Source organism: Acinonyx jubatus, chromosome B4, assembly GCF_027475565.1.
Source record: "Acinonyx jubatus isolate Ajub_Pintada_27869175 chromosome B4, VMU_Ajub_asm_v1.0, whole genome shotgun sequence".
Taxonomy (NCBI): Eukaryota; Metazoa; Chordata; class Mammalia; order Carnivora; family Felidae; genus Acinonyx; species Acinonyx jubatus.
In genome coordinates this window covers 59844768-59916856 of record NC_069387.1, presented here as the reverse complement: position 1 = coordinate 59916856, position 72089 = coordinate 59844768, and the positions used below count along the sequence as shown (strand labels likewise).

General features: G+C 38.4%; 1 protein-coding gene across 3 annotated transcripts; it reads left to right on the top strand.

The window, feature by feature from the left end:
• The first annotated feature begins 26407 nt into the window (after positions 1–26407).
• PTHLH (parathyroid hormone like hormone) lies at positions 26408–40699 on the top strand. 3 transcript variants are annotated; one of them, XM_027035815.2, is made up of 4 exons: positions 26408–26609; positions 29622–29744; positions 35470–35892; positions 40227–40699. In XM_027035815.2, the coding sequence occupies exons 2-4, from the start codon at positions 29644–29646 to the stop codon at positions 40234–40236; spliced, it is 534 nt and encodes a 177-aa protein (XP_026891616.1). In that variant the 5' UTR covers positions 26408–26609; positions 29622–29643; the 3' UTR covers positions 40237–40699. The 3 variants fall into 3 exon arrangements, with proteins under 3 accessions (XP_026891616.1, XP_026891614.1, XP_053082057.1); XM_027035813.2 differs by lacking the exon at positions 26408–26609 and adding an exon at positions 28933–29071; XM_053226082.1 differs by lacking the exon at positions 26408–26609 and adding an exon at positions 29095–29424.
• The last annotated feature ends 31390 nt before the right edge of the window (positions 40700–72089 follow it).

Below are 72089 nucleotides of genomic sequence, written 5' to 3'. Positions count from 1 at the left end.
TCTTGTCAAGAATGTAACTTAGAGCAGTGGACTATAGCAATTTAGCATGATGGTCAGGTTTGTTAGCAATAGAATAGGCCCCGGAGGAAATCAGAAAAGGACAATCAAGCATAGACAAACCCAACAGCTTTTAAAATAAGCATCTTGGCTGATATACCTCTAAGATGCCCTCTTTTGTTTTAAATGGGAAATAATTTATTAAGCAAATGAAATATGCTTCATTGTCCTGACTTATTTCAAATATTTTTCTTTTATGTATTTTAAGTAGCCAAAAAGTCTTCAGAGATTTTTAAAAAGTAAATATTGATATCTCTGTTTTCTTTTTCTTTTTTTCCTTTTTAACTAAAATACTTAGTTTAAATTCTGGGAGATTTTCAGAGAGTCCTAGATTGGAGTGTTAACAATAACAGAGATCTTGAATGCATGGCAATAAAGCAATAAAGAACCTTCTTTTCTTCTCTACTTAAGCCATATTTGAGACCATCGCAGATTCTCTTACTACATTCAAAAGACATAGAATTAATGTGTGTAAAACACAATCCTTAATGTCAACCAAAATCCTATTTCTTGATGGTACACATTTGGAAATCATTTCATATTTTTGTTGTGGAATCTCTCATTTCTTTTTCAGGCATAGGGTTTGCCTGAATTAAAACCACTTCAAGCTTTATAATCTCTGTAGATCATTGTTTTGTTAGGACATACCATGCTGGTTTCATCAACCTGATCAAATCTTTGCCTTCAGGCAGACATCTGCAGTTGTTGGCCTCCAGGTGCTTGAGAGTCCCTGTACTTCAAGACACTCCCCCTAAAGAAAAAAAAAGAAGAAAAACCTCCAGGAAGTCTGCAGGTGCAAGTGTGTTTTAGGGGAAGTTAATGATGGATTGCCCTTTTATGTCGTATGTTCAAATAGGCAGTTATGTGTTTGCACTGATGTAGTTCTGACCTTAAGTACCCAAAACATGAACTCAGAGCCTCTTCTTGGTCCTTGTGATGAATTTCCCCTCTCGTTTGGCCAAAATGTGTATCTTTAAGAGTACTGACTAAAGTACTGAGGAAATGAATTTTCTGGGGGTGGGGGGGGGGAACATCTAAAGAATCTCTGTAAAGGACCATTGCTACTAGAGAGAATAAACTCATAGATACCATTGCCTTCATTGCTTTGGGAATTTATCTATGACAAAGACAAGATTTGCAGGGCTGTTTTGCTCCAAAACCAGAAGACAATGTGAAGTAGATGGCTTATGTCCAAGACCACAGATGCCCAAAGGCACAGATTGCCACATGCTTCTCTGCAAGTTTTTGTTCTTTATCCTTTTGGTTATTTTCTTCCTTATCTCCTGGTTCAGGAATTTAAATTATTAGTAGACACTCTTATCCTTAATCATTGTATACCCAATATCCTTACTCCCAACAATTAATAGAAATAGGATTCAACCTCCAAACATGGACAAAGTTGAACTACCTCTATCAAGTCAAAGGAAAAGGCCACTTGGCTATTGAAAAAATATTTAAGTAGCTAAAAAACATGTGGACCATGTTCACTTAAGAAATATTTGTCTCAGTGTTTCTGTGTTGCAGTCACTAAGTGTGAATAACTCCAGAGCCACTTTCACCCCAGAAGATTCTACAAATAATTGTCCAGCGAAAAGAATCAGAAGGAGTGTCACTTGAAATATCAACTCTCAATACAAGATCACAACCAATTGAACAGTGGTATAGATTTGGATTCATCATTTCCCTGAAAAAGAATGACACATCTTTCCACTTAGATGGAGGAATGACCAGAAGGAGATACTGATAGATGGAAAATGGCTTTGCTGGCAGTTAGCTAATGAGGAGGGTGATATGAATTGAAACATAACTTGCAAAACTGCACATGTCACAAAACAGATAAACTGTATCAAAATATGAAGACAAAATATCTAAGCTCAACCTCTCTTAACTCCCGCTCATTCAGACCCCATTGCTTTAATAGTGATTCCAGATAGATTCGTATGTTCTAAAGATAAGACCATGGAATATTCTAGTACCTCACCTAGTTTTCAAATTCTTAAGCTATCCCTACTAAGACCTTCCTATGACTGACTCCTGTCCTCCAAACCCTTAAGTACCCTTCCTTAATTTCCCCTTTTCAGGTGCCTTACTGTTCCCTTGATGTGCATTTCCCTTCCTTCAGCAACTAATGAAACCTCTTTGTCCAACTAAGTGATGGTTCTTTAGTCAGTGGGTTTTAACCTAAGTAAACATGGAAGGGAGTACACTACAGTATTATGGTTAAGAGCATAGACTCTAGAACCAAATTGCTTAGATTTGAATCCCATTCTACTGCTCATTGGCTGAGTGACCTTGGGCAAGTTACTTAACTTCTCTATACTTCAGTTTCCTCATCTGTTAACTGGGGATAATAATTGGATCTACTACATAAGTCTGTTGTGAAGATTAAATGAGTTAACATATATAAAGTGCTTATAAATTATACGTGGCATAGAGTAAGTTGCTGCTGTTACCACCAGAGGTAAAACAAGGGTTTGGTAATTACTTGGGGAATGTAAATCAAAACCACAATGAGATATCACCTCACACCTGTTAGAATGTCTATTATCAAAAAGATAAGAAATAACAAGTGTTGGTGAGAATGTGGAGAAAAGAGAATCCTGGTTCACTGTTGGTGGGAATATAAATTGGTGCAGCCACCATGGAAAACAGTATGGAGGTTCCTCAAAAAATTGAAAATAGAACTGCCATATAATCCAGCAATTACAGTTCTGGGTATTTATCCAAAGGAAATGAAAACACTAACTTGAAAAGATATATATATCATCATGTTCATTGCAGCATTGTTTATAATAGCCAAGACATGGAAGTAACCTAAGTGTCCATGAATAATAAATTAATGGATAAATTTGGATAAATGGATAAAGGAAATGTGATACACACACACACACACACACACACACACACACATACACAAACACACGCACAGTGAAATATTACTCAGCCATAATAAAGAAGGAGAGCTTGCCATTTGCAACAACATGAATGAAACTTGAGGGCATTATGCTAAGTGAAATAAGCCAAACACAATTACACTTATATATGGAATCTAAAAAAAAGCAAACAAACAAAAAAGCAAAACAAAGAAAACCACAGAACTACTTATAGAGAACAGATTAGTGGTTGCCAGAGGTGAGTTTGGGGGGTTGGGTAAAATGGGTGAAGGTGCTTAGAAGGTACAAACAAGGTGTAAAAGAAGTAACTCCTGGGCACCTGATGTACAGCATGGGGACTATAATTAATAATAGTGTATTGTATATTTGAAAGCTCTTGAAAGATCTTAAAAATTCTCATCACAGGAAAAAAGATTATAACCATGTGAGGTGATAGATATTAACTAGTCATTGTGGTGGTCATTTCACAATATATTAAAATATCGAATCATTATGTTGTATACCTGACACTTATGTTAAAAATATCAATTTATATCTCAATTTTTAAAAAGTTTAGAGGTGAGAATCAGTGACTTGGGGAAAATCCTCTAGGCAAAGAGAATCATAATTCTAGAGAAGCATTGATTGAATGGAGCAAGAGAGGGTGGAAGTCTCCCTCTTGGACATTTTCTTGAGCCGAGCAGCATTCCCACAACAGTCATGTGTGGCAGTTGCTGTTTCTTGGCTATTTAAAAACCATTCTGGGTCCCCTTCCCACTAGCCACCTCCCACTACGGTCTGGAGAGCTATCCACTCACATTCCCAGACTTCCTTGCACTTGGCGTAGAGTGCCAAGTTCTAGCCAAGGAAAAACAAGATGTCTTCGGAAGGAGCTCCTGGGAGAGATTTTTCTTTCTAGATAAAAAGATGAGCCCTTCATTCTTCATCTTGCCTTAAACATGAATGTGATGCCTGAAGCTATGCTGGCTTCATACAAACAAAGTCACAAAGTATGAGGAAGAAAACGAGCATATGAGGATGGCGGAAGATAAAGGTAGGAACAATTGGAATCCTTGGTGGCAAATGGAGCTACTGAACCAGTGCCAGCAAACACGTAACTTCAGATTTCTTGTTAGGAGAGAGGAAAAAAGCACCTATTGTTTAATCTACTATTAATCAGATTTTTGTTGTTGTTGCTTGCCCCGAAAACATTTCTATCAGATACAGCACATTACTCAGAGTCTTTATGTATATGCATGTGGAGAGTTAACATCAATGCTTCATGTCCCATCAGTTCTAGGAACCAGTTCCTCACACTCTAGTGCTGCACAAAACCGAATACTAATCAGTATCACCTGGGCATCTTTTAAGAAACAAAGATTATTGGAAACGATACCCAGAAATACTGCCTCAATAGATCAGAGGTGCAGTCTGATGTGGTGCTCATAGTTTGGGAACCACATCAAGATCCACCGTAGTTCATAAGCCAAGTGAAAAAATTCTAGTTTTTGTGAGATAGTCCCTTTCTAAAAGAATTAAGGAATTCCAATAGCTAAGGATAATCCATAGCTATTATCCAAGAAAATTCAGCCAATCAAGAATGGAACACACACATTAGGACTTTGTTTCTCAGTCTAGAATCTTTGGAGCCATCCCCAAAGTACTGAAGCAAAGTCTGAGATTGGGACCCAGAAATTGGTATTTCAAACAAACATCCAACAGATTCTGATTTGTCTCCTCTAAGTGATTTTACAGACTACCACTCATTCCTTCAACAATATTTATTGATCAATCAGCACATATCAGGCATTGTTCCAGGCACTGGGTAGGCAGCTGTGAACAAGATAAACTAGATTTATAACCGGGTAGGACCTACATGATGCTGCAGGTGTAGTAGAGAGATAGACAAATTAAAAAGGAAAGGAATAAATCAACAGGAATTTCAGATAGTAAGTTCTATTTTAAAAAACCATGCAGGTCACTTGGGTGGTTTAGTCGGTTAAGCGTCCGACTTCGGCTCAGGTCATGATTCTTGCTGTCCATATGTTCAAGCCCCACATCAGGCTCTGTGCTGACAGCTCTGAGCCTGGACCGTGCTTCGGATCCTGTGTCTCCCTCTCTCTCTGCCCCACTCGCACTCTTTCTCTCTCTCTCAAAAATAAATACATTTTAAAAAGCCATGATGATGTAATAAGTAATGTGTATTTGCAATGGCAGAGAGGAAGGCATCAGGGAAGGACCCACTAAAGCAACTTAGTTCTGAAAGGACAGAGAGGGCCAACCTTGCAATGAATTGGGAAGAGCTTTCCAGGAAAACAGCAAGGCAGAGGCCTTTGAGCAAGAATTAGTTGGCATATGTGAGGAACAGAAAGAAGGCCAGTTTAGAGGGAGAGGTAAGAAAGGAAGTCAGAGTAGAAATGTAAGGTTGTTTGGCCAGTGTAAAAAGTTTGAAAGAAATACTATTTTTATGGGAAGCTAGCAAAAGAATCCTTTGGAACAGTTTTTACTATGCCATAAGTTAGTTAATAAGTAATTAGTTCCAATCATGTGGAAGGCATACAGAAGATTGTGCTGGTAAAGAAGGGAGCAATTGAACAATTAAAGGTATTTTTCTCTAAGCTCACTATTCAAACTGTGGTCCATAGACCACATCATCTGGGAACTTACTAGAAATGCAAAATTTTCAGCCTTACCCCAGACTTTGTAAATCAGAATTATATTTTAATAAGATCTCCAGGTTCATGCACATCTTAAAGCTTGACAGATATTGCTATAAGCCCGTGGCCATTAACCCTGGCTGTATACTGGAATCACTCTGAAGGTTTAAAAACACCGATGCCTGAGTCCCAACATCAGAGATCTGATTTGAATGGAGAACAGAGGTAGGAGACAGAGGAGACATCAGGATGTTTATAAGCACAGCAAGCATTAAAGCATGATTGATGTGCAAAAGGTCATCTGGGAAGCTCCCACAAATGTGGATTCTTGAGCCTTCCCCAAAGATTTTAATTCAGAAGGCCTGGGATGAGTTTCAGGAACCTGCATTTTTAACCACCTACCAAGTGGTTTCTGGTGTAGGTGGCCCACAGACCACAATTTGAGAAACACTGCATTAGGAAACTGTTGAAGGAAAAAGAAAGAAACATTATGAAATGAGGATGCCAGTTAATTTGGTTGCTGATTGATGTGTATCTCTGGGTGCATCTACTTAGTAACTGCACAATTTCTGAAAGCATGATAAAATAATGTAGATGTCTGATGATTATCATTAAGATCAGAGATATCCTTCTGTGAGAAGTTATGCTGGCTGTAAAGATTTTACAAAACATCCCGTAATCTAAAAAGGGCCAAGGTCATGCACCAGCCTGTGCTAAGGAAACCTTATGCGTAGGGAGAAATTTTCCAGGCTACAGAAGGAATTCTGCTCTTAAACCACTTACTGTCTAATGACTGAAAACTAAATCAAGAAGATCCTTACAGTTTTGGAGAGCCTAAACAGCAGGATGATACCAAGAGAGTGGCCATAGCAACTGCTCTCTGGAAAGCCAGTTCTTCCTAACTCTCTGAGGCCCCACCTTTTCCAAGAAGATTTTATGCAACACTCACACCTCCAGGATTCTTCTTGTGTGAATTTCAGTTGGACTCTCAGACTGCTTATTACTTGATTTATTTCTATTTCATTCCTTGTTAAGTTGTCTTATATGTGGCAGTTTCATTTTCCTAACTGGCTTGTTAAACTGCTTAAAACAAAGATGATGTCCATTTCATACTTTTATTTCACACAGTGCTTGGAACATTGCTGAATACACAAAAGAAGCTTAGCAAATTGTTGTTTGGTTGAATAATGGCAATAAAAAACCTTCATACTGTCTTCCTGAATGGTTTCATTGATCATGATGAGTGATCCTTAAAATAGCAAAAGCACACTCATTACTGGGAGATTCTAAAATATAAACCATTCAACACTATTAAAATAACAACAAGAAGAGCAACCAAGTAGTTTTTTTGCACTTTATTTTTTTCAAAGATTTATGGAAATTGTATCATTGAATTCCCATGACAACTTTATGACAAATGTTGAAAAGAAGTTTTGGTGGTTTAAAATTTTTTAATTATTGTGGTAAGAACACTTAATATGAGATCTACCATTTTTGACAAATTTTTAAGTGCATAGTACAGTATTGCTAACTAGAGGCACCAAGTTGTACGACAGATCTCTAGAACGTGTTCATTTTACATAACTGAAACTATATAGATGTTGAACAACTCTCCATTTCCCTCAACCCCCAGCTCCTGACAACCACCATTCTGGCTTATTTTACCTAGCATAACATTCTCTATGTTGTCTCTATGTTGTCTCTATGTTGTCTCCATGTTGTCACATATGGCAGGATTTCCTTCTTCTTTAAGGCTGAATAATATTCCATTGTATGCATGCACCATATTTTCTTTATCCATTCATATGTAGATGAACATTTAGGTTATTTCCATGTCTTGGCTATTACAAATAATGCTGCAATGAACATGGGAATGCATATATCTCTTCAAAATACCAATTTCAATTATTTTTGGATATATACCCATAAAGGGGTTTACTAGATACTGTGGTAATTTTTTTCATTTTTAAAGGAACCCCTATATTGTTTTCTATACTGGCTGCCCTCCGTTTTACATTCCCACCAATAGTGTACAAGAGTTTCAGTTTCTCCAGACCCTAATTAACATTTGTTACTGTTGTTTTTTTTGGTAATAACCACCCTAACAGGTGTGAGGTAATATCTCATTGTGGTTTTGATTTGCATTTCCCTGATGATGAGTGATGTTGAACATCTTGTCATATATCTGTTGGCCACTTGTATGTGTTCTTTGGAGAAATGCCTATTGAATTTTTTGGCCCATTTTTAAATGGGTTTATTTATTTATTTAGCTAATTATTTATTTAGCTATTTAGCTAATGGGTTTAGGAGTTCCTTGTGTATTTTTAATGTTAACCCTGTGTCAGACATATGGCTTGCAAATACTTTCTCTCATTCTGTAGATTGTCTTTTCACGCCATTGATTGTTCCCTTGCTGTGCAGAAGTTTGTAGTTTGATGTAATATCACTTGTCAATTTTTACTTTTGTTGCCTTTACTTTTGGTGTCATATCCAGAAAAATCATTGCGAAGACCAATGTCATGAAGCTTTTCTCCTATGTTTTCTTCTGGGAGTTTTACAGTTTCAGGTATTATTTAGTTTAAATCTTTAACCCATTTTGAGTTGATTTTTGGGTTTGGAGTAAAAAAGGTCCAATTTCATTTTTTTGCAAGTGGATATCTAGTTTTTCCAATACCATTTCTGAAAAGATTATTCTTTTCTCATGATGTATTCTTGGCACCATTGTAAAAGATCATTTGCCTTATATGTATGGATTTATTTCTGGAACTGTTGTTCTGTTCCTTTGGTCTATTATGTCTATCTTTATGCCAGTACCATACTATTTTAATCACTGTGGCTTTGTAATATGTATTGAAATCAGGAACAAATGCCTCCAGCTTTGTTCTCCTTTCCAAGATTACTTTGGCTACCTGGGGTCTTTTGTAATTCCTTATGGTTTTTAGAATTTTTTTCTATTTCTCTGAAAAAAATGTCATTGGGATTTTGATAGGGATTCCATTGAATCTATAGATAACTTTCAGTTGTGTGGACATTTTAGCAATGTGAAGTCTTTCAATCCATGAACACATAATGTCTTTCCATTTATGTCTGCTTTAATATCAGTGTTTTATAGCTTTTAGTATACAAGTCTCTTACTTCCTTAGTTAAGTTTTTTTGTTCCTAAGTATTTTTTGATTCTATGGTATTATTTTCTTAATTTCCTTTTCATATAGTTTTTTAGTGTATAGAAATGATTTTTGTATGTTTATTTTATATTCTACAACTTCATTGAATTCATTTATTGGTTCCAATGGTTTTGTTTGTAGAGCCTTTAAAGATTTTTACCTATAAGATCACATCATCTGCAAGCAGAGATATTTTACTTTTCCCTTTCCAATTTGGATGACTTTTATTTCTTTTTCTTGCCTAATTTCTTGGCTAAGACTTCTAGGACTATACTGAATAGAAGTAGAAGAGTGGGCATACTTGCCTTGTTCCTGATCTTAGAGGAAAAGCTTGCAGCTTTTCACCATTGAGTATGATATTAACTATGGGCTCTCCATATGAGGCTTTTATTGTATTGAGGTAAATTCCTTTTGTATCTATCTTATTGAAAGTTTTTATCATGAAAATGTGTTGAATTTAGAGTTCCCTCTCCCCCACCCCCAATTTGAACTTGATGAAATTGGGGCTCAGAGAGCTCTTAATCAGGATGCTTAATCATGGCCTATATGGTGTCCATGTATGAATTAGGAAAAGATGAGCCTCCCTCTATGCAGAAGCAGCTAGGACACCAGTCTGGCAAGTGGAATACCCACTCAACCTCTGCTAGGTTACCTTGTGTAGAGCATAATTTCTAAAATTGTGGCAGAGGACTTACTTGCAAACACTCTCCCATTGCCTCTTGACACATCAAAATAAAACCAAAGGCTTAGTGTTCTTTTCTCTACCCACACTGTTCAAGCCAGGGTATATTTGTTTGAGTGTTTAAGAAGGCAAGAGCAGGGCACCTGGGTGGCTCAGTTGGTTAAGCGTTCGACTTCAGCTCAGGTCATGATCTCATGGTTCATGAGTTTGAGCCCTGCATCGTGCTCTGTGCTGCCAGCTCAGAGCCTGGAGCCTACTTCAGATTCTGTGTCTCCTTCTCCCCTGCTCATGCTCTGTCTCTCTCTCTCAAAAATAAATAAACATTTTAAAAAGTCTATATATAAAAAAAAGGCAAGAGACTAAAATCTCCAACCTATAATCAGAGAATCAGCCACAAACAAGGTGAATAGTAGGAAAACAATAGCATAGATTTTGTAACTGGAAAATTATCAAGGAAGATATACCAGATAGGCACTCTACCTTTAGAGAAAGTGATTGTGTCAGATTGCAAAAATAGCCACAATACCTGGCAGCTCCTCCATCAAGAGGTAGAGTCTCTTTCCCCACCCACTGAATTTAGGCTGAATTTGTGACTTACCATGATGGACAGGAAATGGAGCAAGTTACAACATGAGATTTCTGTACCAGGGCTTCCACAAGCCTGACAGCTTTCAGACCGTTGGATGATGACAGGCATGTGGTCCTCACCTCCAACTTCCCTACCAACAGTGAGACAACAACTAGACGCATAAGTGTGGTCATATTCACTCATACATGGTCCCCAGCCAAGTCACCAGCTGACCACAGATAGAAGTAAGCCTAGCTACTCACCTGTCTGCTTCAGATCAGTGGAAACACCCAATTGACTCATACCTCATGAATAACAATAAATGGTTGTTATTTTAAGCCACTATGTTTGTAGATCATTTATTTAGAAACTGATAAAATGAGTGACCCTGGAAACAAAGAATCAGGCAGATCATGAAGCTAAGATGCTATGTGCAAATAGCAACAGCCACTGTAAACAGCAGCAAAGCTAAAGAACAAAAAGTGCATGGAGAGATTACTAATCACATGAGCTTTTCATGTCATAGTATCCCAGTTAGTAGTTGCCATTAATGGTATATTTAAAAAAGAAGAAAAGGCACATAATCAATTTTACATATAGTGGCTTACTTTTGAAAGTAATAGCAGAAAAACCACAAATAGCTACAGATTCTTCAACCATTTGATTTATTGATGACAATAATCAATGTGATTCACTACTTCTCTTAGTGCATCCTTCATAGAGAACTAAGCTGGTAATGAGAGCATATGAGGCAGCACTTCTTGAAATGACTGGATTCAGCTCTTTCAACCTTAAATATAACCCTTTGCCTGTATCCATTTTCCATCACAAGAGATCATCACTTACAGTTTTTAAAATATGAAATAAGAATTCTGGTTTGAAGGAGAAAAGAACAAAAAGAAAAGGAAGAAATTGTTATTTCAACACCCATTCAATATGGAAGACTGGCATGCTGAAGCATATATCTTCCAACCTTTTTTCCAAACTCCAAACCAACTCAAATTCTCTTGCTAGACACTGGGAGAAAGGATAGGTGATTGCATAAAGCATAGAACCCATATTCATACCAAATCACACAATGACTGTTTTAAGAAAATAATCATACAACATGAGCATTTCAGAAAAAAACCTGTTCAGGAGCTAAGGTACCTAATTAAGTATATATTTTTCATACCTTAGAAAATCTATTTGCAAAGAAAATTATGTTTGAATGCAGATGAACTCTAAATTTCCAGAAGTATCCTTGAACCAATCCTGTCCTTCTGGAAGTATGTTGGAGTCCATGTGTTAAGACTACAGCAACCACGGCATCTTCTACTTCCCCATGCTAATGGTTCCATATAGTCCCTGAAATACACACAAACTCTTAAACCTTGAAACCCAAGACTTGCCACTATCTAGCTCCAGTGTACCTTTTCAATAATCCCCACAAATGTGTAATATTTTTTCCTTTTCCCCAAACACAGGCAATGCTTTCCTATCTCCATACTAATTTTTCTGCTAAGAACATCTTCCATACTCATCTCTTCTTGTTAAAAACAGCATCTAAAATTTGAAGTTCACCTCAAATGTCATTTCTTTGTTGAAGCATGGCTACTTTTCTACAATTTGGGATATACTCATGTCCTAAGTCTTATTTCTCTACCTCAGAAATTAGAAATCACACCCTCAGACTCCTATATAGGTAGGAAGTCATGTGACTGAGTCTAGCCAATCAGGAGTACCCACTTGATAGATTGATTCAAAAAGAGCAACATAAGAAGTGACTGCTCAGAGGAACAAATCTGGGAAGTGTAGTAAAAGGAGAATCTGGTTCTTAAGTAACAATGAGATCTGAACTTCTCATTACCATCTTTCATTGAATCTAAGACGTTATCAACTTAAAGATACCTCTAAAATACCTCTAAAATAATTTTTAATTTGGAGGCACCTGGGTGGCTTAGTCAGTTGGGCGTTCGACTTTGGCTCAGATCATGATCTCATGGTTGGTGAGTTCAAGCCCCCTATCGGGCTTGCTGCTGCCAGTGCAGAGCCCGCTTCAGATCCTCTGTACCCTTCTCTCTGCTCCCCCCCCACTGGTGCTCTCTCAAAAATAAATAAAACATTAAAAACAATTTTTTAATAAAATAAAATAATTTTAATTCTTCCAATGAAGCTATGATACCATGTGTTCTTATAACTTAGAATGTTATTTCATACTTACTGAAAAACATGTAAGACAGATAGACACAGATATTTTCAAAACTATATTGGTTAAGTTATTCGCATTCAAAGTCTGAATTTTCTAAATGACTTTCAGATTCAGAATCAACCATGTCCATGTTTTGGCACACAATATCATCCTTTGTGCCATTGGGACTCTTGATGAAACATTTTGTAAAAGAGTGCTCCACTATTGTCTCTAGGAATTTCTTCTAAGCCACCAGTCCCAATTCTATGAGTTTTGATGCATGTGAACAGGCAATGACAGCTACATCATGATTGCCACATGACCAACAGCAATTGTGACAAGCCATCCAAATTTAGAGAAGTAAATATGTCATGAACAAACTATCTTAGAAAAAAATGAAGTATGTTCTATCTCCACTGGTGATTCCAGGGTAGGAGTCACTTTCCATTGCTATAATATGTTATAGTCCATCCATTGAAAAATTGGTTAGTGGTACTTAAAAGTCCATAAAATGGAACAAATACCTCTACTTCTAACCACATGTCTTACAGTTTCCACCAGACTAACACATAAAGCTATGACAAATATTCAAAGTAATCTACTGAGGGATTATAATAAGCAATCTCAGAATGGAGTAACAAAATATGTAAGTTTAGCTAATTTGGACTTTCACTATATCACACTAGGAAAGACACTTTAAAACTTAGATTCTCATGTATGTCATGCCTCACAAGTTTCCCAGACCAACTGACTTCAACTCTTCCTTCACTACTTCCACAGGATGAAGTCTGATATTTAATTGCTTTATGAGTTCCCCATCTCAAGGCGTATCCTAGGCTTCAATTAGATCAACATTGACATTCACATCTGCTGAATCTCATGGTGCCTGCTTGAAAAATGGGTTTCAGACATAGGCAAGAGTGAAAGTGGGTTCTCCAGGATTGAAGAACACCAGTAAGAGCTATAGGTACCCTTGTTCCCTCACACAGGGAATTTATCTGTTAGAAATTTCTCAGGGGCAAATAACAGAAAATTCAATCCGGGGCACCCGGGTAGCTCAGTCAGTTGAACATCCGACTTCAGCTCAGGTCATGATCTCACAGTTCGTGAGTTTGAGCCCCGCATCGGGCTCTGTGCTGACAGCTCAGAGCCTGGAGCCTGCTTCGGATTCTGTGTCTCCCTCTCTCTCTGCCTTCCCCTGCTCGCACTCTATCTCTCTCAAAAATAAATAAACACTAAAAAAAATTAAGAAAATTCAATCCAAGGTGGCTTAATATTTATAACATTTATTATCTCTCCTAACAAAATTTCATAGGTAGGTCAATCTTCAGGTGTCACATAGTGACCTTGACTCTGCTTCTCTAAGACCCTCTTGGGCCTGCCTTTCTTTGTTGGTTAGCTTCATCCTCAGACTGAGAACATAATGGCTGTCATAGATCTAGGCATTATATCCAGATACAACAGTGTTTACAGAAGTTAATGATGACTTTCCTCACTTCTGTTAGAAACAATAAACTCTTCCCAGAATCTCTCAGTTTTCCTCCATTTAAGATTTTATTGAACAGAACTGGATCACAAGCTTATCCTGAACCAATCACTGGTAAAGGGATAGGACTACTCTGATTGGTTTTGATCAGCCAGGACCCACCCCCAAGGCTGAGGTCAGGGCTGGGGCCTGCCCATCCCAAAGAATACAGTCACCCAGAGAGGGGTAGATGCCTGAACAAAATCAGGGTCCTATTAGAAAGGAGGTAGTATGTGTGAAAAAAGATGTTAGTATGTTAGCTATACTGGAAATTTTAAAAAGTTAATAAAAAACCAAAACCAAAATAAAACAAAAAAGATGTTAAGTAACCAATGAAATTTCCTAAGTAAATAATCCCTCTAAATTATAAATTTTTCTTAGAGATGGCATGCTCTAATCATTACTAATGAAAGATTATTCATTGGTAACAGAGCTCTACCCTGCTCTTTAGGAATAGGTATTATTATGCTTTGGCTTGTTGATGTGCCATCAGAAACCTAGTGCCATCAAAAAGAGATAGAGGCCTCTATATGTCCTTTCTTCCTTACTGGAAAGATGACACTGCATTTGGCTGAATAGTTTTTATTCAAGTTATCCCTCTGATAGAGAAGGAATAAAAAATGAAGAACTTAATTATTTTATATAGGCCTAATCCCCATCCCCCAACAAGTCTGTAAACCCCTCTAGGGAATAAATGGTATCTTTTTCATATTTATATATCCTATGAAGCTAGCCTTATATAATAGGAACTCCATTCAATAAATAAATGATAAATTGAATTGTAAATCTCATTCATTCTTTCCATGATTAACCTTTATGACAGCTGGGGCGCCTGTGTGGCTCAGTCAGTTAAGAGTCCGACTTCAATTCAGGTCATGATCTCACGGTTCATGGGTTCAAGCCCCACATCAGGCTCTGTGCTGACAGCTCAGAGCCTGGAGCCTGCTTCAGATTCTCTGTCTCCTCTCTCTCTCTGCCCTTCTGCCCCATCTCTCTCAAAAATAAATTTAAAAATCATTTTAAAAATTAAAAAAAAAACCTTTATGACAGCTAATTAAGTCTCCAAGCTAGGTGTGGTCCATATCCAACCTGTGTGCATTAGGAAAGATCCTCTGGCTTTAGTATATGTTCCTCTCTGTGCCTCCAACCATAAGCATCACCTAGAAGCAGGGACTTTCAAGGTGAAATTCTAATGCTCTTTACAGTCATGTTATGGGCTTAACTTGGAGAAAAAAAAATTACAGTCCCTAAATCAGACAAGCACTACCTGGAGAAATTTTGATAAGACTTTACCAATCCATTTCCTTTCAGCTTTGCCCACCAGATGGTTCCTCATTCTGAAGAATTAGTGGGTTGAAAAAAAAAAAAAAACAGAATTAGTGGGTTGAAAATCCCCTAGGAGAGTATATCCAAACTTCAACATGTTCAGACAGATGTGCACACAAATAGTAGGTTTAAATGAAATTCTCTATATGATTTCATATTTCTCCCTTTTTCTCTTTACTATCCTCTTTTCTTATTTAATCTCTCTAGGTAAAAGATTTGGGTTTTTCCCCCTTCTCTTGTGGCACAGTATATTTTCTGAATATACTGATTTATGCCCTTTGTCCTTATTCCTTGACTTGCAATTCTTATCTCTCTATTCTGTCCCCAGACTCAAAGTTTGTTGTTATGTCTGAGAAGTCCTTAGACACCATGGTTACCCAAAGGGTCAAACTGACTCTTCCCTAAACTGAGCGTTGCTGATTCATGGGATGCCTCAGGGATTGTAATAGCCACAGCTAAAATAGCTATCCAAACAAAGATGCTTAGATAACAGCAGCTATTGAAAACAACCAACCCCTGTTACAAATCAATTAGCTACCCCTTATTTGAAAGATATTCAGTATGGCATTCATACTGGGAATCAGGGCGGATGGTATTTCCTGAACTGATTTATACTATGCTAATATTTGTCAAGTAAATGAAGAAAAATATTGAGAGAGTAAAAAGCCAAACAAAAAATCCAAATCTTGAGGTCATTTTCATTGTCTAATTTTCCTAATGTGTTATCAAATGCTCATCTGAATGCCTGAGGAGTGAATGATTTAGATTAATATTTACCTATGTATTTCTGTATAGAATAGTCTAATGTAATATATGCATTTAATTAAATATTTCAACAAGACTTTACAGCCTATAAGGTAACTTCACATGTATTATTTCAGTTGATCATTACAACATGCCTGTGAAGTATGTGCTAATGGTATCCCCATTTCACAGGTGAATAGACTCTGACTCTGAGAAGATCTTGTGCCTTTTTAAAAACTTCTGAAACTAGCTGATAAAAAGAAGAGACAAGACTAAAATCTAGGTCTTTAGCTCACTCTTTCCATTGCTCACATTGCCAATATACATTCATGACAAACTGTAGTCCTCATTGCCTAAGCAAATGTAGCAAAAATTAGAAGTCAACAGGTTGCAGTTCAGATGCCCCTTCCTTTATATGGAGGCTATAGCTTTTCCTTCCTTTGTATTCTCTTTAGTTTAACATAAAATCACAATAATGTTTCCATAGGAGCATTGGAGAGTACTTAATGAATGAGCAATATTCCCATGGAAACTGTTTAAAGGCTGGCTGAGTGACACCAGGGAATGTTCTTCCATTGAAATTGCTAAACACTCAATTTTCCCTCTGATTTTCACTTTTTATGCATTCATCAATGCTCTAATTGTTTGAGCTTCATCCTTTAAATCAAGAGTGTGATGCCTTGTTGAACATAGGATTGTCTGATGTCCCTTTTAAAACTAACACATCAGGTCATGCTGCTCTATTATCTCCAGTTTATGATATGAATGTGAGTTTCTACTTTGGCCCTTTGTGGAAAATGTTGCCAACTTGTATTCTTCCAACAGTGTCTATTAGAGCTTGAGATAGGTTCCATTCAGACACTCTTCATGCCAAGAACTCTAGGCCAAGATCTGTGATAACTGAACAGGACAGCAAATATGATTTTCAAGTTCTATCTAAGGGTACGTTTTTGACAGGCAATGTAATGTTGCTTGCATTTTAGGTTTTAACCTATTGAGCTATGCAATAGCCTTATTTGTCAGGACTGGGAAAAAATATTCAATAATAAGGTTTCATGCATTCCCAGATGTCTGAAACTCCAATGAAAGGTCATATACAATATAATACAAGATAGACTTTGTAGATCAGATTTATTTTAGGTTTTTAATGTAATTCTGCATTCTTCTGAATTAATGTAGCAAATATATTAAGCTCATAACTCCATGGTGAAGTGAAAGGCTACTGCTCTGAGCTATTGTAAGGAAAATGTAGCACTTAAACCACAGCTACAACAGGTCATTTGAGGGTAAAATGTGGTTTCAAAAAATAACTGAAAAATGCATTCATAGACATTATTATACAATTGAATGTGGCAGTCAAGGAAACCAGTGGGGAACTGACTCAGGTATGATACTATTCTATCCAACTCATCTGCCATGACAATAAAATGTATTTACTTAGTTTAGGGGGGGAAAAAGACAAATTCAAGATATGTAAGCCTTTGATTAATGATTCAGCTATGATGGAACCACTTACAGGACAATAGCCAGGAATCCTTATGGAGGTATGGTAAAATACCATTCTCCACTCTGGCTGTATGATCTGATAATACAGACTATTTTAATTGTGTTATAGTTTGGGAGGTAAAATGCACACAGGAATGAAAATAGGACCTGCCTTTGATGGTAAAAATAATTCATTTCTGGGCAAGTCTAACTTATTATTATATAGGCTATTTTAAAAGATTGTTGGGTAACCTGACATTATTTTCATTTATTGGTAATCCTGGTAGTTTATTGATATAATAAGTGTGTGCATTCATGAAGAAAATTGCCAACTCAGGGCAGAAATCTGTTTTATAGAAAAAAATTCAAATATGTGTATGTACCATGATGGGTATTTAGAGAAAAAGTATTCACACCTTTTAATCTTCATTCATTCCTTGTTTGAAAGATTTATTGACTTCCAACCATGTGCCAAGTGCTGCTCTAGGTTCTGAAGGTACAACAAAAACAGACAGAAATGTTGGCTTTTATACAGTTTGCATTTATTCCAGTGGGAGGAAACAGACAATAAACAATGTGAGTAAAATATATAATATGTCAAAATTTAAAGATTTATAATAAAAATATTAGTCAAATATTTAGTACACAAGAATTAAGAGATTCAGAGTTCTGAAGAGACTGTAAATCCCATGTCATTAGTGTAACCCCAGCACCTACCACAATGCCTGGCCTAGTAGATATTGAAGAAATATTTGGTGAATGCCTGAATGAACAAGTGAACAGACTTTATGTTCTCTGAAAATAGCCCTGAACACTATATCTCAGCCTCATACTAGATTTTCTTTTTTTATCCGCTTATCTCCAAAAAGGATTTGAGGTAACTTATAACAAAAAGGTAAAGAATGTAGTTCAAGCAGTAAAGGAAGAAATAGAGTTATGATGCATGACTTTTTTTTTTTAATACAGGGCTTAGACATAGTAGGTGATCAATAACCTAAATGAAAGTATATTTGATAGCAATTTCCCCAAAGAATGCATACATATTTTTCACATAACTTTTTCAAAAATACAAGATATCTCTTATCAAAAACCGAGGGGGGCATGTCCAAATGTGATTTTGAAAAAAAGGGGGGGAAATGTTCAGATAAGGCATTATTATCAGAGCAATAATCCAAATGCATGTGACTTTCTCTAAAGTTCCAAGAGTTGAACTTAGCATAAAGTAGAATCTCAGTAAATGTTGACATAAGACCATCAGATAAAACTGATTCTCGAACTGTTTTCTATAATGTGGTAACAACATCATGTAATCACCATTAAAAAAAATGTTCTTTTTATTTTGGTCTGTAGAGTTAGACCATTCTATGGTTGGCTTTCCAGCAAAGATGTTCAATATCTCTGATAACAAATGGTTCTTCTCAATTCAGTGTATAGCTTTCAAGAACCCACATGGATGGGTGAAAGAGGGCAACAGCTGCTTAGCCAGTCACATCAGCTAAATCAACCCTAACATATCAGTGGACATGAGATATGGTAGCCAGAGCCTACATCATAGTCGAGGCAATGTAGTGTCAGACAAAACTGAATTCAAGTCCCAGTTCTAGTAATTACCTACTCTAGTTGGGGCAACAATCTATTGTAAATGTAATACTATTTAACATCTTTGCAGTCCTAGGTATAGGAGCACAATAATATTTGTAATTATTATTGAATGTGGATAGCATCTTGGCTATTTTGAAGACTAGATTTCTTGGGACATCAGCAGGAAGGAAGCAGCAAGGAAATTTAGGAAAATCATACAGTAAGATGAAAGCTTAAGATGAAAAGAGTAAGCTTTCCTACTTTGGAGTAGAAACTAGATAGGGTCTTTAGATAATTCAATCATCTCAGTAGGGAGGCAGGTGCTGCTTACATAGAGAACAATTGAGATGTTCTGGGTGGTGAACAAAGATAAGAGAATGCCATATAAGCTAGAGTCTAATTGGTCTACCCAAGTCCATATCAGCAGGTACTAATTCTCCTATAACAGTCTGTTCCTCCCTCCCCAAGTGTGTGAAGGAGTTCAAGAGATTTTCAACCAGCAGCCAGGATAGCTCATCCCCTTCTTTGAAAAAGGTCTGAAAGTTAACATTGTAAGAAAGAAAAATACCTTTCTATGTCTTATGGGCAATGGGAAGAATGGGTAGGCATAGGGATTCTTATTGATCTAGAAGGCTTTCCTTTAATTCCTTTCTTATTCCATTATTCCCCTCTCTGCCTTTCCTTCCATCTTCTCCTCCTCTCCCTTCCTTCTATTTTCTCTGTTCTTACCTATCACCTCATTCTACAAGGGTCTAAGACGGAGTGATTTCCTCATTGTTATTTGCCACAGTATTCTGGGTAAGTCAGGTGCTGAGATGCTTTCAGGTTTCAGTTTGCTTGGGTTACACCTGATGTATTTTTCATTCTTCCTTTCTACATCCCCTAATGTAGAAAAGTGCAGCATTCAGATGAAAAATACATGGGACATCAAGACAAGTTCTCCCATTGGAGAGCAGGAAACTAAACATGTGATGAGTGTGAATGAACTCTCTGAGAACCAAATGAAAATCACAGAAATAGAAACCAGATGTAAGCAATCATGAATCCAGGGCAATACTCTGCCTCCAGTTTATTTTTAGCAGAAATGTTATTAAAGTCTTTTCAGTACCGTAATTAATTTTCAAGGATTGCCATCAGCCTCATAGTGTAAAATGGGACAAGAAATTTTTTGCATATAAAGTTTAGTGGAAAATATTGATTTTTCAAGTAGTTTGCTGTGTGTCTGGTGGTTGTTGGGGGCTGCTGTATGGTTTTTAGTTCTCCCAGTTTGACCTAGGAGTAATGAATCTCTCACCAGAATGTAATCCGTCTTTAGATAATAGTGGCTGTTTATATATTTAGGATGTGTCAACCTCCTCAAGGCTGGGAAGTATCATAGCCTAATATAATATTTGGCTTTCAAGTTTTGGGTGTGCAACAAGAGGACCAACAGTCTTGTTGGCTAAAATCAACCCAAGGTATTAGAGTTTGGACATGAACTTGGCCTGCCCATGCCAGAGGGAATACAAGTACCTTCTTTCAGGCTCTGAATGAAATCATTAATTATGTCAGCAGCTCCAGCGATAGACCTGGAGACACTTTGCACTACTTAGCAAACAAGCTACCTTCTCAACTGTTTAGAAGTCTGGGGAAGATCTTAGAGATCTGTACTCACTGTACTTACACAGCCCTTTCCCTGCAAATCCTCAGACTCTCCTTGATCCTGTGTCTCTTTGGTTTTACCACACCAGAGTTGGAATGAGATGAGGGAAATATATGGCTGTGATGCCCAGACTGTGTATTACAGACCTAAAAGAACATCCTGGTGCACCCTGACAATGAAACTCTTTTAAAATGAGGGTTTTTTGGAACCATATCAACCACACTTGAGTTCCTGCTCAATTTAAGGCCATCATAGGTCTTTTAAAGAGTAATTTAACTGCTATAGACATGTACATTTTTGCCTGTTAAGAACCGCTTTACAAAGAATATGACCTGTGTTTATAAGACAAAAAAATGTTTAATCCTTTCCACAAAAAGCAGCTTCCTTTTTTTTTTTTTACCATTAAAAATACTGTGGCAGTTTTATGTATAATTACAGCTTAGCAGGGTGAGAATTAAAGGAGCAAAGTGCAACAAAATTCTGCTAAGGTCAGTTTAAATTTTCTTAACGTAAGTACTTTCACATAATAATTGACTTCAGTATATTATGATACAATAAAAGTCCTTATCTTCTCCCTCATTTACCACTCTTTGGGAAGTGAAGCACAAATGAAATGAAGAGGGAAATACCTTCAGGAAAAGCATGTAATACATGCACTAAGAGTTAAGGAAAGAGTGGCTTTTGAGACTGAATGAAATACAGACTGCCCCCAAATCCACCAGTTTTTAAAAGAACATACTTTCTGAAGGGTTCCCAGTAGCAGATCAAAGAGCTTTATAAATGAATTTTGAAAACAGATCTAAAATAATTAAAACTATGCTTTCATTTCTCAAAAGTGCAGGTAGAAAGAACTACAATTCAATTTGATCCCGCAGATATCTTCAGAAGACCTACTCAAGGCACATAGCAGTGTTGGGCATATCGGGAAGGTAAGCAGAACACAAACAAGAGACTAATTGACTTTTTTTCTTTGTTTCGTTCATAGACAATTACGGATAGAATGTTTTCCTCTTGAAAGCAGAAAAAATAGTCTAGCAGCTTTAACAGAGCTGCTAGTGGGAAGGACTAAAACCCTCCCTAATAAATTTATCAAATTTAATGAATAAAAGAATGAGATCTTAAAAATATAGTAAATGAGCTGTTGGGGAAAAGTAATTTTTAAAAAATAAAGAAACTGGAGGAAATTAGATAAACTTTGAAGAGAGAATTCTCAACTGGAATCACCATGGGACAGAGGAAAATGCTAAATTACCAATGGGGGGATTGAGGAAGAAGCTCCCTAAGTTACAAGCAGATAAAGATAAAAGAATGAAACCTATTTACATCATTTTATTTTTTCTCCCTTCTATGAAAGGAGGGTAAAGAGATGTATAGGGGAAAGTTGACTATCAAAGGATTCATAGAACAAACTAAATTCTGAATTACAAAATAATAATAATAAAATATTATTATTCCAGTTTCATAAGTTTTAAGAAACTGGGTACACATTTAAGTCTGATTTCACTTATTTTTATAAATTGAGAAAGGGAAAGTAAAAGGTTTTATATCGATTTTATTGACTTGGGAAAATATTTAGAAGGATATATATAAAGGTTCCATTTTTCTTCATTAATTATTTTTATTTTGTAGATCCAAAAACTGAGAGAGAGAAATACTGTGAAAAATTTCTCAGTCACCATACTTTCTAGTCTACACCAGGCATTCTCAAGGTTGTTTATAAGCACATACTCTCTCACTCTCTTTTTTAAGTACCACACCACCATAAGAAGGAGGGATAAAAACCAGAAGTCATGTGTTCTAATCTGATATCTCCTGATTTATACAGAAATATATAAAAGGTTCCGTTATGTACCGGATGTTAATTAGATATGCCTCCATAAATAAAGGCACAAAAGTCAAATAAAAGTTATAAATGTTTACAACTTTTTGTAGTTTTTTGTAGTATTTAAGGGAATTTGTTATTCAGATGGAGATGGGACGGCTCAGAGAGATAAGTGGGGGGAATTGACAAGAGAAATTAAAAGACAAAAAGTTAAATGTGAGAATTAAAAAGGCAAAACATTCTTAGCCTTCAACATGTATAAGAGCTTAATTAAGTTCAGAAACAGTTCTTCATAAGAACATGTCACAAGAGCTGAGGAAAACTGACTTCACAGAGAATGGACCTACAGTATTGCAATATTATATGGGAATTTCTTTGTTTCCTCCATTGCTAAGAGCGGCAATCACAGGGCTCAGGGGTCTGGTAAATAATAAAGAAGTTGCTCCTCTGAATAATACTATTCTGCAAAGGACCCCCACCATCCCTAGGAAAGCCCTGCAACACCTGACAATCTCCCAGCAGCAGTTTCTCCAGCCAATAAAGTGGTTTTGTGGACATTACCATAGCGATACTATCCGGTATTCAGTTCGCAGATGCTTTTAACAAATACGAGAAGCATAACATGATCATCAATCAGGCTTGTTCATTTGAGAATAGAAGCTTAGAACAGGGAAGGGAAGTAGGCTGCTGGATGGACCAACGTTTCTCAAAGCAAGCTAAATGATGCTGGAGGAGGAAAGACACCTCAGGAAGGAGCTAAAAGGAAACCCACAATTTGGACTCCAGAGTTTGTTTCCGTCTATCTCTGGAATTCTGCCTCTGTGAGAACTCGTCCGGAGTTGTGCAAACGAACACTTCGAGCCTCGTGCCCGGCGCGCAACGGCTCAGTGTCTGGCTGGCTCCGGCTGGAGGGTGGCTCTGCCCCGGCGTCGGGGGGCGGTGGGTGGTCTGCGCCTCGCCAGGACAGCACGAACACGTATGTCAAGGACTCTTAACCACCATGGACAGCTCACTGGCTTCCCCCAGCCAGCTCCGCGCTGTTCACAAACTCCACAGGAGCCACCAGCTAGGTTGCTTTTTATGCCCTGGAGAGATGCCCTGTGTTCCCCGGTCTACACCCCCCGCGATCGCCAACTGCAACCACTGAGCAGCTATATATAGACAGCGGACTTCGAGAATTAATAACCCTTCTTGCCCTCACATCAGTCCTTTAAGTTGCCACTGGATTCTAAGAATCAGACGGAGAGAGTTGGCAGAGAAAACTGTTCCACGTCCCTTCATTTCCTCTCCTCGCCGGCGCGGCCCCTCACCCCGCGTTGGCTTTACAGATCGTGTTAAATGAAATAAAACAGACGGGCCCCGGGGCTCCGGAGCTGTACCGGCGCGCGGGAGGCAAGCTGGCAGAGAGCAAAGCCCAGGGTTCGGGGAGGAGGGAGTGTCCCTGCACCTCCCCATGGGGACCCGGACCTGGACCGGGACAGGGCCCAGGAGGGGGTGGTGGTGGAAGGGTGGGGTACATCTGCCCCCACCCTTCTCTTTCCCCATCCCCACTGGGAATTCGTCGTCACCGTCTGCCAGGGGCTTATGTCAAGTTTGAGTCATAGATTGACCAGGAGGGAGAAGGGAGGGGAGAGCCCCGCTTGGAGGAAGTTCGCTCGCGCCTTCGGACCCTGTCCTCGGGTCACACAGTTCCTGAAGTTTCCTTTCGCCTGCAGCCAGGGCCCTCCCGCGAAGAAGGGGGAGGGCTGGGCGGGCGACTCAGACTGTACCCGGGAGCGAAACTGCGCACAAAAACCCAGCGGTAGGGGGCGGAGCGCAAAGGCCTCAATTCTAAGGCTCCGGACAGAATGGATTCTGTGCAACAATCGGGAATCCAGATTCTCAGGCAAAGAAGCCCCCAAACCCAGGAAACGTAGCTAGACCGCCAAGGGGCTCCCAGGCCTCTGACCTTTTCAGCAAGCCTACGATCCCCGGGAGCCAAGCCTGCATCCTCCGCGGGGATCGTATCTGCAACCGGCGAGCTAATTCTGTTGCGGGAGATGCGGTGAGGCTGATAAAGATCGTCCAGGGGTGCTCAGGCCTCTTTGAAGATCCTGGACTCCTTCCCTCAGAGACACACACCTCGCCTTCCTGCGTCAGGCGCGCAACCACCAAGCCAGAAACCCCCAGAGAGGGAGAGCACAGCTTTCATGTTTGCTTTCCAAAGGCCTTCTCTCTGACAGTCCCAGGAAGGGCAGGCAGAACCCCAAGACACCATAATAACAAGCTGAAAGCGAAACAGATACAACGCCGGTCTAAGTGAGGGTACCGGATGCCTTTGTGCCGGAGAGGATGGGCACCGTACTTCCGGTGCTGCCTTGGGGAGAGAATGAGAGCTGCCCTGTTTTGCAGAGGTAGAGAATGGTGTTAGGGAGGTAAACAGCTTTCGAGGTCCCAGTGACTTCCGGGGGCAGTGCCTTGCAGATAGCAGAGCTCACTTTTTAAGAAAGGACAATTCTACTCACAGAGGAGCTGGGCCCCTGCCAGGAAGGCTGTGTGGCACCGCCCCACCCAAGATCAGTTGCAGGTTGAGGGGTTGTCGTCTGAGCCAGGTGAGACTCTCCCTGTGGTCTCGCACAAGTTCAGAGTTGCCTACTGCAGGGAGCCAAGAACTTGGCCCAGCCAAGGGCATCTATCAGGCATCAGTCCAGGATATCAGGACTCTGTTCCTAACCTTTCCCCCTACCCCCCCGACACAGGAGCAGCATCCCTGGCCAGAAGACGCCTCAGAAGTGTTAGGACGGTTCTGAGTTTAGGAGGTGCACAGGTGCATAAGTGCTTGACCTTGGAGAACTGGCCCCTAGAGACCCCCATTTCCTAAAGACCTTCTCTGCTCACATTGGCTCATGGCCTGGGTAGCAGGGGAGGGAAAGGCCTCACTGCTGAACTTTCTGATCCTGTTTGGGGAAAGCTGAACATTGCCCAAGAAGTAGGGAAGGGTGAAGATGGTGTGAGACCCACTTTCCCAATAAGAATCTCATCAGCCTGATTCGTGTCTAGGCACTTCTCCCTGAGGCAGTTCCTGCAGATGTCAGCAACCAGTCCTGTTCCTAGAGAAGACAGCCTCTGTTGGAGTCTTATCATCTAACTACAAGAGATTTAGTAATGAAACACACCCTTTCCTATCCCTACTTGGGATTTAAAGGCATCACGTCCCTTTTATTGATACCATGAGGTCAGCTGGCAACGAGCTCCTCTCAAGTCTCAGACCACATCCTAATAGAATCAAATGACAATTTTTCTTGAAGTAATTTCACAAGCTTCTCTATGTAAAGAAAGAAAAAGGAGAAGAAGTGAGTTTAGTTGTTTGGTTTCATAGGATTTTAGAAATATAGCTTGGAGCTACACAGATTGGCAAATGTTATTGGTAATAAGATAAGGGATGCTTTTTGGTAAGAAGGGAATTTCTGAGCCCAGGTGCACTGTTTAAAGAGCTATAGGTACCTTTCTGGTTTGTATGTTTATTTGCTTGCTGTTTGGGCTGAGAAGGAAAAAAGGGAGAAAGGTGAAAAAGCTAAACATGAATGGTTTTTACTAAATTGCAGTAGGAGATATCCCTGGAGATATACACCAGTTGGTTATTTTAACATGAATTTAGGAGTAAAAGTGTACTTAAAATTTTAGAAAATCTCTTCTTAAAATTGGGATAAAATGTTGCAGTTGGGGACAGGAAGATGGAAGTCTGGGGCTTGCTCATGGGCTAGGCATTTGTGTAGGTGTAATTCTCACAATGCTAACCTGTCTTCACATGGAAATACTTCAGATTAAAGACAGGCCTTCAAATCTTCCTATTTGCCAAGGTGCACTTAGGTGATAGCAAGGCCTAAGCAAACATTCAGCCTCTGTTGGCACTCCTAAGCACCCCCCACCACCAAAAAGAAAAAAAAGACAAAAACCCTCCTAGTGTGGAGTCATCTCATGTGTAGTCATGTGGTCTCAGCATTATCACGGAGGTTACTCAGTTATATTGGGAACTAGATTATGATGTCAGAAAATATCCCTTTCAGAAAGGCTAAAAGTCAGGGTCCTGAGTATATATTGAGGAGAATTTCTACTTAACGTAAGAAACAGGGCAGCTTAGAAGAGGTACCTGCTTTCCAATAATTGCCTTTAGTGGGAGCAGAAAAGCCTCCTTACAGGAAGTTTTTAATTCATTTAGACTTCATTTTACTTTTTTGAAGAACAACAACAAAAAATTATTTCTGGAAGAGACTGCTGAGAAGATCCCCTTCCTTTGGCCAGAAGAGCAGAGAAGACTGTAAATCAAGGAAAAGGTGAAGTAATAAATTATGAGGGAACTTCGGTATTCCAAGTATATAAAGGCTATTTATTTTTCCTGTGTCTATATTTTCTCTTTTTGTGGAGGAGAGGAAATTCTAAAAATATTTGATAGATGTTTTGCCATTAACACCAGAAAAGTGTGTGGGGAAAAGAAAGGAGGGAGGGAAAGGGGGGGTCCATTTTTGTTTCATTAGTAGAAAAAGCAACATAAATTAAAGCAGCCTAATGATGGCAGTCTTTAATTTATAATGTTCTGAGAGTAAAATGAATTTATTTACAGCATAGTTGATTTAATATTGTCAATCTGATTTTTGTTTTAACCTTTTATTGGAGGAAGGATGATTTTTTAAAGCTCGGATAGTTTGAAATTTGGCTAAGTACCTTTGGGTTTTTTTATCGTGGAAGCAAATATTATCATTTTAATATTAAACAACTTTCAAGTATTAAAGGGTTCATTTGTGATTTACTTTTTTTTTTAACGTATTTCCCTCTTTAGATCTAATGATTACATTAAGGCTCCTGTTTCTTTCTGGAAAGAACTTATTATAAATCAGAAAGCGTCAGAGGTTCAAAGGTTGACATTTCTGAGTGCTGATACTTTGTCTTTTCATGCCATGCAAACAGATCTAACATTTAGAAATTCCTAAACGAGAGAAATGGCGGAAATTCCCAGATTTTTTTTTTTTCCCAGTCGGAGGAAGCCAAGTTTTTTAAGTATGGAGTTTGGAGTAATCAAATGAGGGAGAAAGGAGCTTGCGAGAAGGGGTGACTTCAACCCAAAGTAGGCAGCTCAAGTTAACTGCAGTTAAGGAGCGGGAAAAGGGAGCCGAGATCCGCGAGGGTCGGGGAGAGGGCGCTATTTCACCCACCCTGGGTAAAATCTGTGGAGCATCAGCCAGGAAGCCAGGCTTGATAAAGGTCAGGTTCCCCCAAATCATCTCAAGTGTCCAAATTCTACTAGCCTTCTAGAGAGTATTAAAAACCTACCAGTGAGGTTGTCTATCTAGAAGACAAACATCCCTTGAATGGTTCTCAACTACCCGAGTTCATTTCAGAAAGATAGAGGAGCCCGCGGGGCGGGCGTTCACATCCGCTGCAATCCTTTCCTAGATGATACTGCCCAGTAATTCAGAGCAGTCTTTATTCCCCGCCCAATAGTTTGGGAAGAACCCCCTGCTTTCCCTTCTCTTCTCCGAGGCAGAGCAGCGCACAGCGATAGTTCCGCTTCATCTGCGGGCTGAAGCGACACGGATAGAGTCGTCCCAGAATATGTAACAGGGGACTGGGCGGGGGGTGGGGTGGGGTGGGGTGGGGGCGACAGAGTAGGTTGTCCGGGAAAGGGTTGCTTAGGCTCTTGTCGGTGGGCGAAAGGGCCTTGTGCGCTCCCCAGGAGTGTAGGTCCACCTCGGCAATTCAAAGGAGGGTCTCCGTCATGTATGCGGGTTTTCTTGGACCAGCTCCAGATGTCCTCAGCTGTTCTGAGACAGCAAGAAACGCAATCTCGACCTGAAGTCTGAACCCTCTTTTACTCTTCTAAGCGAAGGATCTCCCCCGTCCTTGGCCGATACTCCCCATTCAGCGGGTCCCAGGAAAGAGCCAGGGAGGAGGGTTCCCATCTCGCTCCCCGAGATCCCGGGCGGACTCAGGGCTCCTTAAAGCCACGGGCCAAAGGCCCGCGACCTCCCCGCCGAGTATTCTGGGCGCCCGCGCTCTGCGGCCCCGACTCCTTGGCCTCTTCCTTGCCCGCTCGCCCCCGGCGGCCTCGGGGCCCGCGCGTCCAGCCGGGCGCGGCTGCTGCGGCGCGCCGGGAGCCTTGACTGTTCCCGGCCGCCCGCACGCCCTCGGGGACCTCAGCTCGCAGATCCGCCGCGTAGTCTGCGGCCGGTCGGACCCAGCGGCAACCAGCAGATTCACCCACGCCCCCGGCCCCAGGACTGCGCGCGGCGGGACTGGCGCCCTGGGGTGGGGCTCGGCGGAGCTCGGGGCAGCGCCGAGGGCGGCGGAGCCGAAGGCGCGGGGAGCTCCGGGGCTCGCAGCACACTCCCAGCTCAGGGCTCCCCTCTGCTCGCTCGGGCCGCGCGGGGCCCGCTCGGGCCGCCCGTCGCCGCCCCCGCCCCCCGCGCGTCCGCGCCCTCGCTCGCCCCGCGCGCGTTCCAAGGGCGCCACCTCTTTGCGACTAGCTCACTTCTCCGGCAGGTTTGCCTGGGAGCGTGTGAACATTCCTCTGCTAGGCTTTCAACTCGCCTCCAACCTGCGCCGCCCGGCCAGCATGCCTCCCCGCCCGTGAAGCGGGGCCGCCGCTGCCCTGCCGCTCGGGCCGCCGCCTCCCCTCCGCGCCGCTATTAACCCGCCCTCGTTGCCACCTGGCCCTCCTGATCGACGACACGCGCACTTGAAACTTGTTCTCAGGGTGTGTGGAATCAACTTTCCGGAAGCAACCAGCCCACCAGAGGAGGTAGACAGACAGCTATGTATATATATGTGGGTCTCTACAAGTGGCTCTGGAACAAGACGGCCTGGTTCGCAAAGACGCTGACTTCGGAGGGGGAAACTTTCTTCTCTTTTTAGGAAGGAGTTAGCTCTGCTCCACGAACCTAGCACTGCCGGCTCGATTAATTAGACATTGATAGGGAAGAGGTGTAAACACGCTGCGCATCATTGATGCATATATACAAACATTTCATTGTGGTTATTATTTCAGAGGAACGTCTCTGATTTGTTGTTGTTGTTCTTTTTCTTCCCTTTTGGTGCCTTTTTGCCTGTGTGGTTTTGGAAAAAGCACAGTTCCAGTAGCTGGTTCCTAAATAAGTAAGTGCTGAGAGGCTTCAGAGAAAGTTTTTTTTTTTTTCCTTTTCTTTTCTTTTCCTTTCTTTTTTCTTTGCAACTTGGGAGATGCCCTTGGTGTTGAAGAGATTATTTGAGAAGAAGCTAAGGCGGGAGCGTGGTAGTACGGGGAGATGGAGATTCCGGACTGACACTTCGGGTCCCTTTCCACTCTGTTGCAGGTCCCGCGAGCGAGAGGATACGATGCTGCGGCGGCTGGTTCAGCAGTGGAGCGTCGCGGTGTTCCTGCTGAGCTACTCGGTGCCCTCCTGCGGGCGCTCGGTGGAGGAACTCGGCCGCCGGCTGTAAGTGCCCCGTCCTCCTCTGGGCGCCGGGTGAGGGCTGGGAAGGCCAGGGGGAGAGGCCACCAGGCTGGGGCGCTGCCGAGGGCTCGCAGCGGTCACTGATGCTTCTTGCCCGAGTTAAAAAGCAGGGAGATCCGGCTACCTACCTGCCGGGGGTTGAGACCGTGTCCTTGAAACCCCAGCGGGAGAACTGGTTGAACCTCAAAGGGGCTACGGTCAAGAGACAAATTTGATACGAGTTTCCAAAAGAGGGAGCGCAGAGTCTCCTTTCGACAAAGATGATCTGCCTCTAGTGAAAAATAAAAGTTTATACTTTAAAGACCTGGGAAGGGTTTGAAACCCCGAGGAGGTTTACAGGAGACAGATAACTCGGAAGGAGCTGAGGGAGCCACGGTACACATGTCTGTGTGCGCTTGATTTACATGCTGAATGTGGGTGGCAGTTTGTGCGTGCAATGCAAAAGCCTTACATCTAACTTTATTATGAATGACATAATTTTAAGCATATAAAATGGACCACATTACATAATGAAGGCATATTATATAATAAAGTAGTAACAACTTTGCAATGGCACAACTCCAACATTAGTATTGATACAGTTCAGGGACGCTGGAGTGCTTGACTCCAAAATGAATATTAGGTGTGGAAACTTGTTTTTTCTTGGAATTATTGCTAACAGCTCTTTAATCTGCAGTCAAATATTTGCATTGTAGACTGAAAACTTGTGTTTTGGCATTCTCATCTGGTGGTTCTTTTGAGGATAATTTTGACTTTAACATAATCATACATCCAAGCACACCAGAGCAATATCACCATGTTGTATGACTGCAAAGTTGAAAGAACAGTAGAGTAACACTATCTTAATACAAATCTGTTGGACCTAGCAGTACGTTAATGTGTGTAATACCATGTTTGGGTGATCTTGAACCTGCAGACTCAGTATTCAGGATGGGAAAACCATAAAGTTTCAGAACTGAGAGGAGTTTGCCTCTGGAGAAGGAATTAAGGAGCTTTTACACTAACAATAAAAATAGCAATATCCAATATTTACAGTCAAGTTCATGGTGCTTCCTTGTAAATTCCCAACGGTGTACAAAAAGGCAACTGTTTTATATGTGCCCTTGGTCTATTACTATTAGAGCAGAAAATCCTTAAATGAAATTGCTTTAGACATGTCTGAACCTTGGCACCAAAATGAAAATCTATTATGAATCTCCTAAGGCAAACTGTGTAAAACATTGTACTAAAGATAAAGCTATATTGTATTCTTCAAATCAATGTTTTGCTGGTGTATTTCTGAAAATTGTCTTTAGACTTTTTGCTCCTTTTGAGACTTGTTTTAAATTCTTTAAAATCCATGTATTAATAGAGATGAGGAGTGAATTTTTAAAAGCATGCTTAAATACTGGCCAAGAAATACTGTCTTGGAACAGAGCCAATTTTTTCTTTAAAGTTGCTTGAGAAATACCTGTTTTCTCTTTTGAGAAACGGTAAATGGACCATAATTAAATCCACAGTTATGACATAAAAATAGTGCTAAGTTGTCCTAAAGGCTATTTTTAACTCTTTCTTTGTTGCACCTTGCAAAATACACATCAGAAACCATTTACCAGCCAGAGACTCTGTTATAGTTTTGTTTGTGGGTGAAATACAATATTGTAGTTAAACACTCACACTCAGCAGATGGTTATAAAACTACCACAAAACATTCTTATAGTTAATGGCTAATAGATCATCAAATTACAGCCATGGTTTTTCATGAAGGCTGAAATCATCAGTAGATGAAGATGTTCCATCAAATTATTGCAGCCAAAAGGAGTTTAAAAAAAAAAACACAAGTCATTATTTTTGCATTGGTGCCAAATAACAGTAAATTTTTTGTGCTAGACAAAACATTAGTCTACTATTACATTAAATCAACCTAATTTCTTGAAAGAAATGTTAACATATAATCAAATTGTATTACTCCCCATTGCTCTTCATGCCAAATATTAAGGAAACTGCTTTAGCTGTTTTTTCTAACTAGGGACTAACTTTTGGAGGGCGGTGCGGGGGGTCGGGGGGACTACTATAACAATACCACTTCCTAAGCCCTGCAAAGGAAGCAATTATAAGTTGTCATAGTCCAAAGGATTTTAATTAATGGGACTGGAGTATGAATAAATTGGAAGTTGCAAAGTGAGGCCTCGAGATATTCTTGTCCAGATGATCATGGCTCTGGGCAGGTAGCAGCATTTGTGTCTAAGTTAGACAGGGAATCCCAGCAAATTCAGAAACCTAAAACATAATTGGCTGATTTGCTTGGGAGCCAGACTGGGTCTATTCCATTTAATGAAAGCATAACTTTTGACTGAGTCATTTGGGTTGGAAGGGACTTGTGGTGAGTCATCCTCACTCTAAGGCCCGGACCCTGCCTCTTGCATGTACCACAGAACTTTTCTTCTCAAACCCAGACTCCTTCCTGAGTAGCTGAGCATCAGCACAAGCATATGCTGCTGCTTCTGTGTTGGGAGAGGCAATCCTATCCCTCCCTTTACTCCCTGTGTTCCTTGATAGCTCATTGGACATTTACTCTTCTCTGAAAACTACCGAGAGTGATTTTTCTTGAAAGCAGGAGAGCTATATTTTGGCTGAATTTAGAGTTACCCATGTTAAGCATTTCACCCATATTTCTGCAATTTTTTTTACAATAATCAAAGAAGACCATAAACATACCATGTTAGGTGTGTAATAAATGCATGAGAACCACTGTGCTGTGGAATGTGTGCAGAGGTACAGAGTAATAGACTATTATTGAGGCCATATTTGCCACTTAAATATTTCAGAATTATCCAAATTGAAAGCCTCCTGAATGTGGATTCAGTGTTCCCCACCTATGTGTATCTAGTTTGTACATGCTAGTCATTTACCCTTGTGTCAGTTCATGTCTTGTTTTGAAAATAAATAGAACGTTCTATGGATCTAATTTCTTGCTGATGATAAAGATACTATTATATTCCTGATCCTCGAGCACAGTTGCCCCATCAGAAATTCATTCTTGACAATGTTTTAATTGCAGAAGTCTTTGAACTGTTAATTGTGTTAACTCATTTCAGATTTAGCACTTAAGAAAATCTGTGTTTTCTCGGTTTAGATTAACAAGTCCTCCTAAGAGGCAGAAAGAAACTTTGTAAGCCACAAGAGATATACTATTTTAAACTGGACAAAGTTGTGCCATCTTTGTAGGCTTTTTATAAAATAGAAGGATAGAATGATCACTCCTTTTCTCATGAGAACCATCCTGGGAAAGTGCAGTGCTTGGGTTAAGAAGGCACTGTGACTCACAGTTGACAGGCTGGCCAAGATGACAGACATACATGCCAGGCAGAGGGGGCATACACAGTGGTGGCCTGATTAGAACATACCAACCATTAAAAGTTTTGGCTTTGAGTTAAGCTAGAATGGGCTGTATTATACATTTGAAGAGCAATACAGATGCGGTGGTTATCTGCCAGGATTGAGAAAGAACTAAAAGGCCCTGATACTATAAGTGATCATTGGTTAAGAACTTCTTTTACTGTGACATTTTGCTAAAAGATACTCATTAAACTGCAATACTTATAAAATATGCAGTTAAATCAGTCCCATTCTTTAAAAAATGTTATTAGAGAGTATAAATGTATTATACCAAAACCTCAAATTTGTATATTATTAAAAGTTTCCAGAATACTAACTGTGGCCATAAAGTAAGTGAATTTTAATCTAGTCACATGTGGCACCTTCAAAAAGGAAGAGAGACTCCTTCATGCCTCATTTAAACCAGGCTCCTGTTAAATTCCTTTCCATTAAGTCATGTCTTTTTTGAACAAGCTGCATGCCTTAAAGCCGGTCCACACTCTAAAATACTAAAAGGAAGCTGGTATTCTGACTATAAGATCTAGAGAAATAATGCCTGTATTTTCATGTCTTACTCTTCTTTGACTCACAGTAGAACTAGAAAATCTCTCATTCCCCCTGTGGAAATCCAAACTTCTAGAAATCCTAGTTCTTTGTTTTGGTGATGAAAATGGACTTGTTAGAACAGTAAGGTTGATCTTCAAGGAAGCTGATAAATTGCTATCCATTTGCCCTTCATCATGGTTCTCACCACAGGCTTTTTTACTCCCTGCCCTTTGCTTCTTATTTCCTCAACATACACTTCTTCTTCCACAGAAGAAAGGACTGAGGAAGTTGAAAAGCAATCTTTTGTTTCAGAATCAGAGGACCTGGTTTTTGGATCCCTGGTTCTGTCTGTTCTCAGTTTGAGGGCAAGGGCAAGTCATTAGTTTCTCTGAACCTCAACTTCCCCATCTATAAAATGAAGACAATGCTATTTTTATTTGTTACATTTCTCTGAGGAGTTGAAGAAGTTGTACTAATGAAGGCAGATGAGGGATCCAGATATTGTGTGTCCGACAGGTAAGAATATATGGGGTATCGCCCTGTGAAGTACCCTCAGAAACTTGTAAATGAACCACTTTGAAGAGCTCTACAGTGGTAGAAATTGGAGTAAGGTGAGGTAGAGCTGAAGCACGCATGATATGACTGATTAATGTATGTGATCCCTACATATGGTCAATAATATACAGACAGGATAATACAAGAATATATGCATGGACAATTTAAGCAAGAGTCAGGATGTCATCTAAAAGGACTGGTGGAAAATTAGTTTATTCTTTTCCACTATATTTTCATTAGAGTGTTGTTTAAACAGAAAAGTCACTTCATATTTGTTCATAGAGATTTTTTTAAGACAAGAAGGCTAAGTAGAAAAGTGAATTTTTTAATTAAGTACTAAGGATAATACCCTCTGAAATTCTAAATTAAAAAAAAAACTCAATGTGGGGAAGAAATAGAAAGATCTTAATTTAAACACAAAGAAACCCATTTTAAAGAGACCACCCATTACTCTACAGAAAAATAGACATTCTCTCCCTGACACTTGGCTTTCAAATATAGGTTCTTGGCCACCTGTAATCTATTTTATGTTAAAATTCAGTCTGTTAGGTCGTTACCTAGACAGGCTTTACTGCTCATTTCATCTTCAGCCTTTGTTTGCCTTTATTCCTACAGCTTGCTGTTCTTTGAGAGTCAATATTATTACTTTCCTAATAGGGGAGCAGTGTGTGTGTGTGTGTGTGTGTGTGTGAGAGAGAGAGAGAGAGAGAGAGAGAGAGAGAGAGAACGAGAGAGCGAGAGAAAGAGAGAGCATGCACTTGTGCGCATGCATGCGTGTCCGGGTGAGTACTCAAGTAAATTCAGCCTCCTTTTCATTTCTAGTCTAGGACTTCTGGATTTATTTTCCCAACACAAGTCTGAAAAACCTGAAAAGAATATCAGTGGTTTCTGTCCATTGCTGAGTATAACTGAATCATAACGTTTTAAGTTGAGAAGAATATAAAACTCTCTGAATCTGACCCCTTCCTTTTAAATGGAGAGAGGCCATGAGGCCAGAGAATGTCCGTGTTCTCACCAACGTCACAGACCTAGAGTGGCATAAATGGGATCTGGGGCTGCAGCCCCCTAGCTGCCTGCACTTCCCTTCCCACTCTGCACTTTCCCTGCTTCACAAGCTGGCTGCACTTCCAGCTCATGCTCTGTATAGGACCAAACAGAAAACTAAAGGGCTTTCCTCTTGTCTTTGAGGTCTATACCAACAAACTAAAATTGTATCATTTTCTTCTTTCCTGCTATTTTTTTCTTAAAGCAAAAGAGCTGTGTCTGAACATCAGCTCCTTCATGACAAGGGGAAATCTATCCAAGACTTACGACGACGATTCTTCCTTCACCACCTGATTGCAGAAATCCACACAGCTGAAATCAGAGCTACCTCGGAGGTTTCCCCCAACTCCAAGCCTGCTCCCAACACAAAGAACCACCCAGTCCGATTTGGGTCTGACGATGAAGGCAGATACCTAACTCAGGAAACCAACAAGGTGGAGACGTACAAAGAGCAGCCACTGAAGACACCCGGCAAGAAAAAGAAGGGTAAACCTGGAAAACGCAAGGAGCAGGAAAAAAAGAAACGGCGAACTCGGTCTGCCTGGCTAAACTCTGGTGTGGCTGGGAGTGGGCTAGATGGGGACCACCCATGTGACATCTCTGCGACATCGCTGGAGCTCAATTTACGGTAAATGGCTTCTGTGCCCCATAGCCTTTGCTCGGTGCTCTCTGCTGGGGTGTGTAATGTCCCTTCCACTGTGGCTTGGACAAACCTAGAATGTCCTCCCTTTCTGTCCTTCTATCAATTGCTCCACAATTTCAAAGCTTAATGAAAGCAAGATGGCTCAGAATATTGTCTGCTTTCATACAGTGTCCTCCTATGCCCTCTATACACACCAGCATTGAATAACCCATTTCTCTTCCTCCACCATCACACCCCAACGCCAATCCTTTCCTCCTCCACTAAAGAATTTCTTTTTTTCGTCAGGCTTCAGAAGCTAGGGACCACCTTCATCATTTGCTGGAGGAGTGTATTTATTCCCCTACTCTCACACCTTGGCAAACTTTCTCGATTGTTTTTCATTTTTTACTTTTTTTTTCACTTCAGGGGCAAACACAGAAGGCTTTGATATAATCTACAAATATGACTGAATAATACTGGAGCATAGACAATTCTGAGTCGGACACATTTTTCATTTCATTAAATTGAACCTTAAATTTATCTTTATTTAAATAAATGTTAAAAATTTAAACATACACTCTGAATTTATTTAATTAAATTTCCCTCTGGTTTCTACCAACACGTGAAAAAAAAAATCATGATTTCTGAAAATTTTTAAATGTTGACTTGGGAAGGACATAAGTTTTTCTCATGTATCTATTTATCCACTGGCAAGTTGAAATCATTTTCTAGAGTATTGCAGTAGAAATAATAAAACTTCATATTTACATGGCTTGTTCATCCTTGGCTCACCAATGCAGGTGGTAATGGCATTCATTGACTTTGGGGTCAAATACCTTAAGTTCAGATCTTGGCTCTGAACTTACTAAAGTTCACAACCTTGGGCAAACTACATGGTCTTTCTGAGACTCATTTTTCTCTTATGTGAAATGAAGACAATAACTGTAACAACCTCATAGGGTTGGCTGAAGATTAAATGAGATTACGTGGGTTAAATGCTTGTCTTAGTAAACAATAAAGTGCAACTTGTTGTTTTGGTGCTTTTAGATCTAGTGCTGATTGTTTATCTGGATATGTGTGTTTCTGTGAGGCAAAAAAGCAGCAAATATTAATCTCATTTTATAAACTAGAAAACCCAGGCATTCCATGGCTGAAGGACCTGAGTAGTCCTGAGAACTGGATTTCCCCATTTCTGGATTTTTAGGCCAGGACTATGTTAGTGTCACCTCTTGATTCAGATGTTTCCACCAACAGGATCTTTCTTGCCTTTTTACTTTTCAGTACAAGTCTTCTGTGGGCTTTGAAAGAAAGGGGAAACTATACAAGGATGTGTCATATGCAGCTAATGATCTCATTAATTAGAGTCCCATGTTACTTCTCCAGGCCTTTCCTCTTACTAGTAGAGATGGGATTACAGGGTGATGTTTCAGACAGGAGTTTGAACTTGTTTACCATCACTTCTCTCTTTGAGTCAGGTTGACAAAACTCATCATTAAATAGCATAAAAAAGGATAACTATATCAGACAAATAGTACAGCTTCAGTAATTAATGAGTAATGACACTAGAGGAACCTTTAGCAGAGTGAATGACCTATTCTGCAAATATCTAATGGATCTATAATGTGTAACCGAACCTATGAATCTTGGCTCAAAGCACATATTTAATGTATTTTAAGAAAGGATCCTTATATTTATAGCTAATGCAAGGGCTTTTTTGCCAGAAGCTATTTTTACCATTGTCTTACTCTGTGTGTGTGTACATGTATATATTAGAAAAACAAAAGTATAAATACTTTTTTATGGATTTCATTTATTTAAGATTTGAAGTATCTGGGAATTTAATGAAATTCGGCACTCATCAACTCTTATGCCCAAAGCTACCCCTCTCGTAAAGGAGACTAGTAAAAATTAGGCAGCGGCCTAATCAAATCCAGACCTAGGACTGAAAGAAGGAGAACGTTTCTGCTTCTCCTTTCTGTTTCCCGGTTGTGAGGGACATTCATGGAAAGCACTGTTTGTTTGGCAGCCGGATCTTGGCACTCTCCCAGTACAACCCAACCGAGGTTCAGGGAAGATCGGGGAAATTTAGGAGTGTACTGGTGAGAATATACGGGGCCAGGCAAATGTTCTAATCCAAATAGAATCCTTTCAGAATAACTATTTTAAAGTTTCGTAAGCAACCAACCTTTTATGAGTGTCCTGTCTTTAGTCTCTTTACATTATTAGGCAATGACCTGAGAGGTCTGATGAACTGGCAAGCATGAGCTTTATTATAATATAAGTAGTATTTCTTAAGAGAAACTACTGTACTAAAACTGTCTGGCTCCTTGCATGTGAACCAGTGGGAAATACATAGTTTAAATGTTGGAAATTACATTTTGGAATTTTTGATGTTGCAAATGAGATGTCCAGATACAATAGGACTCGTTTAATTGAGACCATATATTTTTTTCTTGATAAATAGTGACTTAGAAATAATACAAAAGTTTTTCAATATTCAAAAAAACTCTAAAGTGTTGTCATACGCACAGACACACACTAAACATACACGTATACTTTCAGGTCATGTCTTATGTTTTACTTGGCTATCCCAATACGTGCTTTTATAGCAAGCCAACAGGATAGACAAGGAGAAATACAATTAAAAGATCTTTTCCTTGGTCTTTTTTTAAATAATTATTTTAACGTTTATTTTTGACAGAGAGAGCGCGTGCACATGCACGTGCACGAGTTGGGGAGGGGCAGAGAGAGAGAGAGGGAAACACAGAATCTGAAGCAGGCTCCAGGCTCTGAGCTGTCAGCACAGAGCCCAACACGGGGCTTGAACTCACAAACCATGAGATCATGATCTAAGCCGAAGTCATATACGTAACTGATTGAGCCACCAGGTGCCCCTCCTTGGTCCTTAATGTATTCCTTTTCTCTTTCTTTCCTTCTGAGAACATAATTGTGGAAAATACTCTTCATTCCCTCCTTGCCTGTGTTATTCGTAAGTTCAATTCACTAGATACTGTTCAGTAAGAAAACATTTTAAAATTGGTACAGCACACAAATTATTGAGTTTTACAGTCACCTTCAAGATTGTATTCATAACATACATTCACATCCACCAGCCATTTAAAATTTAATCTTAAATTATTTTCTCTACAATTAGGAGCTATTTTACCATTTTAATCAAAACTATTGTTGAAGAGGTCGATTTTTTTTTAAGACATAAAAATACCCTCAATGCTCAACTTGCTTTTCTTTAAGCTGCAGGTAGAGTTCCTAAATTGTCAAGAATGGGCTCTCCTGTGGGTCTCACCCCCATATAGGTCTGCCATGTAAAACTCTGCCCACAATCTGGCTGCTAATGCAATGGCACAGCCAATCAAATTCAATTCTATAGGTGCTTCCTTAGAAACTACTATGTATTCAGTGAAATATACTACACAAAGAGAAGAGAAAAGGAGAGAGAAAAGCAGAGAAAATGTTGCTAGTCCCTCTTAAAATACTGTGACTACGGTGTTTTGGAAGGGGTTAAAAAAGGTGTCAGTCCCAAGTGGTAATTTATTCTGAGTAATAAACAGCTTGAGCTGAAATACTGCCGTTTTATGCTTTTATATCAATTGATTCTTATACTCTAAGTTAGGCTTTCCTGATTTCTAATTGTAGATCACTTCTAGAAACCAGCAGAATGAGAGCCAAATAATTCTTAGTTTTGACTTCACAAACTAAAATCCAAAAATAGTTTCATTCATTAGTGTTTAAGGACAGCTAAAGGAATGACCGATAACATAAAATCATCAACCAAGCATGCTGTTTAATTACACATCCTTTCAACATTTACTCCAAATCACACACTTTACTCTCTTAACAGTCATTATTTTAGCAAAAGATTGGCCAAATGGAAACCTAAACAGAATTAGTAACATTTGGGTCACCCTTGTCAGGCATCACTGGGGAATAAACTTCTAGCAAGGTGTATTTGATGATAGATTGTACAACCTAGCCTTATTTCCAAACTCTCAAATGTGTCCCTTCTCTTCCCAAACTTTCCAGTTGGCAGCTTTGGGAAATTCTCCTAGGGTCTCCTTTTTCAGACAAAGAATGTAGAATTAGAAATGCAAGCCCTTTCTCTTTCTGTACTATGTTGACCATTGGATGGTATTAAAGACCCTGCCTGTAGCAAAGATTCTGGAGAGTCAGATCCCACAGGTGCCTCCTATTGGGAATATTCATAAGAAATCCCTGGAATCTTTTCAATTGTGATTCTATGTTCCTTTATTTTTTATGCCTTTTTATTTGTCAAGGAGAAGTAACCTATTTTCTCTTCTTCTTTCCCTTCCTTCTCTTTTCAGGAGGCATTGAAATCTTTAGCAAAGACATTCAGAGGACGTATTACAGGATTCTGTAATAGTGAACATATGGAAAGTATTAGAAATATTTATTGTCTGTAAATACTGTAAATGCATTGGAATAAAACTGTCTTCCCATTGCTCTATGAAACTGCACATTGGTCATTGTGAATATTTTTTTGCCAAGGCTAATCCAATTATTATTATCACATTTACCATAATTTATTTTGTCAACTGATGTATTTATTTTGTAAATGTATCTTGGTGCTGCTGAATTTCTATATTTTTTGTAACATAATGCACTTTAGATATACATATCAAGTATGTTGATAAATGACACAATAAAGTGTCTCTATTTTGTGGTTGATTTTAATAATGCCTAAATATAACTATCCAAACTGATTTTCCTCTGTGCATGTAAAAATAGCAGTATTTTAAATTTGTAAAGAATGTCTAATAAAATATAATCTAAATTACATCATGAGTCAGAAGGTGAATTATGTATATACACTTTAAGATTTCTACTAGAAGGAACATGATGTAATTTTTTAAACTGTATTGAATATGGTCTTAAGTATAATATGTTTATATTGGTACATATTCTAATATTTTCACATTAGCTTTTAGTTTAAAAACCACCTAAAATGTGTTTTGTCCAGTATTTAAGTTCAATTCAATAGAATGGCTGAACTACCTAGACATCCTTTTATGAAATACGTCCAATTTGAAGTGAAGACAGGAGAGGGCAGGAAAAAAAAAAAGAGAGAAGTCAAGAGAAAATATTAAAAATTACTCTCTGAAACTTAGTCCAGCCAGAAATGGAAAAAAAAGGAGGCAGATCAGGAACTTTAAGGCCAGGGGTAATTTTCACCAATGTTAAGTTTAATTTGAAAGGGCTTTCTCTTACTGGTAACAACAATAAGCATAAAAGAGGAACTTGAGAATTCTACCAGAGAAAAGGAAAGATCTGGGATACTTGTGACAACTCAAAAAGTCCTTCACAGGGGAAGACTGCTTTCCTGTTTTATACTTCACAGTCCTGGGGATTTTGGTCGCCAACAGCACGTTGTAATGCCACGTGCAATTTCCACTGTGAATATCATCCTACTTTTCCTACCTTTATGTGCAGATGAAAACAAACATCTTTCCTTATGGATTTAAAAAAAAATTTTAATGTTTATTTATTTTGAGGAAGAGAGAGAGAGAGAGAGAGAGAGAGACTGGAGAGGGCAGACAGAGAGGGAGACACAGAATCCGAAGCAGATTCCAGGCTCTGAGCTGTCAGTGCAGAGCCCGATACAGGGCTCGAACCCGTGAACCATGAGATCATGACCTGAGCTGAAGTCAGAAGCTCAACCGACTGAACCACCAAGGCACTCCTGGAATTTTTTCTTTAACTGTCTGTAGCTTAGGACATGTCAGTAAAAACACAACAAAAAGTCTATGAACCAAGCAAGCACATATTTAGAAAGTATTCTGTTTATGCTCCCAATCCTATAAGATATCTATTAGATGTTTGGGAGATGCAAGCAAGAAGTAATATGCTGCAACTACCCTCAAAATTCTCCCATTCTAGTGGGTACATTATACGCACATACATTTACAAGAAACAATTAAATGTTGTATTCAAGAAACTAGGAAATGATCCAAAATTCTATGAACATTTTTTTTTAAAGTTTTGTTTACTTATTTGGAGAGAGAGTTGGAGGGATAGAGAGAGAGGGAGAGAGAATCCTAAGCAGGCTTCACACTGTCAGTGCAGAGCCTGATGCAGGGCTTAAACTCACAAACAGTGAGACAGTGACTTCAGGTGAAGTCAAGAGTCAGACCCTTAGCAGACTGAGCCACCCAGGTGCCCCTTCTCTGAACATTTTAAAAAGGAATAACACACACACACACACACACAGGGAGAGATTGGTCTGCGCTATATATGATTAGAATAATGTTTCTTGGAGGAATATTCAAAGCTTGAACTTACTCATATTTTCACTTGAGTCCCATAGCCTTCAAAATAGATCCATATTACTATTTTTTGGTAAGAAATGTGAACCTATGTTAGTAAGCAAAATCTAGAATCTGTGCTTAGCTTCACATATGAATTTGTTGGATTTGGTTTTTAGCATTCAGAAGTTGAAGGCCAAAACATTAAATCCCATATAATGCAACTAGTTTGAAGTGCCATAACAGATATGGCCACATTTTGCAGAACTCCATCTGAAACTCTAAATCTTAAGATTATACCAAATCCTTATAAGTTGTTCACATGAAAAATGTTTTTCTATTTTTTTAAGTTTATTTATTTATTTAGAGAGAGACAGGCAGACAGACACAGTGGGGGAGAAAGAGAGAGAGCAGTGAAGGGACAGAGAGGGAGAAAGAGAATCCCAAGGAGGCCTCAGGCTGTCAGTGCAGAGCTTGATGCAGGGCTTGACCTCGCGAACCGTGAGATCATGACTTGAGCCGAAACCAAGAACTGGATGCTTAACTGACTGAGCCACCCAGGTGTCCTGAAAAATATGTTTTTTAAACACTAGCTTGGTAAAAATTGGACATTAAGGCAAGGAAGTATCAGATTCAGGTCATATTTAAGTTTTTCTTCACAAATAGCCCATTCCTAAAAAGAAAAGAAGGAAGAGGGAACTTGGGAATTTAGGTTATCAAGTCTCACCAAACATTATTAATACATTAATAAACATGATTGATTATTGCCTTTAGAGTCATACCCTAGGTCTTCTAGCAATGATAAAGACTAAAATAGGGGTGTCTGGGTGCTCAGTCGGTTAAGTGTCTGACTTTGGTTCAGGTCATGATCTCATGGTCCGTGGCTTCAAGCCTCATGTCAGGCTCTGTGCTGACAGCTCAGAGCCTGTAGCCTGCTTCAGATTCTGTGCCTCCCTCTCTCTCTGTCCCTTCCCTGCTTGTGCTTTGTCTCTCTCTCTCTCTCTCAAAAATAAATAAACATTAAAAAAAAAAAGACTAAGATCATAGGATAAGGGATGGAGTGGGAAGATGAAGGAAGCAAAAAAAAAAAACATCTAAGAAAAAAATTGTAATTTTTTATGACATTGTCATTTTCTATGAAAGAAAAACCGAAATATATAATTTAAGATAGTGTTTAAATGTAAATAAACTCTTAGCAAATTACAGTCTAAGTGACTATGGTTCAGCTTTAAGTAATGTTTATAAGGTAGTAACAATTTAAATAAAGGTGAGTTGAACTAAGTATTCTCAAATTAAGAAAATAAAACCTAACCCACTAACTCACTATTAACTTCCTCCAATTTTATTCAGACATAAATTTGGTATTTAATTACCAAGATATAGTTAAGAACACTGTGGGGTCCAACTCCAAAAGATAAGTAGTGACAGTTAAGCGTGAAGCCGTTATTCCTTTCCCTCTGTACTTTCTTACAACCTGTTGTAAAACAGGTATAGTCTAGGTTGTGCTTATAACCCAACTGATGTATTCAAGGGCTACATTAAGTTATGAATCAAAATCAGTGTTGACGATATTGGTCTTGAAATATTTAAAGTCAATATTGGCTTCTCTCTTCCTTGTTACAAAAATTAATTTGGAATACAGGCAGCATCAATCTGAGAAATACAGAGAAATACAGAGAAATACTGAAGCTTGTCTTGGGAGACAGCACAATCATACATCTTGATGGTTAAGAACTCAGTTTTAATTTTCTATTACCTATTCTCCGTACCGGTTAAGCAAATCAACTACTTAACTTTCTGCATGTACCAAGCAAGAACAAAGGGAGTCAGTCTTTTTAAAATTCAAAAACTCTTTCTAACCATACACTATATAATGGACCCAATGAGAACAAAATCAAGTATAGCTTCAATTTTATCTTATCGTCAATTTACTAAATACTGAAATATGGTTTAATAGATGCCCATTAGTTCTTGAATAATACAAGTTAATGCCTTTTGTAAGAAATTCTGAAATACAAAAAAAAAAAAAAAAGTATTCTGAAAGATGTATGCCATCCCAGGATGTTAACTTTAGGATAATCTGAGTTTAATTCTAGAGTATCTTACAGTTTAATTGCTATTTTTCCCTTTGACCACAAAGTCCACAGAAAAACACAATCAGCTATGGACAGAAATAAGATGTTGAAGCTGAGAGGGTTCATCTGTACTTTGACTGAGAGTTCTAAGTGTTCCCAGCAAAGCCTTCATTCCTTCCTCAAATAAAGGATAAAAGACATTCCAGTCACAAATGTGTGTCAGTTCCCTTTATTTAATAACCCAGCAGGTATGAAGAATAAGACTATTACTAAATATTTTATTATTTAGTTAGAAAAATGCTGCTGTATGGTGAGCTGCTCCTAGGGACTCCATTGCACATTCCAGAGGAGGTATTAAACACTGGTAGATACTAAGATTCCAAAGGTATTACTTCAATGAATTATATTATCATGTGTCCCGGGTTAACTCCTGATGAGAAGTACTATTTTCTTCCAAGTTACCAATGTTACTTTCCTAATTATTGTGTGAACTTCTTAAGGACAGGAACCTTGTCATTCAACATGTACCACCCAATACCAAATAATAGCATGAGTACAGAGAGATATTCAATAAATATCCATTGAACAAAATTTAAAATTTCTTTCAGTTTCTGAATGAATCAATGGAAAAGCAGAGTTGAGCAAAATGTCTGCCAGAGGTAGGAGATGGGTCCGAATTTTCAGAATTTCAGACTCTTAGGTTATGCCTTTCTCTTTTTCCAATGACAAGAAGCTTGGAGAATAACTGCTCTAAATTATCAACTGTTCACCAGAGTGCCCTTTGTTTTTCAGTCTGGCTTAATAGGAACTTTTCCAGGTCTGTATGTACAAGAAGCAAGGGTTTTGGGGGGAGTATACAGCAACCTCCCAGAGGAAGGGAGGAGAATTTAAAATATCAGGTTTTCTTCCTATGAATACACGGCACAGATTTCATCCACAGGGCTCAGTTGTGCAAAAGAGGCACACTGCTATTTTGTCAGAAGATTAATGTACACAGTTCCCAAACAGAGCTACCCAACATCAGGATGAGAACATTCACATCTCTGTGTAGGTTCCTGATATGCTCATATTTATAAGTGCAGAGCGCAAGGGAGACGTTTTAAACTGCATTTTAATTAAACTTCAAAACATCTTCCAGAAAATGTCATTACGTTTTCCTACAAACTGGAAGACATTTAATACAAAATGTGTCACCCTGAAAAATGGATTGTTTTAATGGTGACTCCTGCTCCTTGCCAAATCCACATTGCTTTGGGGTTTGAAAAGCAAGATCACTCATCCATCTTCCATTTGTGTAAGGTAATTGATGGCGACAGCTCACTGGGTTGCCATTGAAAAACTGATGGGAAGTGACTACGTTGAGTTCCATGTTCTACAAAATAAATGCAAAACAATAAAAAACGTTCCAGGTTGGATTTGGTAATTTTACATTCACATTATTCTTTCTTTCATTAATCGTGAGTTTTAGTAGAACCCTTGTCAATGTGTAATACGAAACAATATACTGAAGAGTTGCCTCCTGGCTAGCGACAGGTAAAAGCTAAAAAGCATGTTATGTTTTCTTAGGAGGATTTTTTTTTCTCTTCAGATGAAACAGTAAGAGATTCTAATTGCCCTGTTCCCAAAGCATTGGAAATTTTATTCTGTAACAACATTTTATAACATTATAACAACCAGTATGTTAGAAAGAATAAGCCTAACACCAAGCTCACATATAATAATAAAGTTAACATTGGTTGTTTTGTGAGCTTGCACTAACAGAATTGACACTGTTTTACTCAATCCTTTCAAGAATCGCCTCGGGTAGATACTCTCCATTTTACGGATGATAACAGCGTTGCCTTAGGTTAGACGACTGCCCAAGATCACCCAGCTGCTCACATAGCGGACTGGATTCAAAGCGGGCCTCACCTGCCCTCCCAAGCCTGAACTCCACGTACTACAGCTACAACTGTTGCAGTACAGCTTGCTTCAGAATCAACGTCTTTAGGACAAAAGTATGTCTGTCTTGCTTTCAGCGAGTTCAGTGAAATCACAGGTGTGACACAATCCTATTTTGCTCCATTCTCTACCTCCTGTGAGGGCATCGTTTTACCAGCTTCTGTCCTTCAGGGCATCTCGTAAAGCTGACTATGGCCTTATATTCCACAAAACTCATAAAGTGTACTCTCTCTCTCTCTCTCTCTCTCTCTCTCTCACACACACACACACACACACACACACACACACTCACGCGCACGGCCAACAGGCCCAGGTGTTTGCACAGTCCCATGAATGAGCAGCTGTTGCTTTAAAAGGAGGGTGGCAGAGGAGGGCGAGGGAGCGCTGGCTGGCAGGCGGGTGTGTAAACGTATACAGAGAGCCACTTTCTGTAAGAAGGCTAAAACATATTTAAAATGGGACCACCTCAGAGATGAAATCTTTCCCCTCCTGCTACCTCTCAACCTGCTCCAAAACTCCAATATTCAGTTTTTCCAAGCCTCCCTCTCCCTCCCCCCACCTCCCTGGAGAATGCTGATTTTCTATGTGAACACTTGGCACGTCCCAGAGCCCTTCTACTCCCTCAGTCGGCAGTCAGGGATGTCAGCAGTTAATGATTTCCTCGGCTAACAGATGAGTGCGCCCACGCCGCGTGCTCGGCCTGGCGCTGCCCACGCGGGGCGTACAAGGAGTGTGCCGTCATGGTTGCTTTTCAACGGGTTTTCATCTCTAAGTTGGCTTTTGGTTACTCGTTTTATTTTTAAATTGCATGGAAAAGAGAAAAGAAAACATTTCCGTGGAGATCCACGTGACTTAGGGAAGAAGCGGCAGCCATTCGTCACGGAAGGGCGCTGTGCAGAGGATGCACCGGGGCCTGGCTGGAGTTTCCGCTTCCTTCCCTTCGGAAATGAGCTGGGGGCAAAGGTGAAGATAATGTGCCAGCTCCTGGCTTGTTGGCTTGACTTGGTTGTGTAGCGCAGCCTCTTCTATTCTCCCCATGTCTCCCTCAGAAAGTCTGAAACCCCCCACCTTTTGGAGACAATTACATATTCTTCCATTTTCAGAGCTCTCAAGCTAATTGTGAAGAAGAATCCTGCCGTGCTCCAAGCTGTCTTTCCATTTCACACGGAGGGAGTCTTTTAAAGAGATGTACAACTAAATATTTATTATTGCCCAAAGGAATACACAAGTCTCAGGGTAATAGCTACACATACTTTATTGATGTACTAAATGGGGGAAAAGCTATTTTTACACCTTTTACTGTATGCTAGACTGTTAGACCATGTCCCTCCAATTGGCTATAGTGCTCAATACAGTTCTCCTTGTCGCATGTTTTCCAAGAATCCCATAGATTCATATGCCCAAGCAATAAAGGCCACTCCATGAACCTAAAGGTAGATTAAATTCTTTTTTTTTTTTTAACATTTATTCATTTTTTGAGAGACAGAGACAGAGAGCAAGTTGGAGAGGGGCAGAGAGAGAGGGAGGCACAGAATCTGAAGCAGGCTCCAGGCTCTGAGCTGTCAGCACAGAGCCCTATGCGGGCCAGCCTCACGAACTGTGAGATCATGACCTGAGCGGAAGTCAGATGCTTAACCCACTGAGCCACCCAGGTGCCCCAACACAGATTAAATTCTATCTGCTCCTGGGGATGACTAGTATGCTGGTTGTCTGATTCTGTCCTGATATCACCATCTCCTATGGTGTCACAATCAAGAAGCAATTAACTTGAAAAGCAAATGCCAAGCAGAGTATGTTAAACGATTTGACTCTTGGGCTTGCAATTCATATACTACTTGGTCTTTCTGGATGCCATGCTGAATCTACAATTCAATACAATCTACAATCCAATATCTTTTCTTATTCCATATATGTTTTTAGCCATTATTTGCTGTTGAATTTATGTCTTTCTTTGAGAATTGGTCCAGCAGCAGCCTACTGACCAGTAAATACATATCTTGTTAGCTGGGAGTAACTAAGCCATCTGGAAACATCTTATTCATTGGACGTGGAAGTTGCATTTCTTGTATTCAACATAGACTATACCTTAATGCAAATCCCAGACAGTGTCTATCATCTTTTACTGTAGTTATAATGGTAATAATAGTAATAATTCCTCATGCTTGCTTAGTATTACATAGCCAACTACCACAGAAATAATATCTTATAGAACCAGAGTCTACCTTGGGTAATCCATAATAAAAATTCAAACTTCCAATGTTTTAAGTAAATTCAATGAATTTTGTAGTAATAAAAGTACAGGGCTTTTCTACTAGCTGAGAGCTAACAGCTTCAGAAATGGTTCTAGGTTACATAAAGATAGGAATACTTTTCTATTATTCTAGAGGAAGTCCACACAGCAGGTACCCTATTTAACATTCATTGCCCACACTTAATAAACATTTCTCATGTGTTAGGCACACAGGACACAGAGACAACTGAGGCATAGTCTCTATTTCAAAGAACCAATAGATTACCTATTGCAATTCAAGTTAGGTAAGCTTTCTGTTGGTACCACCTGGTATTAGAAATATTTCTCCTTCAAATACTGCATCCCTTGTTTCATGAACACATGTTGTTTGTCTTCCCAGTGTAGGGAAAATATTTGTGTTTCCAGTTGAAAACTATGTAACTAGATTCTAGAGGAAACTCCTCCAGGTTATCAGATTCTGATTCTGTGGCAAGCATTTTATAATTCTGTGAATTGTAGGTAACTGACAGTAATGTAAAATAATTCTTGTCTATGATTTTGTCCTGTCTGGTAGAGATTCAACTGACTTCTTTCCCCACTCTTGGAAAAAAAGTTTTGCTTCCATTTGCACATTCGTTTCAATCTTTTTTTGAACATGTCATAACATGTTCATTGACTAGTGCATAGAATAAATCCTTAACATGTGTTCTTTTATGTATATATTAGACTTATAATTTTTTAAATCATCTTGTATCTTCCTCTTCAGGGATCCACCCTGTCTTCATTCTATGTGTTTCGGTGGGACAGGAGGATTAACACAACCTTCCAATCCACAGAGTTGGCAAATGACCCAAACTTGGTCAGAGAACTCCATTATCCCTGACGATAGTGATTGCTTTAGATATGGGCACATGCTCAAAATTGAGTTCTCCCCGAACATCTCTGCTGGGAATTATGGGAATAATGTTCTTGCTTCCTTTGCAGTCTTAGGTTGTGAGAAAAATGTCTACATTTTTCTCATATTCATCAACTGCATGAAGGAAGCTACCCAGTATAGGAGGGAAAGAAGCCAACTTATAAAGAAAAGCAGAAAAAAAGAGAGATGAAAAAAGATAACCTCAAAACCATGGTTTGTGCCTTGGATCCACCTATTCCTAAAGTTTTTAGTTAGATGGCAAGGAGCTGGGGGAGGAGGAGCAATCTTATTTTTCTTAAACTAGTTTGGTTAGGTTCTGTCACTTGGATTTAAAAGCTTCTCAAAAACAAGTCTGACTTCTGACTTTTCCTGATTTTCCCCTCTTCTCCAACAGCAATCTGTCTACTTCAGAAAATGTCTGTGAGCAGCTAAACTTATTTGAGAAGCTAAGATCACTTTAAGATCACAGAGATAAGTGAGATAAAGAAGTAATGCACTATTCATTTATATTAAGACAGGTTTAAAGCAGAACGCAATCTTCTCTGGGGTTTCTTGTTACCACACACCTTTCAGGGCTGCAATAATTTCCTTTGGCAATTCACCCCTGAGTTTATAGTTCTTTTGTATCATCCCAGTCAAACTATTACATCTTTAAGCACTGTCTACCCCTTTCCCCAGCCTAGCAATATGAGGTGTGTGCATTAATCTGAGTTCTCTAGAGAAGCAGAACCCATAGGATATATACAGGCCTTTGATGTCAAACTGGAACTTACACCGTCAGTTCTTTTAGGTCTCTAGCTTGCCAACTGCAAATCCTGGACTTAGCCTCCATGATCCCATGACCCCATTTCTTATGGTAAATCAATCTCTCTTTCTTTAAGAGATTTTTTTCTCCTCTTGCATAGTCTTGCCTCCTTTGTCATAGATTAATTGATCTATATGTATATGTAGACTTATGTCATAAATTTATATATATTATATATAGGTTATATAGGTTTATATATAAAGAGACAGAGAAAGAGTTTCAAATGTAAACCTCATCCAGAAATGCTTGCATACATTTAGAAATAATGTTTAACTTCATGATAAAAACTCTCAACAAAGTGTGTTTAGAGGAAACATACCACAACAAAATAAAGGCCATATATGAAAACTCACAGCTAACATCATACTCAGTTGTGAAAAAGTGAAAAGTAAAAAGCTTTTCTTCTAAAATCAGGAACAAGACAAAAATGCCTACTCTTGCCACCTTTATTTAATATAGAGCTAGAAGTCCTACCTGTAGCAACCAGACAAGAAAAAGAACTAAGAGGCATCCAAATTAGTGAGAAAGAAGTAAAACTGTCACTAATTTGCAGATGACATGATATTACATATAACAATTCTAAAGACTCCAAAATTACTAGAACTAATAAATGAATTCTGTAAAGTTGCAGAATACAAAATAAATATATAGAAATATATCGTGTTTCTATACACTAATAATGAGGTAGCAGAGAAACTATGAAACAATCCCTTTTACAATTGCATTAAAAAGAATAAAATACCTAATAGTTAATTTAACACAAGGAGGTGAAGGACCTGTACTCTGAAAATTGGAAGACAATGATAAAAGAAATTCAAAATGACACAAATAGAAAAAAAATACTTGTGAATTGGAAGAATCAATATTGTTAAAATGTCCATAATACCCAAAGCAAGCTACAGATTCAATGCAATCTCTATCAAAATACCAGTAGTATTTTTCACAGAACTATAACAAATAATCCTAAAATTTGTATGGAACCACAAAAGACCTCAAATAGCCAAAGTAATCTTGAGAAAGAAAAATAAAGCTTGGAGGTATCACAATCCCAATTTCAAGATATACTAAAAAGCTATAGTAATCCAAACAGTATGGTACTGGCACAAAAATAGACCTGTATATCAATGGAATAGAATAGAGAGCCCAGAAATAAACCCATACTTAGGCAGTCAATCTATGACAAGGAGGCAAGAATATGCAAGAGAGAAAAACAGTCTCTTCAGTAAATGGTGATGGGAAAACTGAATAGATACATGCAAAAGAATGAAATTGGACCACTTTCTTACATCATACACAAAAATAAACTCAAAATGGATTAAAGACCTAAAAGTAAGACCTGAAACCATAAAGTTTGTAGAAAAAACATAAGGAGTAGCATCTTTGACACTGGCCTTAGTGACATTTTTCTACATATGTCTTCTCAGGTAAGGGGGAGAGAAAAGCAAAAATAAACTATTGGGACTACACCAAAATAAAAGCTTTTGCCTACCAATGAAAATTATCAACAAAATTAAAAGGTAACCTATCAATTTGCAAATAGTATATTTGATAATTAAAAGCTAAGATCCAAAATATATAAAGAACTCTTACAATTCAACACCAAAAAAAAAAAAGTTATCTCATTAAAAATGGGCAGAGGAACTGAATAGACATTTTTCCAAAGAAGACATACAGATGGCCAACAGACATGTGAAAAGATTCTCAATATCACTAATCATCAGGGAGATGCAAATTAAAACCACAATGAAATATTACCTTGTTTGAACCTGTCAGAATTGCTAGCATCAAAAACACAAAACATAAGTATTGCCAAGGATGTGGAGAGAAAGGAAAACTTGTGCACTGTTATAGGAATGTAAATTGGTGCAGCCATTGTGGAAAATAATATGGAGGTTTCTCAAAACAAGTAACTCCACTACCATTTACCCAAAGGAAATGAAAGCACTAATTCCAAAAGATCTATGTACCCTTATGTTTATTACAGTATTATTTACAAGAGCCAAGATATGGAAGCCACTTAAGTACCTATCAATAGATGAATGGATAAATGGCATATATAAATACAATGAAATATCATCTACCCATAAAAAAGAATAAAATCTTTCCATTCATGACAACGTGGATGGATCAAAGGGTATTATGCTAAATGAAATAAGTCAAACAGAGAAAGACAAATACCATATGATTTCATTTATATGGAGACTCTAAAAAATAAAACCAATGAGCAAACGAACAAACCAAATACAGACTTATAAATACGTACAGAAAACAAACCGATGGTTACCAAAGGGTTTCCAGTGGGGGTATAGGCAAAATAAGTGAAGGGGATTAAGAATTACAAACTCTCAATTATAAAATAAACAAGTCACAGGGATGAAAAGTATAACATAGGAAATATAGTCAATAATATTATAATGATTCTGAGTGGTTCCAGATGGTAACTACACTAAAAAAAGAAAGAGGAGGAAGCAGTGGACGAGGAGAAACGTTTAACCAATATCTTGGCACCCTGTAGCCCAGTCAAGTTGACACAGAAAATTAACCATCACAGGGCTGCCTGAGTGGTTCAGTTGGTTAAGCAACCAACTCTTGATTTCAGCTCAGGTCATGATCTCACAGTTTGTGAGATCAAACCCCACATCATGCTCTGCACTGACATAATGGACCCTGCTTGGGATTCTCTCTCTCCCTCTCTCTTTGTCCCTGCCCTGATCACACTTGCTCAAAATAAATAAATGAACTTTAAGAAAAAAAAAATTAACGATCACAGTCCCCTGTTCACATGCTCCTATAGCACACTACAGAATGGAATTGAGACCAAGAAAAGTGAGCCAACAATGAGTGTCTCTTCCAATCAGTACATATTTTAAATATTAAATAGAAGAGAAGCCATACGCTATGTGGGGGAAGAGTGGGAAAACCTCCTGAGGTAGCCAACAATTAGCTTCTCTTGTGTTGCCTGTGAACAGTTCCCCTGTGTCAATTTCCATTCCCAGTTTAGCAAAAGGAAAGCCCCATAGATAAGCAGCCTCACCTCCTTAGAATGCAATTTAGTGATCCATTATTATTATTCAAACTTTGTTCTGTGGTATCTCACTTACCCCACTTCAAGATGCTTATCAAAATAGTCCTTCAATCACATTCACACTCCCGAGTTTTAAAAACACAACTTGCTCCATTCTGTACATGTTCAGTAATGTTTAACACCCTGCACAGCTACCTACCCCTTCAGTCCAGCTCTGGCTCTCTGTTTTCCTACAGACATTCCTCTCACACTATGTTGTAATTGCCCACCTTACATCTCTATATCCTGATAGACTGGAAACTCATGAGAACTAGCACCACTAGTGTATGGCATAGCCTGGCCAGGATCAGGTGTTCAGTAAGAATTTGTCCAAAGGGTATGAATGTGTTACTTCTAGATTTTAAGCTCCCTAAAGGCAAGGATCTTATCTACCTCACCTCTTTCACTGTAGATTTGTCAGAGCAGTGACTGACACACAGAAATGTGTGTGTGTGTGTGTGTGTGTGTGTGTGTGTGTGTGTATGTGTGTGTGTGTGTGTTATTATTCCTCTTGACTTTCCCACAGGAAATCTCTAACAAAGCACCCTCCTGACTGTGGGCACTTACCCTATTACTTGGGTTTTATAAACTGAATGGCCCACTCCCATTGGCACAACCATTCATTATTCAACAAATACAGTTTCCTTATTTTCAAATAGACTAATAACTATTTTCTGATAAATTAATGCTCATAGGTTACAATTTCTAAAGTCATTTCTTTTCTCTTTTTGTTTTTCTTGTTCATCACTTTGACCATATCCTCTAATGAACTGTAGCCTTACATTGATTTCCTATTACACTTTGAGCCAAAACACAAATTTTCGAGTATTTCTTTCAAAGGCTCCTCCCAGCTGGACCCACCCATTCTAAACTGTTTTCATCTCCTACTCTAACCTAGCCTTCACCTTCCAGACCAACTAAATTTATTGTCATGTGGCTCCTTCCACTGGTTCTTCCTCTGCTGGCCGTGAGCCTTTGCTCAATTTTTTCCATATCTATGGAACAACAACCAAACCGCAAGTTTCTCCTCTTTAAATCACAGCTCAAGGACCAACTGCTCCAAGAAGCTTTTTCCCCACCCATCTTCCAATCCATCAGATCATCACTGACCCTGACTTCTACCACAATATAACCTTGAAATGGTTGAATTTATAAGTATGGCGTGGCTGTAATCCAACTTCTGGCTTACGTCAATACTAATGGCCTAATCTCACTATTAATCAATGTTAGATTTAGACAGAACCAAAAGAAATGTTTAATAGTCATTAAATCAGCACTGTAAAATTTAGCATTTTGGGGTGAATACAGTTAGGTGTACTTCATTTGAGTTTAATGAATTTATTCCTGCCTTGTTGCACAGGAATTTGAGATTCTAATAACACATGGTATACAATGACAATTAAAAGCAATATCAAGATCGGGGAAAATGTGGATAGAATAAAATATCAAAATTATGGAGAGAACTGAAATGTAAATAATCAGGCCATGGACTCCTTCATGGTTAAGGTTGAGCTGCTCATTTAGCTCTGATCTTGGCACTGAGATGATTAATCATTAAGCCCTATTTTTTTTACTGAATATTTGAAATTAATCCATCTTCTTTGAGTGATGTGAAAATAATCAGGTCACTAGTACTTTTCGGGGTTGATAACTGTAGCATAAATTAGCGTCTCTAAAAATGTTTTGCATGAAACATAGTCCCAAATGACATGGCATACAAAAGGGGTCCTGTGTTCAGTTTGGGAAGCTTTGAGTAATTCTGCAAAAAAAAATAAAATAAAATAATAATAATCCTATTTTATTTTGTTAAAATCCAGTACTTCCCAAATGAATTAGAACCCAGTTTCCCGAACTTTTCCTCACATAATACCTTTTCCCATACAACACCCTGCAGAAATAGTTTCCAGGTGGCTCACTTGGAAAAGGTGGTATAGGACAACATCAGAGAAATCAGTACCACAACATCCTAAGATGTTTCAGCTGTATTTGTAATGTTTAGGTTCTTAAGCTGGGTGGTGGCTGTACAGGTATTCATTATATAATTGTACATTCTTTTTGATGTGCTTGATAGATTTCCTAATTGCAAAAACAACATTAAAAAAAATTCCCCTCATGAAACTCTAGGTTCCAGCAGCTTCCCCAAGGCAGTACAGAGCAAAAGGGCACTAAGTTCACCTGTGGACTGGTCTTCACTGCATGCCTCCATCGTTATTTGGAACAACAATAAATCAACAGTAATAATACCAACAGACACTTGGTGAGTACTATGTGCCAATCATTCTTTCAGGGCTTTATTCCTATTAATTCATTTAATCCTTATGACACCCCTCTGCATCAGTGCTATTTTCACATTTTACACACGAGGAAATCGAACCATAAGTGGTTGCTGTAGGGAAGGGGCAGAGCCAGGATGCAAGTCACAGCAGCCTGGCTCCTGAATCCACACATTTTACCAGTGCCCTTATACTCTACAAATCCTATTTTATCCAGGGTGGTTAAGGGAGACTTCCCCCATCCGGAGACACTTGAGCAAAGGCCTGAAGGAAAGAATGGAGAGAGAAGTGTGTGGGTGTCTGGAGGAACAGCATTCCAGGCAGAGGGAACGCCAATTGTCTATGAGGCAGGTATGTTTGGTGAGTTTGAACAACCCTATAACAATATACGACACCACACAATCAGAGACCTACCGACCTCCCCAAACATGTTCATTTATCCATTATGTCTAGCTTCCTCAACGTGCCCTTTAATCTCTCACCTCTACAATTTTTCTCCTCTAGAACTACTCCTTCTCTCCTAGTCCCCATACCCCTACCTGTATCAAGCTAACATCTTAGCTTATGTTACAACTTCTATTACAACTTCTTCAGCTTCCCCACAATTGGACTGTTTCCTGTATATCTCATACCTCAGTGTTTTTCCTAGCTAACATTTATTAGGTACTCCCCATGAGCCAGGGTTATGCTAAGAACTTGGCTGACATTGTATCATATAAATCTTGTAACAACCCAAACGAAATGGGTTTTCTTAGAGTCCCCATTTTATGGATGAGGAACCTGAAGCTTACAAAGATGAAGCAATGCACCCAAGGTTACACAGTGGGAACACGGATCCAGATAATGCCAAAACCTTTGCTCTAAGCATTCTGCTATAATGCCTGTCTAGCACTTATCACACTGCAGGTTCATATAGCTGCCACCACCAAGCTCCTTGAGGCAAAGATTATATCATGTTCTTTAGTGTGTGGAAGGGTTTTTACTACATAATAAGTTAAATACATATGTGTTGACTACATAAGTAGAATACAACAGCTTTCTTCATAAGTAGTGCATTCTTGACTTCAGAAGCACAGAGTCTAGGTCAGCATACTGGAATCTGAGACTTAATTCTGATGTTTAGCAGAGGCACCACCAGGCATTCTTTCTTTGGTCAAACCGTACCATGTATATTTCAAATTCTGCATTTTTGCCCACATTTTTGCCCACTCTATGGATATCCTGACCACCTTCCCCTGTTTCTCAGGGTTTAGCAGAGGTGCCAACTTTTCCATCCATCAAGCCTACTCTGACCAGGTTGAGTCTTGGTCAGAGTCTCAGTTTGTGACAGTCGATGACAGTGTCTCCAACAATCCAGAACTTTGCCAACATACTACCTTCTGGAACATTCTATAGATGACTTCTTTACTCCTCACTCTGAGCTGTTCTCTGCATCCTTCTGATTTCTATACTTAATTTATACCATACATATTTTTACTTATGGTACATCACATTATAAAAGATTCTTCCTTTGTTCTGCTTCCCCAGTTAAACAACATGGTGAGCAACAATGAATGCTTTAAGAAACCTTAAATGGCATTTAGAAGGCTTATTAAAATGAATTCTATTTTAACCAAAAATTGCTTAATTCAAGGGTTTTTAAAGCTTTACTTAAAAGGCACTGATGTATAAGAAGTCTTTTAAAATATTTTGAAGTATGAATAAACATTATATAATATTTAAATTATTATGTTCTTTTAATTAAAATTTTATAACAGGTCTTACTCTGGGTCATTTTCTTGTTTCTATTCTGAGCACTGTACAGGATCAGTATCTAAGGAAGAACAGACTCTGACATACATATGTGATTGTAATTTCTTCAAAATAACAACTAAATAAAAGTTACCAGAGTCAATCATTCAACACAGACATATGGAGTTTTAAAGAAATCATACCACTGATCTGGTAGAAGATTTTTGAGAAATGGTGCTTTCATAATTATAGACCTATTTCATTAGCAGAGATTCTTTATTTGTAACAATGTTTGCTAAGATTGCTTGAGCATTTTTCACAAACCAGGCACTTTAAGTTTCTTATATGCATTATTTCACTTAATCCTTCAAAATCCCTACAGGTCAGTAGGGTTTTTATCCCATTTTGCAGATGAGGACCACTAGACTCATTTGCCCAAGCAACATGTAGACCTAGAAAGGTCATAGTCAGAATTGGAGAAGGACCATTTGAGTCCAAATCCTCTGTTTTTTAATAAAATGTGGATTCATTCATAAGTTGAGACATCCTTTGGGAACGTAAAAAGTAGAAAAGTTTGCTGCATGGTTTTTACAAATGATAAACGGAAGGGAGGGGAAGGGGAGGGGAAGGGGAGGGGAAGGGAAGGGGAAGGGAAGGGAAGGGAAGGGGAAGGGAAGGGAAGGGGAAGGGAAAGAAGGGTAGGGAAATGAAGAGGAGGGGAGGGGAGGAGAGGGAAGGGAAAGGGAAGGGAAAGATCTCGGACGCATAAGGTAAGTTTTTGAAATATCTTACATTGATTTGATATATACGGTCTATTTTTCTTCCGAAAAAAATTAACATTTCCCATTCATTGCAAAGTACTTTTATGAGATAAAATTCTTATTTATGCCATATTTAAACTTTTTATCAAGTACCACAGATTTTCTTATATTAAAATACATCTTTTTGAATCTCAAAATATACTATTTTTGGTCCCTGAGGATTATCTGATTATACACTTTACAAAGTTTCTTATTGCAAGATGACAAGCTGGCAAAGAAAACAATGAATTTGCCAATTTAAAAAATTTAGCCCTGATATATTGAAAAATCATTACTTTTATAAAACTCTGGTGTCTTTTAATTATTAAATATTGACATTAAAAAAACCTAGCCAACAGAATTTCTTACTGTGAATTATGCCATGTTAATATAAAATTTCCAGATTAAAAAAATTTTTTTTCCAATTTAAGCCACATAAAAGAAAGCTGGAAGGGATTTAAAGAGCTCACAAGGTTGATCCTCCAACCACTTGCAGTCAAGACTAGTATATAGAGACATACTTTCAGGTTATTTACTAGAATAATTTCAGCCATATTCCTAGATTATGCTGTGATTATTTGACATAAAACAAAATGTAATTGGCATAATCTTAATTTCTGTTGACAGCTTGGAAGTTACCACTAGGTGGCAGCACAGGAGATAGCCAGGCCTTGAACTGAATTTTGATTGGCATGACTCAAGGGTAAACCAAGCCAGAGAAAGGTAGGGAAGGGGATTAAATAGGTCTCTCCTTCTGTTATAAATTTCAAATAGTGTGGCTTTTCTGGCTACTCCCTTTATGGGTTAGAGAATACAAGAACAAGAATTTTCTTTTAATTAAGGAAAATAGACACCCATAAGCTTATTCCCTTTAGTTTTTTCCTTCATATGCATGTTTTTGCATAGTTGTAGTAAAAAAATTTTTATTTAGCTAATCCCTTTTCCACACTGTAGTCAGACCCATATCTCAAAATGTAAACGGAAGGGCGCCTGGATGGCTCAGTCCGTTGAGGGTCTGACTTTGGCTCAGGTCATGATCTCCCAGTTTGTGGGTTCGAGCGCTGCGCCAGGCTCTGTGCTGACAGCTCAGAGCCTGGAGCCTGCTTCGGATTCTGTGTCTCCCTCTCTCTCTGCCCCTCCCACACCTGTGCTCTATCTCTCTCTGTCTCTCAAAAATAAATAAATGTAAAAAAAAATTTTTTTTAATGTAAACAGAATCATTCTATATCCTATATCCCGGTTTTAAAATTTTCAATGGCTTCTTCTTGCTCCTTCCAAATGGCCCTGTATGGACCATCAGGCCTTTACCCCTCCAAAGTCCTCTCCCCCAAAGCTGCAGCACCCAGTACAGTGAAAAGCACTCAATTTATATTATTTTACAAAATAAAAAAACATTATACAAAATTTGTATATTTACAAATACAACTTATAAAATTGTTTAAATTGTGGTAAAAAAAACCCACATAATATCAAATTTACCATTTTAACCATTTAAAAATATTTTTTTAATCTTTATTTATTTTTGAGAGAGAGAGAGAGAGAGAAGAACACAGAGAGAGAGGCACAGAATCCGAACTAGGGTCCAGGCTCTGAACTGTCAGCACAGACCCTGATGTGGGGCTCAAACCCATCAACCATGAGTTCATGACCTGAGCTGAAGTCAGATGCTCAACCGACTGAGCCACTCAGGCACCCCATCCATTTTAACCATTTTTAAGTGTATAGTTGAGTAGTGTTAAGTATACTTACAACATTGTGCAGTAGACATACAGAACTTTGTCATCTTGCAAAATTGAAACTCTATACTACTTAAGCAACTCGCCATTTCTCCCCCAGTCCCTAACAACCACCATTTGACTTTCTGTTTCTATGAATTTGATTACTTTAGATACCTCATATAAATAGAATCATATAGTATTTGCCTTTTTGTGACTGGCTTATTTCACTTTACATAACGTCCTCATAGTCCATCCAGGTTGTAGCAAGTGACAGGATTTTCTTCCTTTTTAAAGCCAAGTAATATTCCATTGCATATGGGTGTGTGTGTGTGTGTGTGTGTGTGCGTGCGTGTATATATACATGCACACATACACATATAGATATATGTGACATTCTCTTTATCCATTCATCAGTTGATGAACATTGAGGTTGTTTCCATTCCTGGCTATTGTAAATAATGCTGCAACAAATATGGGGGGGGGTGCAAAGATTCTGCTTTCAGTTCTTTTGTATATACACCTAGAAGTGGGATTGTTGGGTCACATGGTGGCTCTATTTTTAATTTTTTGAGGAAGCACCATACTGTTTTCTTCATAGCACATGTATCATTTTACATTCCCATCAACAGTGTACAAGGGTTGCAATTTCTTTACATCCTCATCAATGGAGTTTATTTCCCTTTTTTGGGGGGGTGTGTATTTTTTGTTTTTTTATGCAGCTATCCTAATGCATGTAAGGTGACCTCTCATTATGGTTGTGATTTGCATTTTCCTGATGATTAGTGCTGAAAATGTGTTTGTTGTTCATGTGTGTATCATCTTTGGAGAAACATCTATTCAAATCCTTTGCTCACTTTTTAAAATTTATTTATTTAATTTTTTAATGTACCTCCAAGTTAGCATATGGTGCAACAATGACTTCAGGAGTAGATTCCTTAATGCCTCTTACCCATTTAGCCCATTTCCCCCTCCCATAATCCCTCCAGCAACTCTCTGTTTGTTCTCTATGAGTCTCTTATGTTTTGTCCCCCTCCCTGTTTTTATATTATTTTCGCTTCCATTTCCTTATGTTCATCTGTTTTGTCTCTTAAAGTCCTCATATGAGTGAAGTCATATTTGTCTTTCGCTAATTTCACTTAGCATAATACCCTCTAGTTCCATCCACATAATTGCAAATGGCAAGATTTCATTGTTTTTGATTGCCAAGTAATACTCCATTGTGTGTGTGTGTATACATATATATATATATATATATATATATATATATATATATATATATATACACACACATACACACACACACACACATACCATATCTTCTTTATCCATTCATCCATCAATGGACATTTGGGCTCTTTCCATACTTTGGCTATTGTTGATAGTGCTGCTATAAACATTGGGGTGCATGTGCCCCTTCGAAACAGCACACCTGTATCCCATAGATAAATGCCTAGTAGTGCAATTGCTGGGTCGCTGGGTCATAGGGTAGTTCTATTTTTAGTTTTTTGAGAAACCTCCGTACTGTTTTCCACAATGGCTGTACCAGCTTACATTCCCACCAACAATGCAAAAGAGATCCTCTTTCTCCACATCTTCACCAACATCTGTTGTTGCCTGAGTTGTTAATGTTAGCCATTCTGACAGGTGTGAGGTGGTATCTCCTTGCGGTTTTGATTTGTATTTCCCTGATGATGAGTGATGTTGAGCATTTTTTCATGTGTTGGTTGGCTATCTGGATGTCTTCTTTGGAGAAGTGTCTATTCATGTCTTTTGCCCATTTCTTCACTGGATTACTTGTTTTTTGGGTGTTGAGTTTGATAAGTTCTTTGTAGATTTTGGATACTAACCCTTTATCTGATATGTCATTTGCAAATATATTCTCTCATTCCATCAGTTGCCTTTTAGTTTTGCTGATTGTTTCCTTCGCTGTGCAAAAGATTTTTATTTTGATGAGGTCCCAATAGTTCATTTTTGCTTTGGTTTCCTTTGCCTCTAGAGACATGTTGAGCAAGAAGTTGCTGCGACTGAGGTCAAAGAGGTTTTTGCCTGCTTTCTCCCTCGAGGATCTTGATGGCTTCCTGTCTTACATTTAGGTATTTCATCCACTTTGAGTTTGTGTATGGTGTAAGAAAGTGGTCCAGGTTCATCCTTCTGCATGTCACTGTCCAGTTTTCCCAGCACTACTTGGTGAAGAGACTTTCTTTATTCCATTGGATATTCTTTCCTGCTTTGTCAAAGATTAGTTGGCCACACTTTTGTGGGTCCATTTCTGGGTTCTCTATTCTGTTCCATCGATCTGAGTGTCTGTTTTTGTGCCAGTACCATACTGTCTTGTTGATTACAGCTTTGTAATACACCTTGAAGTCCGGGATTGTGATGCCTCCTGCTTTGGTTTTTGTTTTCAAGACTGCTTTGGCTATTCAGGGTCTTTTCTGGTTCCATACAAATTTGAGAATTGTTTGTTCTAGCTCTGTGAAGAGCGCAGGTGTTATTTTGATAGGGATTGCACTGAATATGTAGATTGCTTTGGGTAGTACCAACATTTTAACAATATTTGTTCTTCTAATCCAGGAGCATGGGATATTTTTCCATTTTTTTGTGTCTTCTTCAATTTCTTTTGTAAGCTTTCTATAGTTCTCAGTGTATATATTTTTCACCTCTTTGGTTAGATTTATTCCTAGGTATTTTATGCTTTTTGGTGCAATTGTAAATGGGATTGATTCCTTGATTTCTCTGTCACTTCATTGTTGGCGTATAGGAATGCAACTGATTTCTGTGCATTGATTTTATATCCTGCAACTTTTTTGAATTCATGAACCAGTTCTAGCAGTTTTTTGGTGGAATCTTTTGGGTTTTCCATATAAAGTATCATGTCATCTGTGAAAAGTGAAAGTTTGACCTCCTCCTGGCCAATTTAGATGCCTTTTATTTCTTTGTGTTGTCTGATTGCAGAGGCTAAGACTTCCAATACTATGTTGAATAACAGTGGTGAGAGTGGACAACTCTGTCTTGTTCCTGACCTTAGGGGGAAAGCTCTCAGTTTTTTCCCATTGAGGATGATATTAGTGTCGGGTCTTTCATATATGACTTTTATGATCTTGATGTATGGTTCTACTATCCCTACTTTCTTAAGGGTTTTTATCAAGAAGGGATGCTGTATTTTGTCAAATGCTTTCTCTGCATCTATTGAGAGTATCATGTGGTTCTTGTCCTTTCTTTTATTGATGTGATGTATCTATCACATTGATTGTTTTGTGGATATTGAACCATCCCTGTATCCCAGGTAAAAATCCCACATGGTCATGGTGAATAACTCTTTTAATGTATTGTTGGATCTGGTTGGCTAGTATCTTGTTGAGAATTTTTGCATCCATGTTCATCAGGGAAATTGGTCTGTAATTCTCCTTTTTAATGGGGTTTTTGTCTGGTTTTGGAATCAAGGTAATGCTGGCTTCATAGAATGCGTTTGGAGGTTTTCCTTCCATTTCTATTTTTTGGAACAGCTTCAAAAGAATAGGTGTTAACTCTTCTTTAAATGTTTGGTAGAATTCCCCTGGAAAGCCATCCCTTTGCCCACTTTTTAATCAGATTGTTTGTCCATTGTTATTGTTGAGTTTATAGGAGTTCTTAGTATTTTCTAGATATTAATTCTTTATCAGATATATGATTTGCAAGTATTTTTTCCATTCCATAAGTTGCCTTTTCACTCTGTTGTGTACTTTGTGCACAGAATTATAATTTTTCTTTATAAAAGGAAGATACATAGTCTTCACAATTATCATTCTTTATGGCAGCCACATCATCCCAGTAAGTGGAATCATAATTTACTTAACCACTCTTCCATTATGGGACATTATTTCCTATTCTAAATAATGCCATAAAAATAGTATTAGTGATTGTTTCCTTGGAATTAATGATTCCAGAAGTAAAATTACTGGATCAATTAATATGAACATTTTATTGTTTCTTATTACTTATGGTCTTGTTACTTATTGCTAAATTTCTTTCTTATGTAACTTCGTTCTTTCTTAATTTATAAGACCAATATACTATTTGCTGTTTATTGCACAGTTGCTACATGCCAAGCGCTCAGCTAGCTTATTTGCATATAATATTAGTACTTGTATCAATGCTACAAGGTAGGAATTATTTATCACCATTTCATAGATAATAATATTCAGGAATGTATTAGTTACCCACAATTGCACAGCTTATAAAGTGACAGAATTATCATTTGATGTTGATCTGCCTTACATTGATTGTCTATGCTTGAGAATATACCACTTTGATCTTTCCTTCATATCATCTTTAAGAATTATGATGTTTGCTGAGGCACCCAGGTGGCTCAATCTGTTAAGCCTCTGACTTTGGCTCAGGTCATGATCTCATGGTTTGTGAGTTCAAGCCCCTCATTGGGCTCTGTGCTGACAGCTCAGAGCCTGGAGCCTGCTTCAGATTGTGTGTGTGTGTGTCTCTCTCTCTCTCTCCCTCTCTCTCTCTCTCTCTCCCTCTCTCTCTCAAAAATAAATAAATATTAAAAGAAGTTAAAAAAAAGAATTATAATGTTTGCTAATAGATGGAGAAAGGGTAATTATTAAAATACACATCTTTGATTACATGCATGAGTGAACATTTTTCCACGTTTCGTGTACACTGTCCCTTACTATTTCCCTCCCACAGACTGAATGGATACTTTTTTTCTGCACAATAGCACGTAACCTTTTTATAACAAATACTATTATACAACTTTTACCCTGCCTTGAATTGTATGATTTTCTCTTCAGTGAGTTAACTGTTTATATCCTCAGCTCCATTTTTTATATCTTATCAAACTAAATTTTTCCACAATAAAGATATTAACCTTTGTCATTCATATTTTTTCAATGTGTTCTTTGTCAATCTATTTTCCTTTTTTTTAGTATTTTTTCTATTTATATCATATACTGCTTAATTTTTATATATTTGTTTTTAAAATGTTCATTTTTATATTGATCATTTGTGGATTCTTCTATTGTTTCTAAGCATAGAAATTTATTCCATCTCCATATATAAATACCTGATATTTACTTCTACTTTGTTGTTTTGCTTTTTCCATGATTAAATTTAAATGTTTAAATCTTATTCCCTCTGAAATTTATTTTGAAGCACAGTGTAGATATAAATTCATTACGTTCTCAAAATTGTAAAGTAGATAGTCCCAATACCATTTATTGAATAATCTTTCCTCACTATTCTGTAATGTCTCAATTATATATTAAAATAATTTATATGAACTAATTTTTAATTACAAGTTTATTGAAATATAATTCACACTAAAGTATACAACTCAGGTTCTGTATATTCAGAATTGCCCAACAAATGTCACAAATTAATTCCAGAACATTTTCATCACCCCAAAAAGAAACCACCGACTGTCAGCAGTCACTCCCCATTCTCCTTTCCCCCAGTCTCTGTCAACCAGTAATCTACTTTCTGTTTCCATGAATTTGCCTATTTTGTACATTTCATGTAAATGGAACCATAAAAAACATGGCCTTTTATGACTGATTTATTTCACTTGCTTTCAGTGTTCATCCATGTTGTTGCAATGTATCAAAACTTCATTCTATTTTATAGCCAAGTAATATTCTAAGATATGTATATACTACATTTTGTTTATCCATTTATTAGATGATGGACATTAGCTATTCCCACTTTCTGGCTATCATAAATAATACAACTACAAAATTTGTGTACAACTTTCTGTGTGTGTGTGTGTGTGTGTGTGTTTTCCCCTTGGGTATACACCTAGGAGTAGAATGCCTGAATCATATGGTTTAACATTTCAAGGAACTGCCAAACTGTATACAAAGCAACTGTATCATTTTACATTCCCACCAGCAATGTATAAGAGTTCCAATTACTCCATATCCTCATCAATACTTGTTATTGTCTCTTTTTTATTACAGCCATGCAGGTGGTTGTATTTCATTGCAGTTTTGATTTATATTTCTATAATGACTAATGATGTTGAACACTTTTTCATGTGTTTATTGGCCATTTGCCTATCTTCACTGGAGAAAGGACTCTGCAAATCTTCTACTCATTTTTTAAATAGACTTTGTCTTTTTGTATTTGAGTCAAAAAATTTATTTATGTGTTCTGACTACAAGTACTTTATTTTCTCCCAATATATGGTTTTTTTCACCTTCTTCATGATGTTCTTTGAAGCACAAAAGTATTTTGTTTTTTTTTTAATGAAGGCCAATTTATTTTTTCTTTAGTTTCTTGTGCTTTTAGTGTCATTTCTAAAAAACTACTGTCTAATCCATGGTGACAAAGATTATGCCTATGTTTTCTTTCCAGAGTTCTATAGTTCTTTCATTTAGGTCTAAGTTCTACTTTTAGTTAATTTGTGTATATGATGTGAGGTATGGATCTAACTTTATTCCTTTGCATGTTGATACCCAGTTGTCTTAGCATCACTGGCTAAAAGACTATTTGTTTCCTATTGAACTGCCTTTTATGAATTTCTGTGACAATTATTTGTTCCAGTTATTTCCATGTTCTTGAATATCCACAATGTCTTAATTATATTTGCTTTAAAATCTGATTTTTTAAATGCTTATTTATTTTTGAGAAAGCTCAAGTGGGGGAGGGGCAGAGAGTGAGGGAGAGACAAAATCTGAAGCAGGCTCCAGGCTCTGAGCTGTCAGCACAGAGCCCAACATCAGGATTGAACCCACCAACTGTGAGATCATGACCTGAGTCGAAGTCAGACACTTAACCAACTGAGGCATCCAGGTGCCCCTAAAATCTGTTTTACACCTGAAAGAGCTACCCTTCCCTTATTAGCCACCTCCATCACCTGCCCTCCTTCCCACCCACACACTCAGAATATTCTTTTTGATTTTCATCCACTTATTATTCTAAATCAATAATTTACAAACTTGCTTTTCCAGACAACAAATTCAAAGTTTATTGGTCATTGCTTGCATTTCTACTTAGTGACAATTTCCTTCCTCTTTGAATTGCTGTTGTTAATGATTTATGTTTTTCTTAATCCATTGTTCTACTTGAACAGGTATTACCTCCATTTTAAAAAGTAAATATTTTAAAATACTTATACAACACAATTCAACCAACAAGACAGTGGCAAAGACATCTGAATATCTTAATTGCTGTAAAGTGTATTTCTGAGACTGTTTCCACTTAAATCTTACTGCTTTTGATCTAGCAATCTGGGCTTTTAAGAAAAAAATGAAATGTATGTCAGTCAATCTAACTGTATTTTTTTCTCCATACTGGTTTATTGTTGTGTATCACTGCATAGATTTACAATGTGATACTCTGACGTGTCAAAGCAGCTATAACTTAGATAAAGCCACGGGCTATTAGCTTTGCCCAAGTATTGTTTCAGTTTTAACTTAGATGAAATATTCCCAAGGAATAGATAGGATGATACCCTAAAGTGATAGGAAGACATAAGTAGTTTAGGATAAATGGTATTTATATTGCCCTTCTAATACCACAATAAAGCTCAATAAAATCTTCAGGGCTTGGGGAGTACACCAAAGATTGAGAAACCATTGTAGTGGACATGTATTTACCTCTCTTTCAAAAAATAGAAGATAAGACACTATTTCTGAGAATAATATTGTATCTTTTTCCAGCTCCAGGTCTATATAAGCCAAAAATAAGTTATGTAAATCTATGAAACTTGCCAATGTTTGGGCAATACAACCTGTTGCCTCTCAAATATACAGATCATTCTCCTAGTACCAAAATAACTACCCAGAGTCTAGATCAGCACTTTATAATAGAAATAAAGTGTGAGCCACATATAGAAATTGGTAAGTTTTTAAAATTGAATTTTTGAATTTTCTGCTAGCCACAAAACAGTAAACAGAAACAGATAAAATTAATCTTAATATATATTATTTAACCTAATATATCTAAAATATCACTTCAACACAACTATTATAAAAAGTTTTGGTGAGATATTCTCCATTCTTTATACTAAATCTTTGAAATGTAGCAGGCACTTCACACTCAAAGTTCATCTCAATTCAGACTAGCCATGTGTCCAGTGCTCCATAAGCCACATGGGGCTGGTGGCTGCCATATTGCACAGAACAGGTCTAGACAGAAGACCTCAGGAGCCTCTCCAAGCCAGAGCACCACCACCAGAGCACTCAGAGGTATGAGAAGGAAAGAGGAAATGATGAAAATTGGTGAAAGGAAGGAAAACAAAAGGAGAGGAGAAGTGAATGAGAAAACAAGAAAAAGATAAGTGAAAGGAGAGAAAGGGAGTGAACATTTTCTGAACATTTGTAGTGTGCCAGCAGTTATGTATTATAGGGGAAGTGCTCAGAAACTACTTGGAAACAATCTTTAGCATCCTCTGTGTCCTTAAGTAAGAAAGTCACATTTAAAGTGAACTATTATTACTGGTGATGACTCAGTAAATTAGAAAAATACTTTAACACTCAGTCAAGGGACGATGTTATTCTGGTTCACATGCTCATAGTATGGAGACTAATCTGCCTCTGGCCTGAAACATAAACCACTGAGCAGGCTACATTTGAGAGAAATTGTTTCTCACTTTTTTTTCTTTCCAAGACACCAGGACACAATGCCAGATATCCCCTCATAGGAGATCCAGGCCAATGGAATTTGCAATGCAACGTGCATGGAAAGGGGAATGGAGGAGGAGAAAGAGAAGAAAACTCAAATGTGACTTTAGGGAGTAAGGATCTACCTTGTAGGTAAGGAACAGATGAAAATTGTATACTGGTACATAGGACTTTCATGTAGACTACCCATTTTAAGCATTGTGTAACAGTGCAACTTCTTCCCCTATTTGAGTGGGAGAGACAGGTCAGGTTTCTGCTTTAGATTTGGGTCTAAGGAACTTTGTCTGATTTTGGGAGTAGGCAGAACTGACCTTCAATTGTGAGGCAAGAGCTAATGGTAACTGAAATGTATTCTCTAAGTGAAGATGGTCCAGAAAGCAAGAGAAAATATAAACCATCACACCAAGGTGGAGATCAAGACGAAAAAATCCAAAACAGAAGTGGGCAAAAGCAGAGAGGCAGGCAAGAAGGAGTAGGCTTCTTCTGTGGAGCCTGGAGGCCATTGTTATGCTTGTGGAGAGACCTCTGGCTGAGCCTGGGCGGGGAAAGAGCTTGTAAAGGGCAGAATACCATGTCTCCACTCCAGTGTAGTGGATAATATGCGAATTGCTGGCAAAAATATTAAGTATCAGTTTTTTAAAAATAGATTTTACACATTCACCAAATAACTTAATAATAGTCCCCAAACATCTGCCAGACATATACTCTAAATGTCCCCACACAGATGAGTTGCAGTGAACTGAGCAAACCAAAATTTTCCACACTGATTTAATTCAAGCCTGGCATCTGGGTAGCGGCTGTATGTAGGATTAGCGCATTGTAAATCCATGTTGTTTTTGCTCATTCCCTCAACTGGAGCCATGCTCTTTACACCCCCATCCAACTTTGAAACATGGAAGCCCTTCCCTTTCTTAGACCACCCCAATCCCAACGGAACAAGCTGAAGCAGTCCCAGTCAGTGGAACTACTGCTTTAAAAAACACTCAAGACACTATTCATGGTAAGTATGGAGACTTTTCTTTGGGGTACTTTATTTCTTTTTTCAGAGCCACTTATATCTGCTCTTTTGACTTTCGCAAACCTTTCTGGAAGCATCACTCAATTCTTTGTTTCCTACTTCATCTAATCAAGTTTGAATATCTTTTTATATAAGTCTTCAGATATTTGCTGTCTTTCTTCTTGGGAGGAAACCGAGAGCCATGTCACTTTGGCTGCCATAGACCACCAATGGCCTCTAATCATCGAACCGTGCTGTTCTTGGCAAGACCAAAACCTTTAGAAACCAGCCTTTTAATAAAGTGTAAGTTCTCTTCTATGCCTGAAATCTGCTTTGAGGATGTACAAGAAATGTTATCATTATTTAAAGCTACCCTAGTCTTAGTGCAGACTACCTGAGAGACTGGCTCTGCTCTCAGGCCATCATGAAACCAAAACATGTGTCTGCATACATAGAAGAGCAAGAAAAAATATTAATGGTCTATGTGTTTTAGATTTACTTTTTTAGATTGTTGTTTTTAGTTAGTATTACCATTTGGTTCTTTAATTATCTTTGGGAGTGAAGGGCTGCAGGTGGGGGGTGTGGTGGAAAGAAAGAAAGGAAGAAAAGTCATATAGTGCCAGGAAAAGGCTAAAGAGAAAATTTAAGGCAAGGCAGAACAGCTGCATGATTAACACCATGGCATTAAGTCATGGCTTCGAATCCTGGCTTTCACACTCTTCAGCTGGGTAGCTTGGACAAGCTATTCAATGCTTTAAGCTTGTTCCCTCAATTGTAAAATGGGGATAATACTCAAGTCTACCTTATGGGGTTGTTGAGTGAACTTGTAATTAAAATAAAGCATGTAAAACAATTAACAAATGTCTGGCCAGCAGCAGTCATGAAGTGGTATGGATTATTATCACAATTAGTAATAGTAATACAGATGGGATCGAACAGAATGAAATAAAATCAATGCTATACTTCATTCTACTCATTCCATTCCTACAATTTTACACATTGATTTTCTCTCTTTGGTGTCCAGGAAGAGATGTGGTAGTGGAAATTGGATGGGTAAAAAAACACTTTCAGAGAGCAAACGTACAAGGTCATATAACAAGCACCATAGGGCTACCTTGCAACTTTCAGGAATAGAACACCACAATCACCTAAGATCTTTAACCAAACTTTCCTTTCTTCAAAATAAAAGTAAAAATAACTTATAGACCTATTTTTCATTTGACAAATGTCCATCCCTGACACTATCATCTCTCCCATTCTCTGTATCATCTCTCCCAACAGCTGGGATGAGGTCCAGAGTAACTGTTCCAGGGGTTAATGAACCTCCATTGCCTCTGACCTTGGCTTCCTCCATCTTGTGGTAAACTATCTGAACAAAACTGGAATAGGAAGGGATGAGGGCAAGAAGGCTAAAAGAGAATCTTGATCCTTTTCCAGAAACCCTGCAGTTTCTGGCAAGAGCAAATCCTGAGTATATTTTATTCATGTATTAACAACTGTAGCAGTGATTTTCTCACCTTTGAGGAAGGCAATGTCCCAGCTAAACAAAAGCAGTTTAAAGAAAAAGCATCCCACTCAGTGAGTCTGAGAGCAATGAGCCTGTCTAGATATGAATGTTCTTTTGAAACTGACTGATGCAGTTAGTATCTTGCAGTTGGGTGCCCTGCAAATGTTTCTGCTGCTCTTCCTAAGGTGTTTTTTTTTTTTTTCTGGCAGCACAGTTATATGTTGGGAAATGTAAATGAATACAAATAAGCTGGATGCAGCCAACTGTCATCACAGGTCAACCATCTACACATGCTGCTGAACTAAATTTATCATTCATATATGTATCCACAAATATGTAGTATGTGATCCACAAGAAGATGCTCTTATTAACTTCTACCCCACTGAAGAGTAACACAGTAAACATCCTTACAGAATAAAGCAAAATGCTTCTGTATATTACCATACTGAATACTGTGTATGTATGTGTGTATATACCTGTGTGTGTGTTTCACATATTGCAACATATACTGAAATCTATTTGGAATATACCTAGAATGTAAACTTCATGAGGCAGGAGTTTGTCCATTTTTTTTTATAGTAGATACCTGATAAATCTTACAGAATGAGAAAATATATAATGAATTATTTCATTTGGTCCTCAAGGCAACAGTAAGAATTAGGAATGAAATTTAATATTGCTGCCAACGTGTTGTGGGTGAAGGATTCCAAATGGCTTGTCCAAGGTCACCCAGCTGGAGAGCAGCAAAGTGGGACTGCAGCCCAAGCTACAGGTCTTCTCCCATAATTTACAGTCAATCAATCTAACTTCTATCACATGAAGAAACAAAAGTTGCTTGTTTTCTTCTTTTACCGAATAATGTTGCTAGGCTAAATCCCTTTCACCATCTGTACCTTATTATCTTGGATCAGGTTTATCTGGAGCCTGGGGTTGAGAGAATTACCTGCCAGTTCTTTAGACAGTTTTCATTCTTCTCCACCTCTGAGCCAATGCAGAGCCTCCAGGACCCCCCCAACCACGTTTCTTTTCATCCGTTCATCCTTCCACTCTCTTCTTCCTCCTTCACTTGTTTTTGTTTCTTTGTCTTCCTTTCTCCTCTGACTCAAGCAATTACCGAAAGTAAACACCCTCTGTTTATGGTAAAGAACCATGTCGAATCCTATCTGTTATTTCAAACCCTTGAGATATATTCCCCATAAGCCACAGTGGAAAAAAAAGGAAAAAGAGATAGAAAAACTCCACTTACAGGAAAG

Excerpts from the sequence above, each read along its gene's own strand:
- PTHLH (XM_027035815.2), top strand. The coding sequence starts at position 29,644 with ATGCTGCGGCGGCTGGTTCAGCAGTGGAGCGTCGCGGTGTTCCTGCTG. Across the intron at positions 29,745-35,469 it reads GAGGAACTCGGCCGCCGGCT|CAAAAGAGCTGTGTCTGAAC; the intron begins GTAAGTGCCCCG and ends TTTTTCTTAAAG.